Here is a 60,948-nt window from a genome sequence, read left to right as displayed (position 1 = left end):
CTTCAAATCGTGGCTTCACCGGCTCCGGCTCTTTTTGCCTCGATTTCCGAAACGACTCACGCTACAATGCAGCTACAGTGTCGCGGAGGAGGAGCCGGAGCCTTCAGGAGCTACGCCAAAGAGAGCCTAAGTCACATGTTCTGATAGAAGGACATGTCGTACCTGCAAATATCTGAACTATGTTATTATTATCATATACAGAGTACATACTACTTATTTGCCTATACTATACTAAGTCCCAACAAATCAGCACCCGCCGAAGTTACGAGCCCAAAAACCGACCGTCGAAAAAGGCCGGCCGGTTTCCTGCCTCCGTCGAAGCCATGCATAGATACATGTGCAGTCCGGCCCCACCGGTCGGTGTGTCAGTCCGGTACAAGGAGGAGACAAGACAAACCGCACAGCGCACGCCGGGCCGGGCTCCGCTAACGGGTTACGGACCCGACCCGACACGGGGTCAAATCCCCCGTTCCGTCCGCTCTGATTTTGCACGGACCATCCGGCAAGGCGCGGCACCACACCACCCGCCTCCGTGCTGTTGTTCCGTTCCGTTCATCTCCTTATAATCCTCCTCCTCCGCCCGTCGCTCGCCGCACCCGCCCGCCCGGCCTCCTCCTCCGGAGTCCCATGAGCCAGGCCGCGCCCGTGGCGAACCCTCCTCGCGCCGCGCCGCGCCCGCTCCTGCCCATTCCCCCTCCGTCCCCGCCGGCCACCGGGCCGCCTCGCCCGCCCGCGCGCGTGGAGCCACAGTCGTCGGCGTCGGCGTCGGCGTCGCGGAGCCACAACCGCCCGCTGCTCCCCCCTCCGCTCCCCTCTGCCGCCGGTGCCCGGAGTGCAGATCCGTCTGACCGCGCCGCCGCTGCTCCCGGTAAGCAGCCCTCCCCTTCTGATGACTGACTGCCGACCGAGTCTTGTTTCTGTCTGCTGCTTCTGTTTCGTCGTTGCTGTGACTGTATACGCAATCAGATTCAAACCTTTCTTTCTGTGGGCTGCTCATGGCGCCTGAAAGGCCGAAACTCCTCCCTCTCAATTTCAATCCATGCTGCTACTGGCTACTGCTACTGTATATGTTTTCCGTACCTTTACTCCTCCAAAAAAATTCGGGATTTTCTCTCATCTTTTATAGAAGCCACACACACATGAAAGGCGGCGGTGTCGGCCGGACCCTCTAGAATTCTACGAGACGCTCAGCTTCAGCCGCTTGGTTTCTGCCGATTCCCTTGGCGGTAAAAAAATAATTCCTCCAAGAATCTCTGGTGACCGAGCTACTAAAAAGGGCTCCTGCGTTTTGCTATCGCAGGTTGACTCGCGCGCTGATTCGCCCCCATGGCGGATTGCCGGCACAAATTCACCGCATAGATTCTTTCTTTCCTCCTTGCCTTGCCTCTTTCGTGCTACCTCCCGGAGCAGCTACTTTTTTTTTATATCAAGAACAGGTATAAACAAAACAGCAGCCTTCCCAGAGATCGTTCGCTCGCTAGCACGCACCTGGACTCAACAGTCAAAGCACGCATGTTTCTATCCCTCTGCGGCAATGCTTGAACAGTGAGCTCTGTGGATTTGCTTCCGTTTTTAGCTAGTACCAGGTGCAGCGAGCCGTGCGGCGATTACTCTGCGCTCCATCCGTCCATGGTGGATTCCTGTTCGGTCCGCCCCGGAAGGTTGCGCCCTGCCCATTCCTTTCTGGGCATCTCTTCTCTTGGCTCTTGCTCGCTCTCCACAGCACCTTGTTCTTTCTGCTCTTAGTCCCTTAGGGACCCTACTTAAATATTCCAGCTAAACAGCCACCACTATGTGTTTTTCTTCTTCTTTTTGGGAAACCAGAAAAAACCATCCCTATGATTGGCCCTGTATTTCACGAAAGAAATCATAGCTACAAGACTGATGTGTAAAGGTCAGGCCGTGCTAGAGTGGTCACTGCACTAGTAGGTTGTATTGCGAGCCTGAGCACCGAGAGAGTGGTTGGTTGACCGTTATGGCAATTTCCCCCTTACTCGAAAAAAAAAGTTTTGCTGTTGTGAACTTTAAGCTTGCAAATTTCCACTCATCATCTGCCTTTGTTGCTATCTTCATGTCTGTTTCTTTAGGATACTGCTTTATCCTTCGTATAATTGTATTGTCAAACCCTGGCACCAACCGGAATCATATAGCCTGGATAACCAGCAAGCTGCATGCTCTCCGTCTCCTGTCAGTATGTATCCAGCTTTTAGAGGTTTGTCTCATGTTGCGATTCTTGTGCTAGTCGAATCTCGATCTAGTAAAAAGGTTCATGAATAATACCTTTACTTTATTTGGATTCTGACGGATTACATTAGTATAGGCTGTGTCGGAAAGTAAAGCCTAACTATACCATTTTTCTGTCAATGTTGTTTCTACAGGTGGTTTGCAAAGTAGCCCTATTTTTTTTGGCTGTTGGCTTTAGTAGGTGTAGAGTATACTACTTTTGTTTTTTTGGCTTTTACTCCCTTTTCCTCTCTGCTATCCAGGCTTGCAATGTTATTCGTTTCATTCCAAGGTTAATGAAATCTGGCCAGTTCTCATGTCGGCAGTAGAGTTCTGCACCCTTAAATAGATTCCTTGCAATCTGTCGATAGGCTTCCCAATTGTGACGCAGGTTTGTGTTTTCAGCTCGGTTAGTGGTTGCAAACTGCAGTATTTTGCCATGCATACTATCTTCTAACTTCCAAGTATTCGCAGCAGCAATGCCTTCGGCGCTATGCATTTAAATGAAATATCCCAAAATTTTGCTTGCTTTCATGTACAATTGTTGTATTCCATCTTACAAGTTTTGATTGGTTCTTTGTCATCCAACTTACAAATCAGGTGATAAATCCAACATGCTGCCAATAAAGATGCCGATCTGTAGCTGTGAAGAGACTATCCACGAGTTTGAGTTGTTAACACGCGATGCTGGGCGAGTACAGAAGGACACACTGAAAAAGATCCTCGAGTTGAACGCGGATGCTGAATATCTGAAGAAGTTCGGCCTCAACGGCAGGACTGATGTAGAGAGCTACAAATCCTGCATCCCGTTGTGTGTGCACAGTGATCTTGAGCCATACATCCATAGGATTGCTGATGGTGATAGCTCCCCACTCCTCACTGGGAAGCCCGTCACCTCCCTTTCCCTCAGGTAATTACAGTGCTTGAAAAATGTGTCATCTTATTGTTTATATTGGTTTATGAATGTCGGTGTTTGTAACTTGATGTTCTTTCTTTGGATCCAGTTCCGGCACAACACAGGGAAAGCCCAAGTTCTTGCCATTTACTGATGAATTGCTTGAGACCACACTTCAAATATTCCAGACTTCATATGCATTTAGGAACCGGTAAGCATCTTCATTATGTTTCATTTTTCACAACTAACGCTCCTACTTCTGAATGAGCAGGGTTTTATCTGACCATGTGCAAGATAAAATTTTCTTTATAAGGCTCTAATTAATGTCATGTGCATGTGATTAAACCATTGATTGGTTTTAGATTTCTTACATCCTAGATTTTGTAACAGTTTTCTTTTGACAGTGAGTATCCAATAGGAAGAGGAAAAGCCTTGCAGTTTATCTATGGTAGCAAGCAAGTGGTAACAAAAGGTGGCATCCTTGCTACAACTGCAACTACAAACTTGTACCGGAGGGCACGTTACAAGGAAGGGATGAAGGATATTCAGTCTCAGTGCTGCAGTCCAGATGAAGTTGTTTTTGGCCCTGACTTCAATCAGTCCTTATATTGTCACTTGCTCTGTGGGCTAATATACTCTGACGAGGTCCATCAGGTGTTCTCGCCATTCGCTCACAGCTTAGTCCATGCATTTCAAACATTTGAGGAGGTTTGGGAAGATCTATGTGCTGACATAAGAGGTGGTGTCCTCTCAGAGAAAGTTACAGTGCCATCTATTCGTGAAGCTGTTACAAAAATCCTGAAGCCTAACCCTGAGCTTGCTGACTTGATCTATAAGAAGTGCACGGGCTTGAGCAACTGGTATGATGTAATCCCAGCGCTCTGGCCAAATGCAAAGTATGTCTATGGTATTATGACAGGTTCCATGGAGCCATACCTAAAAAAATTGAGGCACTATGCTGGGCACTTGCCTCTGATAAGCGCAGATTACGGTGCATCTGAAGGATGGGTTGGTGCTAATATAAACCCCACACTACCACCTGAACAGGTGACATACGCTGTTCTCCCCCAGACTGGTTATTTTGAGTTCATTTGTTTGGAGAAACCAGAAGGGGAGGAGGCGGAGAATAGTGCCTCCATTCATTACATAGAATCAGAACCAGTTGGCCTGACTGAAGTTGAGGTCGGCAAAATCTATGAAGTTGTGATAACTACCTTTGGAGGTACATTCCTTCTCTGTTACTGTACCATTCTGAATTGAGATTACCTATAGCAAAGTACAGCATTCATGGTAATTATATCCTCTATTTCTGCCTCAGTCACCTGATTCAGATAATGTTACCTTATATCATTTCAGAAGTATAATTATGATGCTTGATGGTTTACGCTATTTATATTTTTTCAATGAAAAGCATTTTTAACAGAACCAAAAAAGCACACAGTTGGGGTGCATACATCAAAGTTATGCCTTAAGCACATGGAGTAATTATTGCTTGTATTTGTGGTCCACTCCCTGAAGCCTATCCATTAATGTTTGGTTCATATTGTATTAGGTAGCCATAGCTGCACAATGTTTTGATGTTAGTAGAGTCACCAAACACATCTTTATCCTTTTATTATCTCACATGGTTAGTTCTAATGCACATGTCACAAGCAATTTTAGATACATCTACATTTGGATATTGTAAACCTTAGACACAAATGATTTGAATACAAAAAGTTTGCCATTTAAGTTGCTGGAAAAATGTACATATCTTTGAATACTTTTACAATCCCGTTTTAATTGTGTTGCTGTAGGTCTATATCGTTATCGGCTAGGAGATATTGTGAAGGTAGCGGGCTTCCACAACTCAACACCAGAGCTCCGGTTCATCTGCCGCAGAAGCCTAGTCCTGAGCATCAACATCGACAAGAACACCGAGAAAGACCTCCAGCTTGCTGTTGAGGAGGCAGCAAAACTCTTGGATGCAGAGAAGCTGGAAATTGTGGATTTCACTAGCTTCGTGGAGAAGTCAAGTGACCCCGGTCGCTATGTCATCTTCTGGGAGCTGAGCTCCGATGCAAGTGAGGATGTCTTACGAAGCTGTGCAAATTGCTTGGACCTAGCCTTTGTTGATGCAGGATATACGGGTTCAAGGAAGATCAGAGCCATTGGCCCACTTGAGCTACGGATTCTGAAAAAGGGAACCTTCAAGGAGATCCTAGATCACTTCCTGAGCCTTGGTGGCGCCGTGAGTCAGTTCAAGGCACCTCGATTTGTCAGCCCATTGAACGTCAAGGTTCTGCAGATATTAAGTAGGAACACCACCAGAAGTTACTTCAGTACTGCCTATGGGCTCTGATAAATAAGAAATGCTGCTAGTAGTTCCATGTAATTATCTTTTTTCACTGTTCTGTTCTAGTCTCCAGATAAAGAAAACAATCTGTCTTAGTCTCTTGCTGTAATACTCGTATTCTAGTGCTGCTGCTTGCTAGAATATCTGTAAATCCATATGCAGTTGTAGCAAGAGGAATCAGAAAAGTGAAGCTGCTGCTGCCTGCTTGTGTTCTGATTTCTGTGCACAGCAAGCAAATGCATTCAGTCTCCACTCAAGACTCCAGAGCACACAACAGCCAAAACATTTCTGCCCAGCTGGCTATAATGTCTTGGAGTCTTTACTTGAACACGCAGTTCTGCAGATTCCATGCATCAATCGTAACATGGGTAGGTAAGCGCTGCTTTATTTCATCGCTGCAATGTTCCTTTACTCTTTAACACTTTTTGGGCTACTTGGATCTAGCTGGGAATCATTCTGTGAAGGTTGCAATCATCCAACAATTGTTGTTGGTACCCATAACAGAGTCAGCGACACCAAGGTAAAGCACTGATTACAGGGAAAAGATTGAAAAGAGCAGTGGTTCATGAGACATGTGACAGTAGAAGGCATCATGCATCTATCTTGTTTGATTAGCTGACAGTTGCAGCTAAGGATGAAAACGGAAAGGAAATATCCCGAACCGAACCGCATCGTTTTCTATATTTGACCCGAGTGAATTCGTATTTTCGGACAAAATACGGAATACTAAATTCGAAATTCGGAACACCAAATTCGAAATCGGATCGAATTCGGTTTAGGCTTTGTTCGACCGATTTTTACTTTTCTACTTTTAATTCGGAATATCCCGAATTCGAAATTCGGTTTCGAAATTCGGTTTAAATCAAATTTGGCCCACTACAAGTCCAACCTTAGAAAAATTATATCTTTTTCATACGATCTCGGATGAAGATGATTTTTATATGAAAATTGTAGCTCTCAACGAGATCTACAACTTTCTAGTTCTTAGTTTTTTCATTTGATGTCTTGAATATGTTCAAAAAAATTAAACAAAGTCAGCGATATATTAATCGCGTACAAGCGCTTGTTGCCTTAAAAAAATTATATCTTCCTTACGTCGTGTCGAATGGAGATACTTTTTAAGAAAGTTATAGGACTTGTTAATTATTATGTACTTGTTAATTGTTATGCCGTATTGACCGTGTTGTATTGACCGTCGTGCCGTATTGACCGTCGGGTCAATATTCCATATTGATTTTTCGTATACCGACCGTGTTCGACATAATTCCGCTCGAATTAGTTCGTTTTCGAAATTTTTGATATTCCGTAAGTTCGTGTTCGTTTTCGTGTCCGGCTTTACCGCTTTCGTTTTCGTTTTCATATTCAAAATGTAGAAATAGAAAACGGTTGAGAGGTTTTTCGACCGTTTTCGACCGTTTTCATCCCTAGTTGGAGCACACTGACACTGCAATCATGCACATATATTGTCCCTGAGTATAATACTACTAGTGCTAATCTCTTGTCCTTCAATCAATCAGTTTTACATACATAGAAACGGACAAAACATACATAAAATTAAATATGTATAATCAAGCACATATAGAACGTGGGGGGAAATAGCACTTAGAAATTTAAACACACAAGTCGCTGCCAACGTAAACCGGATACTTGCCCCCCTGCCTTGGCAGTTGGCACAGAGGCTGCAAGAGAAGATCACAGGGTGTAGTTGACGTCGATGAAGCTGAGGATCTGGTGCACGGCGCCGGCGATGTCCTCTGCCGAGTATCTTGCCTCGCCGACGATCTATCACATCGCAGCAACTTATTCAATTTCAATCCTGATGAAGCTGAAGACATATAACCAAATATATATCTTTATTACCTTTACGTTGAAGGAGTAGAGGACGGTCTGCTCGATGGTGGTGATGTTGGTGTGCAGGATGGACATCTGCATGTCCTCCAGCGCGGCGATGGTCTTGATCAGCTGGCCTGGCCGGCGGCGGGACAGGATCTTGATCATGGCGTCGGCGCCCAGCGCACGCACCTCGATGTCCGCCAGGCACGACTTGTTCTCGGCCACCTCCTCCCGGAGCCCGCCGGCGTCGACGACGGCACCTCCTGCCGCTTCCAGGTCCAGTATTATCTTGGCGTCGCTGCCGCCAGACGCCACTGGGAAAGGGTGGCTGGGAGGGAAGAACGGCGGCAGCGGCGGCTGCGCCTGTGGCTGAGTAGTGGACGTTATTGGCGCGCTGCCGGGCCCTGCTGCGTCCACCACCGGCGGTGGCCGTGGCGCGTCGCCGGACCCGCCGTACAGGCGCCGCCGCTTCTGCGACTCCAGGCACTGGATCAGCTGCTCTAGCTCTCTGATGAACTCGATGGCGCCTCCTATGATCGATGCTTGGTCTCCCTGCACCCAGCATATGTACGTGTCACGTCAGTCAGTTACAGCGTGTCTGTAAGTTTCCCCTCAAGTGGCCAGTACTCCCTACTGAACTTTTGTTGTCTCTGACAGTGAAAATCAGCAAATTATTAGCTGAAAAATATCTATTTTGCTCCATCCGTAGATCTCTTAACGTGCCATGTCCGGTAGCAGAGTTCAAGTTCAGTGCGCGAGGTATATATGTAGGTTGAATAATTGATTTAGGTTCAATTTCAGTTCGAGATTAGGGTTTGAGTATGGCACATAAATAGAGACATTTTAGCGACACGAATTTCAGACTTTGCTCATTATAATATGTTTGTAAAACCTATTAAATTTGACCGTATTGTATTTGGATAATTCTATACTTATATGTTGGCATCATGTTATGTTTGTAGCATTATTTTCTTTTATGTTAAGTTGGACCACCCTAGACCCTAGTCTAAAATCATGGCTATATAAGCCACTGCACCAATTCATACAGTTTTGGAGGGAACGGAGAGTTAATTAGTTCATTTTCTAACTTTTTTTTAAAGAATCTATCTACCGAACACTCAAGTGTTTTGAGCTCTTGAACTCTTCCCACACCCAATTTCTTTCTACTGCAGCCCGACGCGCCGCCCACCGCACCCCGCGTCGACCTTCTTCTTCCCCTCCCCCTGTCACCATCGTGGCCATGGTTGCCCCCGCCTTGCTGCCGCCTCTCCTGATCCCACCGTCGGGCATGCCTACCTCCCCAGACCCCCTTTGTAAGCCCGTTGAAGATGGAGAAGAAGAGAGGAAGAGGAAAAGAGAGAAAAATTGATTGTTGGAACACTCGAGTGAGGTGTAGCTTTTCTGTTTTGAAAAGCCACATGTTGGCTAGAGAATCGACGGACATATATATATTAATAGAGAAGAAGAGTTCATTTTCTAACTAATCCACATTTATTGAAACTTTGAGAAGGAATAGGTTTCATAATTGTTTGGATGACATTTTTCTACTATTTCTCGTGGTTGCTGGTAACATTTTTCTACTATTCGGTTGGTCAATTGAAAAACCTGTATGAGACCCTCAACTAATAGGACATGGCACACATTTGGGTTAAACGCCATAATTGTATGGAGAGTCGATGTGCAATGGTGACCAAGTTCTTTTGGGCTAGGATGACCAAGTAATTTACATGTACAAACTTTGTGCCTTTTGTGTTTTATATGGCTATGCAACCTTGTGGTTAATTACTCCCTTTATAGATATCCTTTAACCAAGGTCCAGTCTTTTTTTAAAAAAAATAACAGTAACTTTTCTGAAATATATGAAAAAAATCATGTGTAGATTTGCCTTGACCATAATCTCGTATATTTATTGCACAAGTTGCATCTTAAAGACCATGACTAGCCAACATCGTCGATTAAGTTAGCAACAACCTGATTTTTTAGTTGCTCATTATATTACTACTTCACAATATTTTTATCGTGGGTAGGTCCTTACAAAAAAATCATAAAGAAAAACATGGTGCATATGTTAGTGACTGACAAACCTAAAAATGTCTCAAATCTCAAGACTCTAACCAAGTTTGTGCTCTCCCTCTCTAACTTTCACCAAGTTAACATAATAGAAAGATCCATGAACATATACACCAATGTTTTCCTAAACGGTAAACGGTCTTTACACGGTCGCTCTTCGTTTAGTGTTTAGGTTGTTTAGGTCTAAACGGTTTTGTACTTTTAAAAAAAATTACATATAATTATATATGTGCATGTAAAAAATCAAGTATTCTAGCATTTATACATATTTATCCGAGTAAAAATCAATTATTTTGGTATGTATATATATTTATGCATGTGAAAAGAACCAAATATAGATATTTATGCATGTAACATATCAAGTGTACACATTTATAAATATAATAAACTTAAGTATATAAATTTATCCATACAAAACTGAACTAGATTTACCTCGTGTTCGCCTAAATAGCCATTTAAACAGCTGTTTAGCCCGTTTAATGCTGTTTATCTCCGTTCTGTTTAGGCTGTTTAGACTGTTTTTCCTGTTTTTTAACCGTTTAAACGGTCAACCGTTTAATTTCTGTTTACCCCTAAACAAAACAGTTTACCACCATTTATCGTTTACTGGCCGTTTAGGCCGTTTAGGCGAACACTGATATACACCAATAATAGGTTAGTTTTACTAAATCCATCATGGTATCTTAATACTATATTTATTTGGTATAATAGTGTTAACATATTTTCTTTTATGGATTTAGTCAAAATTAGAGAAGTTTAACTTAAAACAAAACAAAATTGGCTTACATTTTGAAATGAAGGGTCCACCTACCTACCTAAACCTGCCACAGCCATGCATCACCACCCTATCCAAGTCAAGTTCTCAAATTTTATAGGAAACATTGAAATAACATGGCCTAGTAATGCAAAATTAAGACTGAGCTCACATTTGTCGTAGTTTCCCGGCCCTAAATGAAGGTGACATAGATAATGCCAACCTCCACCTATGTGGCCTATATATATAGTGCCCCTTGTTGCACTACTCACATGAAGGTGCTAAATTGTAAGCACTTGACCTTTTCTTTTAGATTTTTCATGCAATGTATGAGAGCTATCTAATCTAGATCCCAACATTGTTGTTCACCCACTTGCTTCACCATGGTCTACTTGTATTCGACCTTGCCTCCTACCTTCTCTTTGTCCATCACGAGCGGCGTCCCTAATATAGGAACACATCACCAAACCCTAATCACTATAGTTTGCTGCCTCCAACCATGTCGCCCGCACCTGCAAGCGGTAGCACCCAACCTTTATCGTCCACTGGTCTAGCCGTCTCCTACCACTGCATCCTTTTCTAAACCCGGCAGCGTACATCCCTCCCTAGTAAACCAAAACCCTAACATCGTTGCAAATGACGTGGTGGTGACCGACAACCGATACGATCAAACATGCATGGTTCACACTTTGTTCACATTCGAATGCTTAATCTTGCCAATTTCAGGTATATGGAGTATAGGAGAGGCATGGCACTTAGGTTATTGCTGCTCCCCTAGTTCCTTAAGGCCTCTCTTTAGAATGAACGAATTTCGCCCGATAGAGTTCAATTCAGAGAAACATAAGATTCATGAAAAGGTTATTCCAAGGCGGTCTCAAATTTGTTGAAACCATCGCGTTGTTGGAGGATCTTTTAAGATCAGGATGAAATGTGTGTGCAAGTCCTATGTTTCTAAAAAAAAATGTGTGTGTGCAAGTGCAGCAAGAAGAGAGTGTAAAAAATCATCTGCAGGGTGTGTGTGGACGTACCCTCTGGACGTAGGATCCTGGCATGAGCGACCTGAGGATCCTGAGGTACTCGTTCATCTGGCGCCGGCGGTTGCGCTCGACGGCGATGTGCGTCATCCGCTGGCTCTCCACCTCCTCGCTGGTCTTCACCGTCCGCGGACGCTTCCGGCGGCCGCTCATCTTCCCCTGGTCCCCGGACTTGTCCGCTCGGCCACCGCCATCACCCTGCTGCACCAGCGTGGTGCTCTCGGAGACACCGCCGCCTCCTCCACCACCGTCCTGATCGGCCGTCGTCTTGCTGCCCGCCGCCTCATGATGGTCCGCTTGGCGCTGGGGGAGGGACGCCGGCAGCGACTGGAACCTGAAGAAGTAGCCATCGTCGTCGTCGACGTCGTCCGCGTCCTCGCCGCCACCTCCGTCGACGACGCCGCCTGGGCCCGGTTCCCGGCTGGCGGACGCGGCGACAGGCTGGTTGAGCGAGAGCTTGGGGCCGAAGTCGGCGAACTGCAGCACGTCGGAGAAGCTGAGCTTGTCGAACGACACCGCCTGGCTCTGCGTCGGCGGCGGCGGCGGTGCTGATGGTGGAGGCGGTGCATGCACGTGGTGGCCAAGCATGTAGTCGACCATCTCGGCCCCGCCGGCGTGCTGCTGGTCTTCCGGCGCCGCGCCGTCCAGCGGCGCGAAACTGTCGAGGTGACCGTGGTGACTCCCCTGCTGCTGCTAACGGAACGGAAGCGCGCGCCATTTGCAAAGGATCAATACGTATCAGAGTTCAGAGATCATATCAACCTTTTAGTAGATAGAGAACTAAGAAGTTCAAATTTCAGATGTGTGAAAACATGCATGCATTGATGCATGTGAACCGCGCACACGCATGCTGCGATGCATACCTCTTTGTCCATGATCAGGTCGAGGAGCAGCGTAGGTGCTTTGATGAACTCACGATGGACACATGCAGGTAGCTAGGCAGGCAGGCTCACAGGTGGTGCGTGTGCATGGCCGAGGCAGGCAGCAGCAGTTAAATAAACAAGAAGAAGCAAGACTCTCGATGCAAGAACTCAGCAGCGATCAGTCACTGATCGCCATGCATCATATGCATATTCTGCACTTGTATAGCTAGGATGGTTTGCAGGAACACGAGAGAAGTAGCGAACAAGGAGGGCGGGCCTGCCGGGGGGACTTGAGGAAGACGAAGGCAGCTAATTAAGGAGAGATAAACTAGCTAGCTTCTCGTGTTTTGAGCATGGCGAACAGGAGGGAGAGAGGAGGTTCAGATCTTGATGGTGGAGGCGTGCGTGCGTAGGACGGGCGGATGAGCGAGGCTGATGAATTCGGCCACCGCGGCGGTGGCCGCCTCCAACCAAGGGGTTTAGCGTATTAGCTGCGCTCCGCCCCTCTCCCCGGCCGGCCGGTGAGTTATGTTGTTCACATGCGCGGCGCTCCCCGCCTCTCCTTTTTTTCATCTCCATTGGCGCGGCGGTCTTAGTCATCTTAGCTTCCTCTCAGTGCCTCTCTCCGCCGCCGCCGCCGACGCGTCATGGATGAAGGATGATCACGGGCGCCTCTTCTTTTTGTTGCTTTCTTCTTTCTCGGCATGAGATGCATGGGTGCAGATTTATAAAGGTCGCCGCGCCGACGCCGATGCCGCCCGTGATAATTCCCCCTCCCCCCGCCCCCCTCCCTCTCCTTCTCTGGCTCTCTCTTTGGCCTTTGGGATGATCAGGAATTCAGGATCATCTCAGCTAAGACTGTCTCCAACAAAATAACCCAAACGCAAAATAGATCGTTCACAGTATTTTGGATACCGAAAACACGCTCCAACGGATGACCTAAATAGAGGACGCATTTTGCATTCAAGCCGAACTGAAATGCAAATAAGCGTCTCTCGAGAGAGACGAAGCAAATCTTTAGAGTCAGATCTCGAAGGTGCCGCTCGCGGTGGGGACGGAGGCGGCTCGCGCGGCGCCCCCTCCCGGCAGCAGCAGCAGCCGGCGCAGCACCACCTGCAAATCCAAATTCACCAGCCGCCGCCGCAGGACAGGGGCGGCGGAGGGAAGGAGCAACAACAGCAGCTGCAGGTGGTGGCGCAGCCCGGGGAGCGGAGGCAGCAGGCAGAGCTCCAACAAGTCCGACGGCGAGACCATGCAATGGCTGCTGCAGCAGGCCGAGCCGGCCATCGTCGCCATCACCGGCACGGTCACCATACCGGCATCCGTGCTCGCATCCGTCGCGCTCTCGCTCCCGTCGCCCACCTCCGGGCTCGCCAGGCCGCACCACCACCCCGGCAGCTCCTTTAAACTGACAGCATATCCAAGCAACAACATCAAGAACAAAATCAAAACAAGCCAGAAGATTCCTCCCTTTGCACCGAATGAATCAATAGGGAATCAGGCGCGCTCCATTCATAGATGTACCGATCTGTGTTCCCATTGCAAGGAAGCGAGATCTATGCATCGGTGCGTAATAATGGAAAGATGGGGATATAGATTAAGGGAAAGCACCTGGCTTTTCTTGTACAAATGGAATGAATCCATGAACCCTAGTGCACATCAGAAGAGGGAAATAGAGGAGACTGCAATGGGTTCAATAGAGAGAGATGTTCTTGCTTCACCTGGGAGACGCAAAGAAGCGAATGGAGCACAGGGGACAACACCTGAGGCACCGGAGGCCACAGCCATGGGGGCCAGCCACGCTGGCGCAGCACCCGCCGGGGCTGACCGCCGCCCCACCCGAGCCCACAGGGGAGCCGGCCGTGGTGCAGGGGGGGTGGGGGAGGGGGGCTGGCCGCGCCCGCGATGAGCGCCATGGGGCCGGGGGCCGTCCGTTGCGCCGCCGTCTCGAAGGAGCCGCCCGTTGCTGCCGTGTGACGAGAGGGAGAGAGAGGAAGTTGAGAGGAGAGAGAGAGAGAGAGAGGTGGGAGGGGGCAAAGATATTTTCAGAGCCGAAGCGGCACCAGACGGAGGAAACTCGGAGTCTTTCTTTGGGTTCGCTGTTAGAGAAGGAAGGTTTTGGGTGCGTGACCCTTTTCCTGTATGTGACTCAAATCCTAGAATATGTCTTGTGTTTGCGTTCTTATTGTTGGAGACAGTCTAATGACAACGAATTGGGTAGGGGCAGAGGAGAGAGATGGATGGACGGTGGGCGAGACATGACGTCATGCGAGTTACCAGGTGGGCTGCCACAAGAAGCCCTCAAGAAAGGCCTAGTCCTACGCTGGCCCAGGAACTGATGGACGGATATAACGGGCTTCTCTGTAGACATGGGCCTCGCACTCGCATTTCCTTTCCCTGGAGTTATGGACTCTAACGGTTGCAATCAGGCCCATGTTGGATGGAATCCGCGCAGTCTTGCTGTCATGCAGTCTTGCGCCAGGCAAAGCCTGCTCACGGCCTCATTGGCGCATCCCTTTTACTCCGACAAAGGGAAAAAGGGCAATTCCTTTCCTTTTTTTAAAAAAAAACAAGAATGCCTCGCGCGTTGCTGCACGAATGGCAGGTGAAATTATACTATTTATATTTACTAATATAAATAAATGAATATCATAATACTACAGGTTAGTAGATGTTTTTTAGCATCCTGATGTGGACAACTAAATATATACATTAGTAAATAATGTGGTTTGCTATTGTGAATAGTTTGAATGAAGACATAATGACATGTGTTAGTTGGATGTGTTAGAGGATGCTGATGTAGACACTTTGTATGGCGAGATAGTTGCATGTGCTAGTGGGTTGTTCTAGTGGATACTGATGTAGGCACTTCGCATCACAAGATAAATTTTTAATGGAGTTTTAAAATATAAGAGATATATAGATGAACCGATGACAACTCGTGTCCAAAGGTGCTTCTCTCAGTCTCCGCAAAACTCTTCTAAAAAAGGTCTCAACAGTAAATTAGAATAAATTGCTCTGAGAAACAAAAAAGAAGAAGATATTATTACAAAGCTCTCCTGAGTTGGAGAGCAGCAAGCCACCTCTATCTCAGCAAAATATATAGCTCAACCTAAAGGAAGGTTCAAACATGTAATCTTTTCAAATAACATATTTTTGTATGTTGAACAAAATTGAAATGATGCACATCTATATATATGCACACTGTTGCAAAAGTTGAGATTCAAACTCACTTAAAAAATAATGCAAAAATAACAAAATTGGAATGCATGTGCACTAGAAGACGAAATTACTAGGAATTTGTGTTGTAGTGCACATGTACTTGCATATTATTTTTGGGTGAATTTTAATAGATTTAGTTTGAATCTCAACTTTGGAACAAATTACACATATAGATATACGATGAACGTGTATCGTCTAAAACTTTTTCAAACAATAAAAGTATCTTTTTCAAAAAAAATGTATATGCTTACACGTATCTTTAGGTTTGCACTACATTTTTATCTATCCATCTCGACCCACTTATTATTCTCTCTCTAATAAAACCATCGATTGAGCCGCCCCACGGCTAAGGACAAGGTAGTTGGTGTTAGAAGTAGAGAGCGAGACAAAAACGAGAGATGCAAATGATTTTGTGTTGTATTCTAATGAACAGTGTGTACATATATATACAGAGCCCATGTGAACGGTTATAAGTGTGAAAGAGAGAGAGAGAGAGGGGTGAAAAGACACCCTTGGATTAATCCCTAATTAAGCACTAAATAATAATTCTCAACACTCCCCCTTAATCAATTAGCTCCTTGTAGTCTTTACTATTTATCTATTATGCATCTTTATAAATTTTTGGAAAACCCTATGGGAAAACCAAAGTAAGACCGGTATACCAGGCAAAACTCCTTAAAACCCAGTGAAAGGATCTAACAATGCCTAGAGGGGGGGGGGGTGAATAGGCGTATCTAAAAATTTACTGCAAATGCTAAGTTCAAATCTGTCAGCCACTGTCGGAAGTCCCGACGTTTGGGTCGGAACTCCCGACGTTGTCAGAAGTTCCGGCGCAAACGTCAGCAGTTCCGACGCCTACGTGAACTACAAAAGCAGTGCCAAATTTAACTTTGCGGAAAAAAAAACTTACAACCTCACTTCCTAGTGGTTTGGTGAAGATGTTGGGTCACTCCCTTGACGCCGTAAAGCCTCCAAACCGTAGATCGAGTCCAAACCCTAAAATGGAGATTTTGGAGACAAGGAGACAAACACAAACAAGTAATCTCAAGCAATCACAACAACAACAAGCACGCGGGACACAAGGATTTATCCCGAGGTTCGGCAACCCCACAAAGGAGCTCCTACGTCCTCGTTGTTGAGGTGACCACTAAGGTCGGAGTCTTTTCCACCTCCTTGCCTCTCTCAAAGCGACCACAAAGGTCACTTGAGCTTTCCACTAAGAAATCAAAGGGTGATACAAACTTCCCAAGGCTCTTCCACAAGATGGAAGCTCTAGGGCAACGCCTAGCCGGCTAGGGGCAAAGCCCCAAGAGTAATAGACGCAAAAACAACCGGCTTGACGAAGAAATCAAGTGCTCAAGCTTTCCAAAGTGATGCCCTCACTTAATCCACTCTCCTTTTACTCAAAAGCTAAGGGAATCGAAGATTGGAGCAAAGGGAGAAGGAGAGGGGTGCTTTAGTTGCTTGGGAGCTGTTCAACACGAAGTGAGTCAACTGTGAAATGAGTCCGTAACGGTTAGAAGAGAAGAGAGGAGTATTTATACTCCAAGTGAAAATCCAACCGTTCAGATCTACGTCGGAAGTCCCGACGCAGATCCCGGGAGTTCCGACTACAACAGAAAACACTGTTCACATCGAGTCAGAAGTCCACGGGTGAAAGTCAGTGTCGGAACTCTCGGCAAACGTCGGGACTTCCGACGGTCGGAACTCCCGACGATCGTCGGGACTTCCGACGTGCACAGTTAATCAAACAGCCAGCACTGCTGAGGCCGGGACTCCCGGCTTGGGTCAGGTCAGTGTCGGAACTCCCGGCGAACGTCGGGACTTCCGACGTGCACAGACAGCGAGCAGTCAGAAGACAGGTGCCGGGACCCCTGGCTTAGGTCGGGACTTCTGACTGTCGGGAGTTCCGACTTACGTCGGGACTTCCGACATCGAAAGTCACAGAAAATTATTCTAAGTGCGCGTGAAGTGCTAGAGTGGCTCTCTTTTGATTTTAATTAAATGCTTGAGCACTCTATCTTCCTCAGACCAACTAAACTTGCATCCCTCTTTATAGTGCGGCGGATCCTAAACTCAAAAACAAAATTAGAACCTTTGGAGATCGCTTTGAGTTCGTCCGTCTTTACAACTTCAAAAAATGAGGGATACCATTTCATCTTTATCAACTCTTTAATTCTTTCACGGGACTAATAGCTGCAACATATCTCATTAAGATCACATTAGTCCCTAATTTGGGTGTCATCAATACACCAAAACCCACATAGGGGGCAAATGCACTTTCAATCTCCCCCTTTTTGGTAATTGATGACAACCAACTTAGGCTTTTATAAGAATGAGAGATTTTAAAACTTTTGAACCCCAAAATTTATGGAGGGCTCCCCCTTGATGTATGCATGAATTTGAATTTCAATTAGAATCATCTATACATGATTTGCATACACCGAGACGAAAGCTCCCCCTAAATTTTGCAATCCGTGGGGTGCAACAAGTGTGTGTGAACAAATAAGTATCGGTGAAAGGAGATGCAATATGACATGTTATTTCGCACAACAAGTAAAAAGAAGTATGATGGCCAAGATTTCAAAGTAGAAACTTGAAGAAACATATGGCCATACAAAAAAAAACATTCATCATGACAAGTAGAGATAAGCACAAGCAAATAAGATAGATTAAAACATAACTTATCCTACAATCATCCATCACACACATATAAATAGATAGTTGTCCATCACACGGTTGCCACCACACGACATAGTTCATACACGCTAAAGGTTTTAAAGTTCCAAAACATAAAGACCAACTAACTTATTACAATAAAAATCAAAGCCTAACACTCCCCCTTTGTCAACAAGTGCCAAAAGGGGTAGGCCGCATGCGAAGCCAACTACTCATCATCGTAGTCATCATCATCGCCTTCGTCACCTTCCTCACCATCGTCGTCGTCTTCATCATCTTCTTCCTCTTGATATTCCTCATCGTCTTCAGTTGCTTTCCCTTTGCCATGAGGACGAGAAGAAGCATCATGAATCTTATACCATATATAGCGGCTGATGGAGAACTTCTCAAACTCATCTCCAAATCGCTGAAGCACCTTCTGTGAATCATCACGAAGAAAGGTGGAGTCACCTACCTTCGGATACAATATCTGTCTCAGGATGTTGTTCAGAACATAGTAATATGGCTTCAGAAAAGCAGTCTGTCCATCAGCCCTGTGGCCCTCAAGATACATATGTTGATATTCCTCCAACGCAAGATCCTCATACTCAGTTAACTGATTTGCAGTCCGGTCGCTGTGACCCAAACCTAGAAGGCGAGAGAAATTGACAAAGTCCACCTTATAGTGCTTGCCTTCCGTGGTCCAGTGAATAATGTCCACAGCACCGGTCTGGTCTCTTTCATGATGATAAGAAGCATAAAACTGACAAATCAGTTCATTGTTCCAATTCTTCCGAAACGCTAGCAGGTAAGACAGCCCCATTGATTGTATATCTCGAACCATCTGCTCCAGCTCGGGTTCCTTGTACTTGCCAAGATAATATGCATCAATGCACTTCATCTGAAGGACCGGTGGCTCCTTCTTCTTCAAAAACTTCCGATAAAGAATGGAATCATAGACATCATAATGGAAGGGGTGCCAGAAACGATACTCAAGGCGGAGATCTTTCTCATCCTCTGCATATAGGTTCCTTGCCCTGTTGTACTGGATGTCCTTGACTCGGTGACGATAATCCACGGGAAGGGGAGGCGTCCATCCACCAGCCAGATTCGGAGCCATGGAGGGCTCCCTCATGACCGGCGACACATCGGTGAATGGAACAAGCTAAAATGTCCCCGGCGGACCACGAGTCGGGGTGCGAAGCGGTGGAACAGCAATGGTGCGTCCGGCACGATCTAGCGCTTCCGCTTCTTCATCAACCATGGGCTCAGCCCCAACAGGAGCAGGAGCTGGAGGAGGGGCAGCAACAGGAGGAGGAGCGGCAGCCGATGACCCCTGGTCACCACGGCCACGGCCACGGGAAACACCAGCACCACCACGCGAGTAAGATGCCTTAGTGCGGCCAGGCGGCTTGGGAACAGCGGCACGATCTTGAGTCTTCTTGGAACGCTTTTCCCGATGGCGCGAGGGACTACTACCACCTTCCATGACTGCGTAGAACACAAAATGGAACTAAGAAACAATACAAGGAGAGGTGAACGAACATCGAGAAGTGAAGAAACAGGAATGGAGTGGTCATCATAGGGTCGGTAGTCCCGGCCAAAGTCGGGACTTCCGACAGCCGGGAGTTCCGGCGAACGTCGGGACTTCCGACGGTCGGAACTCCCGACGGTCACCGGGACTTCCGGCGCACATGGTGACCATCCCATTCATGGGGCTTCAAATCACGACTCACATCCAAACAAGGGAGATAGAGGAGTAGAGAGGAAGAAAAAATAGAGGCAAAACAAAAGGTACATTGGATTTAGGGTTAGAACACCATGGTAGTACCTTGAAACGAGAACGGAGGAGATGAAAAGAATCGCAGTCGTCGACGAACAAATCCACGGGCACAAACTCCTCCACCAATGGAATCTCCTCCACACCAACGACAAGAACACCCCAATCCGAAGAAAACGAGAGCACGGGCGGTGGAAGGGAGGGAGGGAGGGCGGTCGGCACTACCGGCAAGACCTCCGGCGGCGGTGGAGGAAGGAAGGAGGCCGGAGGGCGAGGTAGGGCGGCGGAGGGCGGGAGGGCGCGATGGGGCAGAGGCGGCGTCGGAGCCGGTAGAGGAAGAGAAACCGCAGTAAAAAATAGGACGGGGCCGGTTATAAAGGAGTTGAGTAACGGATCGGCACAGTCAGATCTGCGTCGGAACTCCCGGCGTACGCCGGGACTTCCGGCGCGAGCCGGGACTCCCGGCCGTCGGGACTTCCGACGCAGGGAAACAGAAAAACACCTTAACCTGCACGCGCTCTGCTATGTGGGGCAAAAATATGATGGACACTAATATTTTCACGGGTGACTAGATTTCATTCATCCAATACAAAACAATAGTCACTCATGAAAATTACAAAGTAGTTTTTGAAAGTGGCACACAATGTTTTCACAATCCTTTTCTCCTAACTAGATCAATCAAAATTTGTGTGCAAGGGATCAAGCCACGTTACGAGAATCAATGATATTTAGTTCACTCCTCAAAGCACAAAATCTTGACTCATCTAGGGGCTTTGTGAAGATATCGGCTAATTGTTTTTCGGTGCTCACATGATGAATGGCGATATCTCCTTTGGCTTCGTGGTCTCTCAAAAAATGATGCCGGATGTCTATGTGCTTTGTTCAAGAGTGGTTTACGGGGTTGTTTGCCAACTTAATGGCACTCTCGTTGTCACACAAAAGTGGAATCTTGGTTAACTCACATTCAAAGTCCTTTAGTGTTTGCTTCATCCAAAGTAGTTGGGCACAGCAAGCGCCGGCCGCCACATACTCGGCTTCGGCGGTGGACAAAGCAACGGAATTTTGCTTCTTAGAGCTCCAAGACACCAAGGAACGACCAATAAATTGGCAAGTTCCGGTAGTACTCTTTCGGGTTACTTTGCAACCGGCATAATCCGAATCGGAATAGCCAAGTAACTCAAAAGTGGAGCCCTTAGGATACCACAAGCCAAGATTAGGAGTGTTCACTAAATACCGAAAAATTCTCTTAACGGCCATCAAATGACATTCTTTCGGATTAGCTTGAAATCTTGCACACATGCACACGCTAAGCAAAATATCGGGCCTAGATGCACAAAGGTAAAGGAGTGATCCAATCATGGAGCGATATACCTTTTGATCAACATCCTTTCCTCCTTGATCAAGATCAAGATGTCCATTGGTTGGCATGGGTGTCTTGATGGGCTTGGCCTTGTCCAAGTTAAACTTGTTCAACATGTCATTGGTGTACTTGGTTTGACTTATGAACGTGCCATCCTTGAGTTGCTTGATTTGAAATCCAAGAAAGAACTTCAACTCTCCCATCATGGACATCTCGAACCTATTTGTCATAATCCTACTAAATTCCTCACAAAAAGCCACATTAGTACTACCAAATATTATGTCATCGACATATATTTGGCAAACAAAGATATCATTATTGACTTTGCGAGTAAACAAAGTAGCATCGGCCTTTCCTATCTCAAAACCTTGTTTGAGTAGGAAATCCTTTAAGCAATCATACCAAGCTCTAGGGGCTTGTTTGAGCCCATAGAGCGCCTTGTCGAGCTTGTAGACGTGGTTTGGATACTTGGGGTCTTCAAAGCCCGGTGGTTGCTCCACATACACCAACTCGGATAGGGGGCCATTGAGGAATGCGCTCTTCACGTCCATTTGATATAACTTGAAATCATGATGGGCGGCATAGGCAAGTAGAATACGAATTGATTCTAGCCTAGCCACCGGTGCATAGGTCTCCCCAAAATCCAAGCCTTCAATTTGAGTGAATCCTTGAGCCACCAACCTTGCCTTGTTCCTTGTTACCACGCCATGCTCATCTTGCTTGTTGCGGAAAACCCACTTGGTTCCAATCACATTTTGCTTGGGTCTTTCCACCAAGGACCAGACTTCATTCCGAGTGAAGTTATTTAACTCCTCTTGCATGGCTATCATCCAATCCGGATCATCAAGTGCCTCTTCCACCCTATGAGGTTCCAAAGGAGAAACAAACGAGTAATATTCACAAAAACTTGCTAAACGGGAACGTGTAGTTACCCCTCATCGAATGCTCCCCAATATGTTATCAACGGGATGATCCCGTTGAATGGATTGATGCACTCTAGGATGTGGCACTTGAGTTGATCTTTGGATAGGGCCATCATCATCATCATCATCACAGTCATGATTGATTGGAAGATCACAATCATGAGCTTGCGGAGGGTTGACTTCACTTCTTTCTTCATTGTTGAGTTGTGGTTGAGCTCGCTCATTGTTGACACCATCTTCATGAGATTGACCTTATGCTTCATTTGATCTCCCATCTTGATTATTTCTTGTTGCGGAGGCTTCACCATGTTCATTTGATGAAACATGATGAATGGTTGGATCAAGATCATTACGCACAACATGGTCTTCATCTTCATCTTCAACGGGCTTCACTTCACCAATAGCAAGCTTCTTGATTGCTTCATGTGAGGCTTCCTTATTACCTACATTCTCAACATTGACTTGCTCTTTTTGAGAGCCGTCGGTTTCATCAAAAGTCACGTCTACCGCTATTTCAATCAAACCGGTGGTTTTATTGAAAACACGATATCCATGTTCGTTAGTACCATAACCAAGCATGAAACCTTCATCAACCTTTGGTGCAAACTTAGAACTTTTGGATTTCTTGTTAAGTATGAAACACTTGGATCCAAAAACTCTAAAGTAGTGCACCTTAGGCTTTTTACCGGTTAGAAGTTCGTAGGCGGTCTTTTCTCTTATCTTGTGAAGATATAAGCGGTTGATGGCATGACATGCCGTGTTGACCGCTTCCGCCCAATAATTAGTTGGGGTCTTGTACTCATCCAACATTGCTCTTGCGGCTTCTATGAGCGTTCGGTTCTTCCTCTCCACAACACCATTTTGTTGTGGAGTGTATGGAACCGAAAACTCATGCTTGACTCCTTCTACATCAAGAAACTCTTCAATGTTGGTGTTCTTGAACTCCGTCCCGTTGTCACTTCTAACTCTCTTGATTTTGACATCAAACTCATTTTGGGCTCTTTTAGCAAACTTCTTGAAGATTCCTTGGACTTCACTCTTTTCACGCAAAAAGAATACCCAAGTGAAACGAGAATAATCATCAACAATTACAAAACCATATTTGTTACCACCAATGCTTATATAAGTGACGGGTCCAAATATGTCCATGTGAAGCAATTCCAATGGCCTTTCGGTTGTCACAACATTCTTGGCGGGATGTTTAGCTCCAACTTGTTTTCCCGCTTGGCATGCGCTACAAATCCTATCTTTTTCAAAAGAAACATTTGTTAGTCCAAGGATGTGTTCGCCTTTTTGAAGTTTGGCCAAGTTCCTCATCCCAACATGGGCAAGTCGGCGATGCCATAACCAACCCATGCTAGATTTTGCCATTAAACAAGTCTCGGGATTTACTCTATTTGATGTGAAATCAACTAGATAGAGTTTCCCCTTTAAATGACCCGTAAATGCAATAGAGGAATCCTCCCTTCTATAGACTTCCACACCCTTATCCGTAAAGAGACAATTGTAACCCATCTCACAAAGTTGTGAAACGGACAACAAATTGTATCTCAACGAATTCACAAGTAAGACATTGGAAATGGAATTATCATTTGATATTGCAATTTTACCCAAACCGAGTACTTCACCTTTTCCATTGTCACCAAACACAATATTTCCACTTTGATCATGACTTGGTTGAAATGATGTGAACATGTCCTTCTCTCCGGTCATATGATTGGTGCATCCACTATCCAACACCCAACTTGTTCCACCGGAGGAATATTCCTACAAAAACAAATTATGCTTTTGTTTTAGGTACCCAAAAAGATTTGGGTCCTAAGGGGTTAGTCACATAAAACTTGGGCACCCAAACACTCCTCATAATTTCCTTTCTCTTTTGGGCACCAACATACTTAACCACAATCTTGCCATCCTTGCCCCAACAACACATATAGTCACTAGCATAGCACCGTGGAAGTGGTGCTTGTGGCTTGAGGACATCGGATTGCTTTGTCTTGATTGTCTTGGTATTTGTAGGTTGAATCTTTGGAATGTATATCTTGTTGTTCGCCTTGCATATAAGCTCATCAAGAGCAACGCCCTTGTTGAACTTCACACAAGGCACACCATTTATTATATTCCTTCCATTTGCCTTTCCATCATACCTATTGTAGCCAATGCCTTCCTTGATTGATGGGTGCCTTGATGACTTGTATATAGTCTTGTTAGATTGCTCTTGACACTTACACCCATTCTTCAATATCATCTCCAACCTATGAATCTCCTTGTTTTTCTTTTCTAACTCAACAAGGTTAGTTGCATATGCATTTACATCAATTTTATAGCATCTTTTACAACCATCACTAGTGGAGACATTAGAGACTTCGGTTGCCTTAGGAGAAGTTGAAGTGCTAGCCCAAAGAGTACTATAGTTTAGCTCAAGATTTTGATATTTTTCTTTCAAGCTTGTGAGGCTTTCTTGAGTTATACTCTTTTCATTCTTAAGGCTAGCTATTTGATCATTAACCGTGGAATGTTCCTTAGTCAATTTCCCAATTGAGTCATTGGCTAAAGACAATTCAACGATTAACTTCTCAACCTTCATCTTTTCCTCGGCGATAGATGCTTCAAGTGCAAGGTTTTTCTCTCTCTCTTGAGTAATTATATCTCCTTGCAACTCTAAGCATCTATCCCTCTTCTCTAATTTCTTCATTAGCATTTTTATTTTAGTGAATGCCTTTTTACCAAATTTCTTTATCATGGTTGCTTCAATTTCTTCTATGTTATCATCACAACTATCATACTCATCACTAGAGGAAACGGGTGTAGTATGTACCTTCTCCCCTTTTGCCATGAGACAAGTTGGAGTGTAGTAGTCGTTGTCGATGAGGTTGGAGAAGAGCCTTGGTGATGAAGATAGGTTGGCGAAGAGCTTTGGTGGTGAAGTTGAGTAGGGGAGGATCATGGTCGGTGAAGAAGAGTGGTGGATGGCGATGTTTGCGGCTCCCTTCTTCTTCTTCTCATCATCACTTGAGTTACTATCACTTGACTCCCATTCTTCCCCAATATGAGCTTCACCTCTCTTCTTGCTTTTGTTCTTCTTATCTTCATCCTTGTCATGCTTGTGCTTCTTTTTCTCATTAGGACAATCGGCTATGAAGTGACCAACTTGACCACATCCATAGCAAAATCTCTTTTTGAACCTTCTCTTACCATCACCATAGGTCTTGCGATTGCTTTTCTTCTTCATAAACTTTCTAAGATTTCTAATCACAAATGCAACCTCCGCATCGGAATCTTCTTCTCCACTTGAGGAATCATCCTTCACTTTCTTCTTCTTTTCTTGACTTGAAACTTGACCTTCATGTTGTTGAGTTGCTTTAAGGGCGACACTCTTGTTGAATCCCATTGCATTAGGATTTTGATTGTGAGCATTGATTGCATCTTCATCTAGACACTCATGATGCTTGAGCTTTGAAAGAACTTCTTAAGGTGTCATCTCATCATAACCGGGCCTTTCCATGATCACGGACGCTAGCATGTTGTTCTTGGCTCTATAGGTTCTCAACATCTTTCTAGCAACTTTGTTGTCATCCCATTCGTTGCTACCAAGAGCTCTTATGCGGTTGACCAATGCCATGAGCCTATCAAACATGGATTGTGTTGTTTCATTTTGCAAGAATACAAATCTTTCCAATTCACCATGAAGTAACTCTATGTTGCCTTTCCTCACACTTATATCTCCTTCAAATGATACTTTCAAAGTATCCCAAATTTGCTTTGCACTTTCCATTCCATTTACTTTTCTAAACTCATCCGGAGCTAAGCTTGACACAAGCAATGCTACGGCTTGTGCATTTTGATGAAGGTTGTGCACTTCTTCTGGAGTTATCTCTCTATCTTCATCGGTAGGAATCATCACACCAACATCCACAACTTCCCAAAGTCTTGCGGCTATTAGATGCATCTTCATCTTGTAAGACCAATCGGTGTGTCTTGTTCCATCAAAGTGAGGTGGCTTGCCAATATTGACGGACGGAGTATGGAGTGTTGAATTTTTCATGATTTGTCCATAGTCAAAACTCATGTGTGAATATATTCCTTTTCCATGAGCATGCTCACCGGCTCCAATATCACTAGCGGCATCTTTGTTTGCTTCATTCTTGTCACTAATATCATTCTTGCCACTTATTGCATCATCAACCTTCTTGCTCAATTCTTCCTTCAACTTGCTCATCTTATCTTGCATCTTTTTCATTTCATCTTGAAAGAGCTTGACTTGAGTACTCATCAACTCTTCAGCTATCTTCTTGGCCATTTCGACGGCAACAGCTTGCATCTTGTCGGTCTCCGACATTGTTTCTTCTCACGTGGTGAAACGCAAAGAGAAGACCTCGCTCTGATACCAATTGAAAGGATCTAACAATGCCTAGAGGGGGGGGGGGGTGAATAGGCGTATCTAAAAATTTACTGCAAATGCTAAGTTCAAATCTGTCAGCCACTGTCGGAAGTCCCGACGTTTGGGTCGGAACTCCCGACGTTGTCAGAAGTTCCGGCGCAAACGTCAGCAGTTCCGACGCCTACGTGAACTACAAAAGCAGTGCCAAATTTAACTTTGCGGAAAAAAAAACTTACAACCTCACTTCCTAGTGGTTTGGTGAAGATGTTGGGTCACTCCCTTGACGCCGTAAAGCCTCCAAACCGTAGATCGAGTCCAAACCCTAAAATGGAGATTTTGGAGACAAGGAGACAAACACAAACAAGTAATCTCAAGCAATCACAACAACAACAAGCACGCGGGACACAAGGATTTATCCCGAGGTTCGGCAACCCCACAAAGGAGCTCCTACGTCCTCGTTGTTGAGGTGACCACTAAGGTCAGAGTCTTTTCCACCTCCTTGCCTCTCTCAAAGCGACCACAAAGGTCACTTGAGCTTTCCACTAAGAAATCGAAGGGTGATACAAACTTCCCAAGGCTCTTCCACAAGATGGAAGCTCTAGGGCAACGCCTAGCCGGCTAGGGGCAAAGCCCCAAGAGTAATAGACGCAAAAACAACCGGCTTGACGAAGAAATCAAGTGCTCAAGCTTTCCAAAGTGATGCCCTCACTTAATCCACTCTCCTTTTACTCAAAAGCTAAGGGAATCGAAGATTGGAGCAAAGGGGGAAGGAGAGGGGTGCTTTAGTTGCTTGGGAGCTGTTCAACACGAAGTGAGTCAACTGTAAAATGAGTCCGTAACGGTTAGAAGAGAAGAGAGGAGTATTTATACTCCAAGTGAAAATCCAACCGTTCAGATCTACGTCGGAAGTCCCGACGCAGATCCCGGGAGTTCCGACTACAACAGAAAACACTGTTCACATCGAGTCAGAAGTCCACGGGTGAAAGTCAGTGTCGGAACTCCCGGCAAACGTCGGGACTTCCGACGGTCAGAACTCCCGATGATCGTCGGGACTTCCGACGTGCACAGTTAATCAAACAGCCAGCACTGCTGAGGCCGGGACTCCCGGCTTGGGTCAGGTCAGTGTCGGAACTCCCGGCGAACGTCGGGACTTCCGACGGTTGGAACTCCCGGCGAACGTCGGGACTTCCGACGTGCACAGACAGCGAGCAGTCAGAAGCACAGGTGCCGGGACCCCTGGCTTAGGTCGGGACTTCCGACTGTCGGGAGTTCCGACTTACGTCGGGACTTCCGACATCGAAAGTCACAGAAAATTATTCTAAGTGCGCGTGAAGTGCTAGAGTGGCTCTCTTTTGATTTTAATTAAATGCTTGAGCACTCTATCTTCCTCAGACCAACTAAACTTGCATCCCTCTTTATAGTGCGGCGGATCCTAAACTCAAAAACAAAATTAGAACCTTTGGAGATCGCTTTGAGTTCGTCCATCTTTACAACTTCAAAAAATGAGGGATACCATTTCATCTTTATCAACTCTTTAATTCTTTCACGGGACTAATAGCTGCAACATATCTCATTAAGATCACATTAGTCCCTAATTTGGGTGTCATCAATACACCAAAACCCACATAGGGGGCAAATGCACTTTCACCCAGTGGGAAAAATAAGGAGAAACACCATGATATACAATCACCAATGTTATTAGACCCTTTGAGATAAACCCAAAGCCTTAGTCTAAAAACACCTTGAACATGGGGTTAATATGCTTCAAATATCATCTTCCAAAAACCCCGGTGGGGAAAAATAGATGATATAGCATATACCTTTGTGTTGAACATTGCCTCATCAAAAACTTTATATGAGAAACCATAAATGAAAAACTCACATAAAGAAAAGAGTACAATGCATCTTATGTGCCAATATCATCCACCAAAAACCCCTGTGGGGAAAATGAATGATATGACAACCTTGTGTTGATATTGTCTCATTAAAAACTTTATATGAGAAACCCCAAGGAAAAATTCATACAAAGAAAAGAGTGCAATATGATGTTTGTAACTAGTTATTAATCAGAGAGACTCTCCCCCTGATACTAGCAAACCTCGAAGTAAATTCGTACCAATGCACTCAACACGTAAGAAATATAGAGTATGGTAGATTCTATGAATATCTCTGCAAGATTATCCAATACTTAGTTTGCAAATGTTATAATGCCCATATTACCTATGGAATAGAACCATCTTAGTGCAAAATATTGCATTTAATATAACTTGTCTCCATCTACACAACATAAGTTGCATTACCTTTATAGATAATGACTATTGATTCATAGAATCAACACCACATAACTTCAATATGTGATATATCATTCTGTAAAGCTATACACATTCATGTGAAGCCTTGTACAATGCAATATCAGAATGATTAATGGAATTGACCACTAAATGTCTATTTAAAGACTATCACAAAATGGTCTTTCAATATCCATGTAAAGCCTATTTCAATGATCTAGAATTTGGGGATCTTATACATAACTAGAATTATTATATCTATATAATCAAATCATGGATTACACCAGGACCACATGTGCTATTTAAGATATCAAAAGATGTTATTAACTTCAATCCACCAATATTTGGTAGGAGTAGCGCTGCTACTAGATAGCAAATCATTGCAAAAATAATATCTGGCCGGGAACTCTTGCAAGATTTATTAGCGCATAAATAGCACAGAGATAATGAATCACATGTCATAATATATCATCTCAGTCACTATGGCATGAAACAATCTTCCTCTATCATGAGGTAGAATAACCATAGGATACCTTCACATTGAATCACTCAATATGATCTAGATATAGATAGCTTTTTGTATAAAATTCTGAGAGAAGATGCTTGGATTATAAACATAAAATAAAATTTTGGTTTAGTCCGTATCTTCCATCTTAAACTCCGTCTTTAGATTACAATGTGCTATTATCATGTTTTCATCACAAATGATGTCAAGATTATTTACTATCATATAACACTATGAAATCCAATCAAGGACTTCAAAATGAACACCACGTGTAATCAATCTTGTATCCCTTCAGTTTAGGAAATACACAAAGTCAATTGTACCAAATTCGACTTAACTGTTTTAAGCCATATATTGACTTAAGCAATACATAACATGTGTTGCGATTTTATGTATGAGGGTTGGGTATGTGAACTCCTTCCTAGAAGCTTCACAAATACACCAAATCAAGTGATCTATAAATATATGCAATCACTACATCTATCAACTATCAACTGCAACGATAAATGCTTTTGTACTGCCAATCAAAAGATAGTATCAGAAATTTATAACTTACTATGGAGAATAATTTGCATTGAAAATCAATGTCTGGGCTTTGCTTAAACCCCTTGTGCTACTAGTCTTGCTTTGATCTCACCACCACATTGTTCTCAATCCATTCTAGGACAAAAACACTTTAGTACCCATAGTAAAGGTTCCATGAGGTGTTGGCATCACAGCCCAAAACACCTCTTTTCTAGTGAGCAAGACTATCTCTGCATGTATTACATCACTCAACAAGTTCTAGTAAGAGTGAGCAAAGCACTCTACCATGATCTTATTGACTAGATGACTTGGAATGTTGTATACAGTTTATTCAAAGAAATATGTGTCGACACATGTAGCCTTTCTATGATATAATTCTCTAGTCCATCAAAACTCAAAATACCCTAAATGACTCATTGTGACTTCCCGAAATGAGTCAGGTGCACCTTTGAGCTAGGTTTGTGGATGACATCCATCCACTGGGTAATAACCAAATTTTACCCACAAGGTGTTGCCAACCATAGGTTGACATGCATTTACTACCTTATTAGAAGGAAAACCTTCTATTGCTAGCATGAATAATCCTGCTTTATGGCCATACTTCTCCCCCTCTTATTTACAATTGGGAGTTGAGTGGGTTTACTTGATACCACCACTCTTTCTGGCACATACTTGCAACGGATTAAAAAGTTTATAAGACACCTTAGTAATCAGTAAATACATTTGGTAGTTTATTTGTAATATTATGCAAATCAATAATTCTTTGAACTCAATATTTAGTACGTGATCCTAAGATTGAAATGCCTTATGTATTCCAAATAATTTCCTGGCATTATGTATGGTACATCAAATCTCCCCCTAATGCTTGGAAATGCTCATTATCAAAATAAAACCAACATATGGGTCATAAATAGATCATCCATAAGAGATCTAAATACTTAACAATCGACGGAGATTGAAATCTCATATTGATCCCTAGTTTCCTGTGTGTACCCATCAAGTGGTGAGATTGGTACGTATACAACGTACTCAATCTTACGCAAATAGGAAATCTTCTTGGATTCCCACTTACTAAATGCATATGGGGGATATGTAGTTAATCTCAAATTAGGAGTGTGTAAATCTATCTGACCCCAACATGAAGTTGGCAAATAGCAATTCACTAACAAAGGTCCTGCTATGACCTTAATGTCATACTCATAGATTCCATTTATCCTTTCAGATATGTAACTAAATTCTTGTTATACCAAACAATCGTCATTGTAGGTACAAAAATTCAGTAGTGTTTAAGATAATGAGCTCACAACAAGAGCCATTATTTACCAAATGCATGGTTGAGTGTGGATACTTTCACACATTCTAGATCATCTTATAGATGTATCTTTACAACCATGAAATGCCTAAATTGTCCATACAATCTTTGTTCGGACCCATACATATTCTTTTGAATATGATCAAGGAATCTAAGACATTTAATCTGATTTTAAGATAAGAGGGTCTTAAAATCTATTTCCCTTGTGACACTTATTGTATCCATAATTTGAAAAAATCTTGACCAAAAGAATTAACAATAAAATTTCACCTCATTCCATATGATGGCCAAGCTGTTCATTCCAAATTTGAAATGCATCATTAGTGTAAAAATTATCTTACACGCAACATGTTGTACATGGATGGTTGTATGCATAATACAACAAAAATGAGACTTATCTCATGACTTATACGCCATATCCAATGTTGTCCTTTTGTGTTGACATACGAAAACACATTTGAATATCTCTATAATTTAGTAAGATGCGAGTTGAATTAGGACATAATTAAATATCCTCAATTGCTAACTCGGTATCTAAGAAAGAATGATAGTGACAAAATAGGCCAAACAATCATTGCATCGCATCAGCGATGGCCAAAATATTCTCTCTTCTTGTCATAAGAACCAGGAACATTTTGCTTCCCTAGTTATATAGTTTATGGTACAAATGCCCACTAGGCACATATCATTCCACATTGGAATGATTCCCGTACAATCTATATATGACAAGAGTTTAATGAGATTCTCGTCTAATATATAGAAATCCATAAATATTGCCGAGTATCAAATACATCGATATGATACCCACAATAGTTATGCGTTGACAACAAAAATTTTACAACATCTTCGATGGACATTATCACATATTATCAATGGACGATGAGATTATCCCAAATCTCAAAACAAATCATTCGAAGCATATTTGATGATCATGTTGTCCATCTATGTGATATTCTCTTTTTGAGAAAAGGAGAAGTGTTGTTATGTGATCCCATAAGGTCTATCATAAACAACCAACATCCTATGTGGCTTTATATTTTAAGATTGAAGCACCCTTCATATCTTATTTCTGTAGCTCATGTTTCATCCCTTATAGAATGTTGATATAGATCAACTACAAATTTAAGAGTACGGCATTATTTAGCGCTATGCTAACACAACCACATATATGACATTACTTGTCGTGTTCATAAACCTGGGCCCCCTTATGGACCGGCTTCCCAGCAAAGGCTTAGCCCAGCAGACAACGTTGCGAACCAACGCGCAACTCTTAGGCTGGCCCAAGTACCTAAACGATAGGCCTGAAGGGCGATCCAATCTCCGACTGGAAGTCCTGGCCGAGGAGGAACGGCGCCCGCCTCCGACTTCGGCCTGCCTCTCCGACCGAAGCGCTCGCTTCGGTCTTCGGCCCACCTCTGGACAGCCTCTCCGACCGAAAGACCTGGCCAGCGTTGAAGAGGACCTTATTGACACTGATACTCAAATTGTCGATTCACCAGTTGAAGAGGACCTTATTGGCATCAAGGATTGGGAGAACCCTGAAACTGTAGAGGCGCTTACCTGCATCAAGGATTGGGAGAATGCTGAGACAAGACTGCAGCACATGGTGGAGGACAAGGAGCTGGAAGAGGCCTTTGCTGGTCTTTATCTTGATGTCGACTAGTTCACTTCTCATTTATATAATGGTTCTGTAATAACTAAGACTTGGACTTGTGGTGATGGATGTAATGAACAATTAATCTAGGAGCTGGCTGTACTCTTTTCTTGTTTAGGGTTTCTCACAAGGGTGAGTTTTACCTAAACAAGTTTTAAATGAGGCAGCCATTGCACAGCTCCTACTTAAATTAGTTTTAGTTTCAAAAGTTTGTGTTCTTTGTTGTGCTGTGTTCTGATCTGTTTTTGATTTTTTGTGAACTTAGTCATTTTAGATCTCTTTGAATTGATGTGCCGAGCGCATTGAGGGGTTTTGCCAGTTTAGTGCCTGGGCCGGCACGGGCACGCTGAGCCTGGAGTCGGCACGGCACGACACGGCACGCTTCAGGAATGATAGTGCCGTGCCTGGGCCTGGAGTCGGGCATGGTGGCACGACACGGCACAGCACGGTTCATCAGCTGTGCCTAGCGTGCCGTGCCCAGGCATGCCGTGCCGGCACGTTTGGAAAACTATAGATGTACAGTTTCCCTTCGGGAAACGTCGCTTGGCCTCGGGCTTCCTTGACCGTGAGGGCGCCGCCGCTGTCGCTCAAGCCATGGGTCTTTGGCACCGGGCCACGTGGGCTGCCGCGGGAGCTGTCGGCCGCTGGGGCGGGGCTGGCCGCCGTGGTGCAGAGCCGCGCGAGGGAGGCCGAGCACCCGGGCCATGTCTGCCCGGCCACGAGGGCCGCTGCCACGAGCGCGTGCCCGGGGCGCCGGCCGTTGGAGGCGTAGATGCCTCCGACCGCAGGGAATCGGCCGCGGGGCGCGGAGGCTGCCAGCCGCGGGCGCAAGGCCGCGCGAGGCTGAGGCGTGGAGGCCGCCTGCCGTGGGACCACGCGTGCGCGCGTGCCCTTCCGCTAGGGCCCGCTAGGCGCAGCGGGCCGCGGTCAACGCCGGCCGTCGGTCCGGTCGCATGGCTGCAGAAAAACAACCGCAAGGACAAGCGTGGAGAGGAAGGTAAACAACGACAAACTCATTCTCGATGGTTGTTACCTTGATTCGTGAGTTCTTCTTCATCGGTGTGAAGAACACCATCGCCTGTTCTTGTTCCGTCTGGACTTGTAGTAGAAGCAGCGACGCCTGCGAACTCGTCTCAGCGGAGAAGGAGCGTGCCTCGCAGGAGAGACAGCGATGCCGGCGATCTTCTCTAGCCTTGCTCGTTGGTGGAGATGACACCGACGTACTGCAGTGAAAACGACGTGCAACTGCATCGTCGGCCATCGACGTCTTCTTGTTTTCTAGCCCATAACCAGCGGAGAGCAAATGTGCGTGATAACATGTTAGAAGTAGAGAGCAAGGCAAAAGCGAGAGATGCAAATGACTGTATGATGTATTTCAAAGAATAATGTGTGTGTGTGTATATATATATATATATATATATATATATATATATATATATATATATATATATATATATATATATATATATATATATATATATATCACTACAGCTGGTTTTCCCGAGTGCTAGTTGCACTCGGGGAAGGCCCAGTTGCACTCGGGGAAGCCTTCCCCGAGTGCAACACTCGGGGAAGAGCCTCCGGCTAATCCTCTCACGGGAAAGGCGCCTTCCCCGAGTGTCGAAAATCGTGCACTCGGGGAAGGCTTTGCCGAGTGCCGTGCTGACACTCGGGGAAGACTTGACGCCGTTGGCCGACAGCCGACGCCGTTTGCTTTTTTTTTTAATTTTCTTCCCCGAGTGCAACACTCGGGAAAGATTTTTAATTTTTTTTAAATACTCTTTGCCGAGTGCCGCAGCTCAGGCACTCGGCAAAGAAATTTGTTTTTTTTTTAAAAATCCCTCTTTCCCGAGTGCCACAGCACAGGCACTTGGGGAAGATTTTTGAATTTTTTTTAAATACTCTTTGCCGAGTGCCGCAGCTCAGGCACTCGGCAAAGAAATTTGTTTTTTTAAAAAAATCCCTCTTTCCCGAGTGCCACAGCACAGGCACTCGGGGAAGCCATCTCTAAAATTCTTTTTTTTTGTTTTTTGCTTTTCCATGTAAACAACAGAGCATATATATATATATATATATATATATATATATATCACAAACCACAAATCAACACCAATATGTCACAAACCATATTTATATATCACAAATGACCAAATTTATCCGAAATCCATAATATATTACAAACATGATCTCAATGGGGTCCTAAAACATGATTCGCCAGTAAGATAGCTACCATGTGTTTTATGTATCACATGAAAGAAATCATGGTAAGCAACAGAATCTAGAAGTCCAGCACACCACCACACTTCTGGTAAAGCCAATGTCGTGCACCTGAAACATTTAGCAAACTGTAAGAACCAGACATATAACACACCATGTTGAAACCATGAGAATTCATGGGATCAGAATTTAGAAGAGCACTCATATTACTTGATTCAGTCTAAATTTAGTGAAAGAAATCATATTACTTGATTCAGTGATCACTACAGGAACTACTATGGAATACTGCAATATTTGAGGATGGAATTTAATTAGCACCAGGGGAAAAGTGTTCTGATTACCTCCTTCCCTAGCTGTGCAATATGATCTGCCTTCCTTCACGTCTCCGAAGGCGGCTCACCGCGACTGTGAGGGGTGGGACGCCCCAGCGTGCGATCCCGGCGACGGTCCAGGTGGGGATGGCCCGACGTGCGATGCCGGCGACCCTTCGACATGGTTCGACGCCGCCCCCGATTGATGCTGCAAAAAAGAGAGGAGATTGCACGTGAGTGACAAGATAAAAATATAAGGAGTGTAAAGAAAAGTTGAAAATTTCGGCAGCACCTCCCCTGCACGGGGAGGTTTCCAAAACCTACAAGAAAAACGTCGGCACGAAGGCCGACAACCACATTTCCGGCATGAAGGCCAACACATCAACAAATCCGGCACGAATGCCGACACATCAACAAATCCGACAGAAGGCCATCACTAGGTTTGACACTAAGCATGAGCAAAGAAAGTAAAACATGCGTACTCATACTCACCGGAGTAGACACTCGACGATATGGTGGTGGTGGTGCAAGCAGCTCTGTGCTGATTAACTACAGAGTTAAGAAATGAAAGTTAGCATAGTTACGAGCACGCACCCTGTGCTGATTCAGTTGGTTGCAGGAAGAAGACATACCTGAAAGCGAGCTCGAGCTCGTAGGTCCGGTGTGGGGGCAGCTGGGCGGTGAGTTTGAGTAGGTCCGACGTCAGTGGGCAGCGAGCTCAAGCAGATCCACTGCATGAGATGAGTAAGCAACACATATTCAGAAATTGAAATTTGCAATATAGTGTTTCACAAAATCTTTTTTAAGATAAAAATATGCTGTACTTAATTAGTTATTGTTTTCCATGGATAGAAATTTTAAATAGAGTTTCACATGAAGAAAAGAAATTTTCATAGTGCATCTCTACTGTATGTATTTTACAGCAACTTATTTCTAGAGCAGCTATGCAGAGAATACAGTCATGCTTGCCATCCAAAAGATCACAAGTTCCAATCACATGTTTATTATTATTAGATGACCATCCTTATTTTAAGAAAATATAAATGCTGCATAGGCCTGCACAACTTGGCCAGCTTTCAATGAACATTTTACTCATTCATGTGAGACTACTTGTGAGATGTAGGAAGCAGCCCAAAATAAAGTTCAAATTCCATTACCATGTCAGGTGGATCAAAAAAAATGCATGAAGTGATGCATACAGATAAAGATAGGAATCAGTACCTGATGAACTTGCAATGCCCAACGGGCCAAACAATAAGATGCATCGTTTAGTCCAGGTGGATCACAGGGGCTACTGCAAGAAACAAGAGGACTGTAAATGGAACAATTGCTTGATCTATAACAACAGTAGTAACTATGACAATAAACAAAAGTAACATATAAATCTAACCTATGCCTTTGTTTAGAATAACCCAAGTAATCCCTGAACCTGCCATATTATGGAAAAAAATCCAAAGTACCCTCTCTCTACACATATATATACTTCTACATTTGGTAAAATATAGAAAAAACAGTTAAGGTAAATTGATCTATCATTGTCTACTATATATAGGGAGGGTACCCTCTCTCTCGCTCTCTCTACTATTTCACTAGTGAAACCATTTCACTGTATAGAGAGAGGGTACGATCTATCATGATCTATCACTGTCTTAACCATTTCACTAGTGAAACCAGTAAACACCATGAGCATCCACGCCTCAAATGAAACACCTCATTATTACATTTTTTCCAACATTGTACTGAAGAACAGCGACAATACATTAACTATGCCACCATAAGCATCATATCTTAATGAATCCAACGTGTAACTCATCACTGCATTCATGCTAAATGACAATGGCTGGCTGGCTAGCACGCAGTACTCCTAGATGACTTATAGCATCCATCCTACAAATGCTTTGCACTGACAGAGAAGGCAAAGAACAGCATCCACCCTACAAATCCTATAAAGTGCCTGGAATTTTGCAACGAACTGGAGAAGATCGTCAGCAGGGGTGAGGAAGATGAGAACCTGGCTGGAGTCGCACGTCAGATTTAGGGTGAGCCGTCTGGGGCCTGGCAGCTCCTGGGGCGGGCGGGCGTCGGCAGATCCTGGCCGGGTGTTGGCGGGCGGGCGGCGTCCGGGGCCTGGCCGCCGGAGGGGCCGGGCGGGCGGCGTCCGGGGCCTGGCCACCGGAGGGGCAGGGCGGGCGGCGTCGGAGGGGCCGGGCGGGCGGCGTCTGGGGCCTGGCCGCCGGAGGGGGCGGGCCTGGCCGCCGGGGGGCAGGGGTGTGGAGACGGGCGAGCGGGAGCGTGAGCAGAGGCGGCGCATGCGGGCGGCTCTGGAGCGGGAGCGGGAGCAGAGGCGGCGCGTGCGGGCGGGTGATTGCTGGCGTGCGGCGTGCGGGGTGGAGGCGGGTGGGTGGCCGGTTAGGTTTAGATAAGGCCTGGTGGGCTTTTTTTAGTCTTCCCCGAGTGCCCTGTTCTGGCACTCGGGAAAGGGCCTCTTCCCCGAGTGCCAGGGAAGGCACCCGGAGAAGTATTTTTGTTTGTTTTTGTTTTTTTTTTGCCTCATTTTTTTGTGAGGCCTTCCCACATTATTTAAAACTCCATGTTCAAATTTGAGACAATTTTGACTTTTTTGTTATATTTCGTTAGTTTTTTTGTTTCGTTGAATTTTTTTGCATACTTCGAATTTGAACTGCAGGTGCATGAAATAATGGAATTTGGCGATTCAAAAAATTATATTAATGATATTTGGTGTATGTTGAGGCCTTATCCAGGAACTCGCATGAAATGTCGAGCATCTTGTTGACGTAACATGACGAACAACTTGCGGGAAAAGTGTTTTTAAATTATATAAAATCCGAACGAAGTCCAAAAATCATGAAACTTGTCTGGGCGTCGTGTTATCGCATGTAGAGGCTATGATAAAAAAATCGAGAAGGTTTCGAGCAAGTTGCGACGTCGGATGCCTAAAACCCAGACATCTCCGCATGCCTCTACAAGTGATCATATGCGGAGATGTCTGGGTTTTAGGCATCTAACGTCGCAACTTACTCGAAACCTTCTTGATTTTTTATCATAGCCTCTACATACGATACCACGACGCCCAAACAAGTTTCGTGATTTTCGGACTTCATTCGGATTTTATATAATTTAAAAACACTTTTCCCGTAAGTTGTTCGTCATGTTACGTCAACAAGATGCTCGACATTTCATGCGAGTTCCTGGATAAGGCCTCAACATACACCAAATATCATTAATATAATTTTTTGAATCACCAAATTCCATTATTTCATGCACCTGCAGTTCAAATTCAAAGTATGCAAAAAAATTCAACAAAACGAAAAAAACTAACGAAATATAACAAAAAAAAGTCAAAATTATCCCAAATTTGAACATGGAGTTTTAAATAATGTGAGAAGGCCTCACAAAAAAAATGAGGCAAAAAAAAAACAAAAAAAAATTCTTCCCCGAGTGCCTTCCCTGGCACTCGGGGAAGAGGCCCGTTCCCAAGTGCCAGAACAGGGCACTCGGGGAAGGCAGCCTCTTCCCCGAGTGCACTGTCCTGGCACTCGAGAAAGGGCCTCTTCCCCGAGTGTCAGGGAAGGCACTCGGGGAAGTATATTTTTTTAAAGTTTTAACGACGTTGGTGGGTTGAACCGTCAAGTAGCATGTTTCTTTGCCGAGTGTTGCACTCGGGGAAGAGGGCCTTTTCCGAGTGCTGCTCTTTACCGAGTGCCAGGATCTTTGTGGCACTTGGGAAAGCCTCTCTTTCCCGAGTGCAATTCTTCCCCGAGTGCAACACTCGAAGAAGATTCTCTTCCCTGAGTGTCCGATTTTTGGTACTCGGGGAAGCCAGAGACACTCGGAGAATTTTGTCTCTCCCGTAGTGTGTGTCTATATATATATATATATATATATATATATATATATATATATATATATATATATACACACACACGGGTGGTTACAAATATGAAACCGAGAGAGAGGTGAAAAGACATCTTTGAATTAATCCCTAATTGAACACTAAATAATAATTCTCAACAGCTGGCTAGTCTCTCTATTGCTAGACACGTATACTCCTCCTGCAGTTGACCCTACTGCTGGCTGGTAGGTACTGTAGTACGGTATTTGTACTCACTCGGTGTAAAAAATATTTTAAAATGTAATCAAATCTATAAAAAATACAAACATTTATTGTACTAATAAATATGATTAAATAATAAATTAATTACGAATATGTTGTTATTATCTATCTAGAATCGTTTAATGTTAATAGTATTTTCTCTAAATTTTAGTTAAATTTAACAAAGTTCGCTTCAATCTAAACCTAGAATTGCATTGATACGGAGGCCGTATTTCTTTACTAGCTCTGAATTAATATCCAAAAACTTTTATGCGCCACTTCAGCTGAGCTCTGACCTGGGAAGAAAAGCACATGCATTTAGCGTCATGCCATACGACAGCCGTGTTGACTCCATGCGTACGCCACGCCGGCCGGTGCTGGTGATCGGACAACGAACGGTTGTCAGGTGATGCATGCAGGAATAGACAGCAGGGCACAAAAGGCCGGTGGAGGAGAATCTCGTGTGGAATGCATGCATGGCATTGGTGTACTTCCTCGAGAAATGTAATTCTAGATATCATGGAGAATATATGAATGAATAAATGTTTGTCTAGATTCATATTTAAAACTTTGAGAACGAGCTCTGGCTTGGTTGGCACGTGGTGCAGGTGAGCATGCTGCCCACAAGCGTTTGAACTCCGGGTTCGACGCTGATGTTCTCATCGGGATTTATTCCCATAATAACTTTAAGTAAAGCCTCTCAACACGTGGTGCTACAAAGGGACTGCGACATTCCCATTACCTATAGAGCCTGCTTTTTTTTGTGATCTCTCTAGGACGCGTCTTCATATCTGTGTATAGTTGTAGGTCTGCTCGTGTATTGGTGGTGTGAGTGTGGTGTATGTGTGTGTCTGTATGCAAACAGATGCTACAGTTGTATTCAGATGAGAGGTGACAAAAAAAAAAGTGCATTTTCTTAATTAGGCGACGAAGAGGGTATAGCATTATACGTATTTTCATATATATGTCTCTGTGTATGGTTGCCGATGGAGCATGCATCACGCCGCAGATGCAGGTTTAGGTGGGTCGCGCTTGTGTGGTGTCTCCTTGTCCCTGTTGGCCTCTTGTCTTTGTTTCCTGGCTTCCCTGCAGATTAGAATCAGAACGGACGGACGGGAACCAAGGAAGATCGAGTTAGGTGGCGTTGCCTCGCTGTTTCCCGCCAGGCATGATATGACATGCACAGCTAGAGCCAAACTGCACCAAGCACCGGCAGGCACATCTGCGGAACCGTGTGCAGTACGTGAGTGTCGCGTCCATGTCACAGCAAAATATATGTACCCTCTCCTTCTAGAAAAGATATTTAAGTTCCAATTTCTCTAAAACAATTTTATTACATAAATATATACTACTATTCAATAACTAATAATTTACTAATATTTATTGTGTATCATAAATATTATTTATTTTTATAGACTTAATTAAAATTTTAAAAATTGTGACTTCTCGAAAAAAAATGAAAATTATAATTTTTTAACGTGGTCTTTTTTTCGTACGGACTTGCATTGTACATGACTCTCCTGAAGGCCGAAGCTCCTCGCTGTGTGTACTGAACCTGTATGTTCCTAAAGACCAGAAAGTTTTTGACAGGTTGACGATGAATTATTTCAGACTGGTGGCGTATAGTATCTACTTATATTACAAGGAATGACAAAATGTTTCAGCAAATAAATGAGAGTCCCTCTCTTTTGTTTTCCGCGTCCCTGTGTGGCTGTGTCGTGTCGTATATATAGTCGCTGTCTTTTGTCCTTGTTGTCGTGTGGTTTTTGTTTGACTTTAGGTTCCGCGTGTGAGGTGTGCATGAGCTGGCCTATATACGTATGGTTGTTTGGAGTTGTTTATATTCTTGCTTCTTTTTTGAGCCTCCTTATTCTTGCTTCTTGTGTGGCTATGGGAGACTACAGCATGCAGGGCATGAATAATCTCAGGGGTCGTTTGGATCATTTTATTTTGGGAGAATTAAAATATACTTAATAAATTAGGCTATTTGGCTTGGAATTTGACATTCCACCATTTTCCAAAGTTCACGTATAAGCTAGTCTATCTCAAATTCATAGGGTGGGAGACGAAAATTGATTCTATAGATTATCATCTTATGTTTCTACTTTGCAAATTATAACACTAGCGAAGCTACATGCAGGCCAAAGAGGGCCATGGCCCCTCCTTGGTCATTGAGAACTCCATTAAGTAGCTGTTAAATTGGTGATTAAAATCAATAACTATGCATATTAAGCACAAATTAGTGTTGATGGCCTCCTCTTGTTTTCCCATCAAGCTCCGCCACTGAATTATAACACGCTCTTCAACTCACACCCCTATAGTAGAAATACAACACATAAGTATCTCTCTATAGCCAACAATAATATACAAATATAATCCATATACAACCATATTAGCTTAATTAATATGTGTCTAAATTATGATTATTAAAATTAATTCAATTCCAAGGATCCAAACAGGGCCTTAAGGGAGTTACTAGCACCCGGACGTCCAAAGCAGATGAGTGTTGACGGTAGTTAACAACCATTATAAACCATCAATATAACATGCATAAGGGCATAAATATAATCACCAACGAAGGTCTAGGGGTTTAAACTAACAAATTCCACGAGTTTTGGTGAATCTGTATTTTTTGTAGGGTTTATCCAGAAACCGTCAAGGTGGACCTACATGTCAGATTTAATCGCGCTTATCCGCAGCGAAACGGACACCATAAGACTCTAGAAGACTCGAGATGACTCCACACCGAGGCGGAGCCCGAGTGGCTGCCAGGTGGGGCTGACCGGCCCCTGGGCTCACCTGCCAGCCTCCGCGTCGCAATGTCGGTTCTCTACCGTTTCCTAGGTTGCATCTACACCGTCCTTTAAATCAGTTTGATCCAAGGGTTCACGTTGGACGCTCCGGCCTATATACCCCCTCCCTCAGGCAGATAGAGATAAGTCATTTGAGAAGATAGAAACCCTAATCATCCTCAGAGCTCCATTAATTTTAGGGCATAGCTAGTTAGGCTAGGTCTAGAGAAAGACAAACATGCTTCGTTTGGATTCTTGATCGTGTCAAGTGCGTGGTTTTGTATAATCTTTATACCCCCTCTCTTTTGTATCTCCATTAATTTTATATGCTTGCTACAATTGTTATGATAATATTAATATTCATCTCATTTATGTTCTTCATTATAATGTTCATCGTCTACTTTGATTATATGTTTAGTATAGTTGGATTATCATCATGTTCATGCATAAGTTCGTATAGCGCTCACTCTAAGGATACATGGGTGGGTGGTCGACATTGTGTAAGTGTGGTGCTTATACGCTGTTTACCTACAGATACACCCTATATTTCAGGTCATGTGGTAGATCGCAGACGTAACATTCCTGTTGCGTCCTTTGTAATCTACTCCCTGAATGTAGGTGCGCGTAGGATGCGGTTATGAAGGAAGACAAGCTTTGTTCTTAATCTTCCTTAGTAATATCCCTTATGTGTAGATATGATGATGGTCTTAGTAATGATTACTAGGCATAATTACACTAATCAATGTATGCTTTGACTTGTAATTAAGAATGACTTAGGAATTATTTCTCGAATATTCTACCTGGCCATGCTAATGCCATAGAAAGGAGTACTATGAGTGATTTATCATTATCATTGATCAATACTCATCATATATATATATATATATATATATATAGTTATGGTTTACTTCTCCATTACTAGTATAAGTTATCAATATATGTCCATGCTAGACCTTTCATGTGGTAAAAATATAAATAACGATATCTGGAATACTCTCGGGTGAACTGCTACAATGGTATATTATCTGTGCGCTTGCAGATCCTTTTCATTCATATATTTATATATTCTTTCTAGTCATATAAAATGATAAAGAACCGCTTAGTATTATTCTAGTAGTAATGCTATATAGTACCAACAAGCATCTCTGACATCATCACTAGGGATGACAACCTAGTAAAGTAATGTTAGGAGATATAGGTTTAGGTGGCTACTAAAACAAGTGACAAGTTAATAAATACCAACAAGCATTTCTGGTGCCGTTGCCGGGGACTAGATTTAACTCTGTTCTTAGTAGCGACGCTAAGGAATGTCAACAATGAGCGTGTCTGAACACCCCGTGCATGTTGCTGCCCCACCCCGCCCGCCCACGCCTGCCGCTGTGCCGTATCGTTGCTGCACGCACATGCACGTCTGTCCCTAGTCTGTCTCGCCCTGCCCCGCACACGTTCCTCGCTCCTATCCACCTCGCCCTGCCCGGTACGTGCACCGACCCCGGTTGCACCCTCCACTCCTTTGCCCTGACCCCCTCCTTTCTCCGTGTGGGCAAGACCTAGGAGCCCAGATAAGGACGAGCATGCCCCATCTGTAGGACCCTAGGCGTGTCATGCACCCCATCTGCCATCCCCTAGCTCGCCGCACCCCTTCTCCCAGCGCCTAGGCCATGCCCCAATAACTCTCAGAACATAACTCTGAAACATGAATACCTTGCAACATGAAACACTGGAATGCAACATAAGTATGAAGCATATGTGTGAAACATATGCAACATCCAGATTGAAACGCTTGCAACATACATCTGAAACAGATGAAACACTTTGAACAAACGCTTGTAGCATGCCTCTGAAACACTTGTAGCATATGCAACATCCTGATCTACTTTTATAATATCCATATAAAATACTTGCAACATACCTCTCAAACACTTGAAACATACATTTGCAACATGCACTTTCAGCGCAACATCTCCTTGCTGCTTGGGAATGGAGGCTCGTCGGCATGTGGAGTTCACTAATGTAGAGCACGCCGGTGGCGCGGAGCTCACTACTCCAGTGAAAAAGGCCGTGATAGGTCCCGTGGAGAAGGTTTTGGCGGGTCCGTGTGTGTGAGAAGCCCGCGACGGGCGGGAAGCGCGGTGGAGAGGGAGGAAGACGGGTCGACGTCCTTTGGTTCGGAGGAGATGCTGGCTGGTGGAGTAGAGGTGCGATGGATAGGAAGGCGCGGTGGAGAGGGAAGCGCGGTGGAGAGCGCTGTCGCTAAGGCGCGCGGTGAGCGCGGTCGCGGAGAGATGTTGTGGCGCTGCGGTGAGGTGAGTTTTTTCTTTTTTTAGAATGGTTGGGGATGAGTGGATGAGCAGATAAGATACAGTTGTTGGGCTACGTCGTGGCCCAGCATCAACACCTTCCGAACGGACAGATGCCCATTTTTTCTTTTTCAGAATGGTTGGGGATGAGTGGATGAGCAGATAAGATACGATTATTGGGCTACGTCGTGATCCATCATCAGCACCGTCCGAACGGACGGACGCCCTATACCCAACGTTACCGTAATCTTAATTGCAACAAGTATAGTACAATTCAGTGTACACTACTCATCAGCCCTATATATATGTACACGTTGATGGCATGCCTGCACGCACTACTCTAGATTTGCACATCGCTGCTGGCATCATCACTGCCGGATTTGTGAGAACCGGTAGTGATGTACCTTCACTGCCGGTTATGAGCTTGAAAATAAAAAAAATGATTGGGGCTAGGCTAAAACCGGCAGTGAAGGACCATATCACTGCCGATTTGTGGCTTGAATCGGTAGTGTTTTGGCGATCACTCATCACTGCCGGTTTAAGCCAAGAGCCAACAGTGATTGGGCTCTATCACTGTTAGTTCTAGCCAAGAACCGACGGTGATAAGCCTACAACACAAAAAGGCTGCAGCCGTCCTCTCCTTCCTCCTCTCTTCCATCCCGAGAATAGAGGCGTGCGTTTGGATCCTTTCCTCCATTGTTGCGGCTGCTCTTCACCATGAAGCTAGTGCTTGGATTTTGAAGAATGGCTTGATCTTTTTGCTTTAAGGTTAGTAACAAACATCCACTCCTTTGATTTTGTTGCTTAATTAGCTTCATTTTGATGGCTACATTGCTTGATTCTCATTCTAGTTCTTTCTCCATTCTAGAGAACTTTTCCAATTGGACATTTGTGCAAGGCTCAAATTGTAGTGTATCCATTATCCAAATGGTTGATGTCTATGAACATATTTAAATTTCTAGCTAATTATTCCATGGTGGTCAAGATCATCATTGTTAGTATGTGATACTATAATTAGTTCTTAGAAGTAGAGTAGAATAGATGTTCTTCATTATTGCACAATAATTGTTTTTACTATGATTTTCAATTTACAGGGTCGGGGCTACCAATTTCAATTTTCCAATAATTAGTGTACAATAATGTTTTCCAAAAATGGTACTTTTGAGCTATAATTATTGTTCATGAAGCTCAATTTCTTATTAATTCTTTGTAATTACTATCTCAGTATTTTTTTGTGCAGAGATGGATCGAGAGTGGATGCATCTGTCCTAAACGGACAAGCGGTACATGCATGGCGTTAGCCAGTTTATCACCGATGCCAAAGCCCATGCTGGAAATGGGAACATTGTCTTCTGCCTATGCAAAGATTACAAGAATCATAGGAACTTTCATCAAATTGAGTCTATACGATCGCACTTGATTACCAGGGGGTTCTTGCCAAACTATACGATATGGACTATGCATGGTGAGGTTGGTGTGAATGTTCTGTAGGAAAACGATGATGATGTGGACATGCCTGGCGTAGCCATCGACGATGCTAACGAGGAACCTAGTGTCAATACGGAACCTATGGCCACAGTTAATAATGTGTTTAGGAACACGCTAGCTGACGACACCGAGGATAACGATAGCATTTCTCAGCTGCTACGTAATGTAGAGACTGGATGTCTTAGTGAAAGATAGCTAAGAAAGCTAGAGAAAATGAGACAAGATGGCAAAACACCATTGTATAGGAATTGTCCAATAAGCAAACTGGAAGCCAACATCATGCTGTTAGAGTTCAAATCGACAAACGGATTGAGCGATAAAGGCTTCGATCAGTTGTTAGGTATAATAAGGAAAATACTCCCAGAAAAAAATGAGTTGCCAGAAAAGACATACTTGGCCAAGCAAATGACCTACCCCATCAACCTTGAGGTTGAAAAAATCCACGCGTGTTCCAATGATTGCATATTATACCGTGGAGAAAAATACAAAGACTTAGACAAGTGCCCCAAGTTTGAAGCTCCATGGTACAAGGAAGGGCCATCAGATGAGGGCACCAAGACCAGAGGAGGTCCCATAATGGTCATTTGGTATTTCCCTATAGCTCCCCGGGTGCATAGGTTGTTTGCATGTGCAAAGTCAGTCAAGCAGTTACGCTGGCATGGCACAGAGCGTAAGAAAGATACAATGATGAAGCACCCCGCCAATGGGCATGACTGAAGGACTATCAATACTATGTTCTATAAGGACATTGGTGGAGAGGTAAGGCACCTTTGGTTTGCTTTGAACATAGATGGGATGAATCCTTTCGACCAGGTTAGAAGCAATCATATCACCTGGCCAGTGGTGCTTTGTATATACAACCTTCCACCTTGGGTCTGTATGAAGCGGTCGTACATCCAGATGCCACTACTAATCTAAGGGCCAAGACAACCTGGGAATGACATCGATATGTTTATGGAACCAGTGGTCGATGAACTAGTGGAGATATTTGAAAAGGGTGTGCCGGATGTTTGGGACGAGTATAAAAAGGAATATGTCACGATCAAGGGAGTACTTATCGCTACAATCACCAACCTGCCAGGTCGAGGTTCGTTGTCTGGAGAGAAGATAAAAGGCTATACTGGATGTGTCGAGTGCTTAGACGACACCGATGCGGTAAATCTGCCAAATAACTCAAAGATAGTTTATATGGAACACCGTAGGTTCCTACCTAAGGATCATCCTTACCGCAGGAACAAAAAAGATTTCAACGGTACTATTGAGAAACGCTTAGCCCCAAAATATCAAGATGGGCCTGTGATACTTTGAGAACTCAACAAACTAGAGGTTGTCCTTAGGAAGGGGGACAATGTAGTAGCAGCGCTTGATGGGAGCGTTTGGAAGAAAAAATCGGTTTTATGGAAACTACCTTACTGGCCATTTCTGAGTGTACGCCACTGTCTTGATCCCATGCACATCACTAAAAATGTGTGCGCTAACACTCTTAACACCTTGATGGACACCGGGGGGACATTGAAGGATTCACTAGCCACACACCTGGGCATGCAACACTTGGGAATCAAGAAGGAGTTGCATCCCGTGGAGCTAGAGAATGGCCAGTTCGAACTTCTGGTTGCATCATGGACATTGAAGAAGGAAGAAAAGCATGCGCTTATTTCTTTCTTCAATGAACTCAAAGTTCCGATGGGCTACTATGTGAACCCAAAGAGGCTAGTGAACATGAGAGAACTCAAGTTCAACTATGGCCCTATGAAGGCCCATGACTGTCATGTCATTATGACTCAGCTGCTCCCTATTGCCTTACATAGTATCCCCCCCAAAGGTCCACGCCCCAGTCATAAAGCTTTGCTCCTTCTTCAACGTGATCTCAAAAAAGTCATTGATGTGTCCACACTAGAGCAGTTGCAGCGGGATATAGCCGAAACTCTCGTTAGGCTTGCGATGCATTTTCCGCCGACTTACTTTGATATCTCATTGCATCTGCTCATTCATCTTGTTGACCAAATTAGAGCCCTTGGCCCAATGTACCTGCATCAGATGTTCCCTTTCGAAAGATTGATGAACATTTTTAGAAGGTATGTTAGGAATAGATTCAGGCCAAAAGGGGGCATGGTTGAAGAATGGTCAACAGAGGAGGCCATTAAGTTCTGCATATATTATCTGGACATCAAAAGGGTCGGAGTTCTAGAATCTCGTCACGAGGGAAGACTACGTGGCAAAGGAACGATTGGAGAGAAATATGTTACATTATATGACCCTGTTTCTTTCAGACAAACATAGTTCGTTGTTCTCCAGCAAGCTGAGGGTGCGATGCCATACATTGATGAGCATAGGCAATTGCTGCAAACTTTGTATCTGAGCAGGTCACAGGCTTGGCTAGATAAAAAACATAAGGAGGAATTTGTCAACTAGTTGCAACGTCGCTTGCTTGGAATAAAGTTGGGTAATCAACTGGATGCCTTAGCCAAGGGACCTTCGAGTACATTTCTTAAGTACCAAGGGTATGAGATCAACGGATTCACATTTTATACAAAAAAGCAAGATGGAAAGAGCACATACCAAAATTGTGGTGTTCATTTTGATGCTCATGACGAAAACGATAACGTGCAGGCGACATACTATGATTTCATAGAGGAGATATGAGAGCTAGCCTATGGTCCGTTGAAGGCAGCTCTTTTTCGCTGCCAGTGGGTCTGGCTCGAGGAAATCAACACTGATAGCAAAGGGTTCACTACCGTTGATCTCACTAAGACCGCATACAGAGACGACCCCTTCGTCCTTACAAGAGATGTTATGCAAGTCTTCTATGCAAGGGACAATAAGACAAAAGGAAGGCTAAAAGTAGTCCTAGAAGGGAAAAGGAAGATTGTCAGTGTCGATGGAGTGACGGACAAAGAAGACTACAGGGGCTATCAGGAAATGCCTCCATTCGGGGCGAACATACCCCTACCTATCATTTAAGAGGGTGATGAACCTGCTTACTTATGGCTTGATCACAATGTGGCCCTCATTGTTGATGCACCTAAAGATAGTTAGATTATTGTTAACTATATAATCATTATGCACATAACCGTGAAGGATGTTTGATCCTGATGAAACTTTCATCTCCTCTCTCCTCCTCGTTAATACTCTGCCAACTCAGCAAATATACCGACGTATCATAGCAATTAATGAGAATGAAAGTTATTTAAAACTACCATTGAGACTGACCTTATTACTATTCAAACACTCGATTAGACACCGGACGTAACATTTCTAAACTTTACTCTCTGAATTTAAACACCAGCTAAATATAAATATAAATATATATGTCTAGACTTCCGATAGAAGGACATTGGGGCGGCCATTCTCTTCTGAGCTACTACTAGAAGTGAGGGATCCATAGCTCCTCGACGCCACTGGTCCCCAACCAGTTTGTAGTCCCTGCTCGCAATACTCAAAGGAGCCCAGCCCACAGTCAGCATTGAGCAAAGGTGTAGTAGCTCCAATCCTCCTCCAACCTACATTGATCATTGATGTATGTGCTCCTAGAGATGTGAATGGGAATGCCTGTGGCTTGTGTGTTGACTGTTGAGTGATCCATTTACTTGATGCGTGTACTGTTCTAGTCTCCAGATCAGGCCGATATGAAGAGGAACGCCAAGAAGGCTATGGAGAAAGAAGGAGCACAGAGAAAATTCATTTAATAAATTATAAAATAGAACAAAAAAATTTAGGCCACCTAGGACTCGAACACGGGTCTCAGGGGCTAAGTTGAGGGGTCTTAACCATTACGCCAGTAGGAGGAGTTCAAAAGAAAACTAAAAGTTATCCTACTTAACACCTAACTGCTACACCACATCACTACCGGTTTGAGGAATGACCCAGCAGTGATGTACCCCATCACTATCGGTTTATAATAAAAACCAGCAGTGATGAGCTATTTCCCGAAGTAAATTAATAATTTATAAAATAGAACAAAAAATTTTGCCGCCTGGGACTCGAACACGGGTCTCGGGGGCTAAGTTGAGGGGTCTTAACCGTTGCGCCAGTAGGAGGAGTTCGAAACAAAATGAAAAGTTATTCTACTTAACACCTAACTGTTATACCACATCACTGTCGGTTTGGGGAATGACTCGACAGTGATGTACCCCATCACTGTCGGTTTATAATCAAAACCGGCTGTGATGAGCTATTTCCCAAAGTAAATTAATAATTTATAAAATAGAACTAAAAAATTTGGGCCACCTAGGACTCGAACACTGGTCTCGGGGGCTAAGTTGAGGGGTCATAACCGTTGCGCCAGTAGGAGGAGTTCGAAACAAAACGAAAAGTTATCCTACTTAACACCTAACTTAACACCTAACTGGCTGTGATGGTGGCATGGCCCTTCACTGTCGATTTTGGTTCTTCACAGTCGGTTGCTCGAACCGACACAGAAGGCTCCACTCACTGTCGGTTTTTAAACTAAAACCAATAGTGATGTGTAGATGCTCCTCACATGCCAACAGTGCTCCCACTGACCACAACAGTTGGAACACTGCTCCCACATACCCCGACAACTTTAGTTCAGAAATAAAAATGTACTATGACTGCTAGCCCCTATAAAATGGCCCTCGGCTAGGAGCTAGCCTCTCCATGCATGTTGGTTTCAGCCAGGCCTTATCAGCCATGATATAATGTTTTTCTCTCACAACAAACCACATATATCGTTATGCGTCGTAGTACACCAAAATGGTGCACACAAGAGGTACTAGAAGAATGCTACTAAAGATAGAGCAATGTCGAAGATTAGAGATGCCACAAGGTTCATAGAGCCATCCACTGTGGTGCGCATCTGAAAAAAGGACATGTACAAACAAGGCGGATTCATCGATGCCACCTTGTCATCTACAACCGGTATAGCTCGTAGACCATCTCGGTACTACTATTTGCCCCTAGTTGGTGCTAGAAGAATGCTACTGAGGTGGTTACATTATAATGTGTTGATACACATTGATTGTAACATTGACATGTATGTAAATAGGTCTTTGTTATCATATATGGAATTTTAGTGTAAGGTCTTTGTTATCGTATATGTAATTTATTTCTAATATTTTTATTGTTTTTTATGTATCTCATTACTATCTAAATAAATATATCATTGTTGTTAAAACTTTCCCACTGTACTATCTAAATAAATATATCCTTTATATATATGCACCTTCACTATCGGTTCTACTTACAAATCGGTAGTGATATTAACTTTCACTGTCGGTTCTACTTAAAAACCGGCAGTGATGTCCATGCCCCCCTATATAAAACAAACAGCCGGCCACATACATCGATCCCACCCACCCACGAACTCTCACAGTCTCATTTCTCATGTTTCACTCTCACTTATAAAGAAATCCACTCTCTCTACGTGATTTGGTCATGGCTCCTGCATTTTTCAATGGTATTGATATGTTGTCTTCTCCAATATTCTATCTATATTCATTTGATCTATATTTATATTCATGTTTCTTTACATTCTACATTTATATATATTCTTATTCCTTGCATTCGATCTATATTTAATTATGTTGTAACATTTTACTTGGAAGAATTTTTGTGCATATATTTTATGTTCATATTTTTTTGGCATTTTATCGATCAGGTGGTATGAACAATAGACCTCTCCCACCATAAGAACCAGGTTTCCACCCTAGCGATGAGCCATTCGCTCCTAATGTGGCCATTCCACGGTTCCCTGTTCCAGCTATTGTATAAAATATTTTCCAACATCTTTTGTTTTTTGATGCTAACAAATAAGTGTAATTAGTTTAATATTATTGTTGCATACATATATGTCGCAGACTATATCCCTAATAGATTGGCTGTGAACAACACTTAGCTAGTTCTTTATCTCGAACATCGTCGAGAACACGGCATCTAATGCAAGTGGTTGGCTATGGACATGTGAACTCAATTTTTCCATCCCTTTGAGGGGTGTAAATCATTGGAACCATATCCACGAGACGGGAAAACAGAGCCCGGACGTGATAAGCGCCCAATTTAGTGTAGTGCGCATCTGTTTAGAGGCACTTTAATATGTTTGCTATGATGTGCCTGATTTCTCGCACATCAAGGCACTTGCTTTGAATGCTGGTGATATCCCCGTCCCGCAAGCAAGCGAATGGTTTACGAGCTACAACCGTGCGGATGTGGTAAATGGTCACTTATACCTGAGTTGTGGTTATTTGTTGTTTATTATTGTAATAACATTCTCTATTTTTTTCTTCTTTTTCTCCGCATGCAGATTGCGCTTCAGGACCTTACCTATGCTGCATGTGGCTTGTGGGCTATTCTAGACCAAGCTACAGAGCAACTCGGGTACGATTGAGACTTCTGCAATGGTAACTTTGGCTAGCTCACTGTAGAAGGATGCCAGTACTACATAAGGATTACTAATAGGGGCAGTGGTCGTTCAGTAGGTTACATCTATGGCCGACCATTCTTTTGATATTGTGAGGCACGAAAGAGTGTACTTATACGGGCATTGGACTTCATCGATACAAGCGGATACATAATCCGTGACATCAATTACCATATATGGCTACAGAGGCATATTAGTATGCGTGGCCCGATCGAACCCGACAGTGATTCCGATAGTAATTAATGTTTATTAGGTTGTTTTCAAGGTTGTAGTTTAATTGGGTTCTAATTTTAATTTGTATGGCTTTGTGTGTTTAATTATTGTCATGCATGTAATTCGTGTAACATTTGTTGGGCAACTAGAAATATACATTCCGGTGTCATATTTGTCTCAAACTTTTCTTAGGCTTCCACGTGCCACGTGTGAAGGAAACACCTAGTTTGGGATTTTCCGGAGATGGTTTGCTACTTTATGAGGTTTAATTGAATTTTCGTGCGACGACACCATTTAATTATAGGTTGAACTGAGTCTACCCACGAAAAGATCTAAAATGGTGCTAAACTTTTACATAGGCTCTAATGTGTCCTACGGATAAGAATTTTGTGGAGGTGGATGACAAAATCTATTGGGTCCAAGATGAAATTCACCCTCTTTTGTCTCATTTGGCACAAATAAAAATATAATAAATAAAAAAACTAATAAAAAAACCTCAGATCCTATGTGGGGTCTTAATTTGGGTGTACATGCTTGCCAAAAAAATTTAAAGCCATTTTGATATAGGCAGAGTATACATCCTTCACAGAGATACATGTGTCTTCCCATCGAACCATGGCTATACACATAGGTTATCAAGGTTTCTATGGTTCATAGGCATTCCGGTGTTGTTTTGTCTCAAACTTTTTCTTAGGCTTGCATGTGCCACGTGTGAAGGAAATATCAAGTTTGAGATTTTCCGAAGATGGTTTGCTACTTTCTGAGGTTTAATTGAATTTCTACACGACGACACCGTTTAATTATAGGTTGAACTGAGTCTACCCACGAAAAGATCCAGAATGGTGCCAAACTTTTACACAGGCTCTAATGTGTCTTAGGGATAAGAATTTTATGGAGGTGGATGAAAAAATCTATTGAGTCCAAGATGAAATTCACCATCTTTTGTCTCATTCGACACAGAGAAAAATATAATAAATAAAAAACTGATTAGAAAAACCTAAGATCCTGTGTGGGGTCTTAATTTGGGTGTACATGCTTGCCAAAAAAATTCAAGCCATTTCGACATAGATGGAGTATACATGTTTCACAGAGATACATGTGCTCTTTCATCGAACCATGACTATACACATAGGTTATCAAGGTTTCTGTGGTTCATACGCATTTTGATGTCGTATTGGTCTCACACTTTTTCTTAGGCTTGCACGTGCCACGTGTGAAGGAAACACCTAGTTTGGAATTTTCCAAAGATGAATTGCTACTTTCTGAGGTTTAATTGAATTTCCACGTGACGACACCGATTAATTATAGGTTGAACTGAGTCTACCCACAAGAAGATCTGGAATGGTGCCAAACTTTTACATAGGCTCTAATGTGCCCTAGGGATAAGAATTTTGTGGAGGTGGATGAAAAAATCTATTGGGTCCAAGATGAAATTCACCATCTTTTGTCTCATTCAGCACACAGAAAAATATAATAAATAAAAAACTGATCAGGAAAACCTAAGATTTTGTGTGGGATCTTAATTTGGGTGTACAAGCTTGCCAAAAAAATTCAAGCCATTTCGACATAGGAATATATTTGCTTCTATTTATTCAGTATATAAAAGAAAATTTTTAATATATATAAACATCACTGTCGGTTTCAAAAAAATCGGCATTGATGAGAATAAATCGATAGTGATATTGGTTATCACTGTCGGTTTATTTTGAAAACCGACAGTGATATATAAAAAATTAAAAAAAAAATTGTGCCAGCCCTCGGGTTCGAGATCAGGTCTCGGGCTGCAGAGTTCAGAGACTTAACTGCTGCACTAGTATAGAATGTTTGCCAAGGGTTATTTACTTTTTCCTTTTGACCTTTAGGCCGCTTAATAAATTATAAAATAGAATAAAAATTTTGGGTCGCCTAGGACTCGAACACGGGTCTCGGGGGCTAAGTTGAGGGGTCATAACCGTTGCGCCAGTAGGAGAAGTTCAAAGCAAAACAAAATGTTATCCTACTTAACATCTAACTGTTACACCACATCACTGCCGGTTTGGGGAATGACCCGGCAGTGATGTACCCTATCACTGTCGGTTTACAATCAGAACCGACACTGATGAGCTACTGGTATAAAAGAGGCGTGGGTTGAAATTATCCAAATTCATTTCAACCCCACGCCAACCCCTCCCCCCACACCGCCAGAGCACCACCCCGTGCCGGAGCATCGCCCCACGCCGTCCACCGCTCCACGCCAAAGCACCGCCCCACGCCGTCCACCGCCCCAAGCTAGAGCACCGCGTCGTTTGTGCCCTTGTTCCTCGTCCATGACGCCAGCCGTGCCCCTCCTCCTACACGCCTGCACTCCCACCGCCGAGGCCTTTAGGAGCACGCGGACAACTACTTTCCCACCCCCATGGTGAGTGCGTGGCTCACTGCCCGCTATGTGTCTGATGAAATGTCCCACGGTGTCCCACAACTGCTTACTTGAATAAGTAGAGGCTTTTCATTTATCAAATACTACAACTTATTGTTTGATATGATGATGTACTTGCCATAATTTATGTTACTGCTACTTTATTGCAATGCTAGCATACAGTTTGATCATGAATGTCTAGTTTGTAGTGCCACCGATGCTTAGTGTTTTTGGATGTGAGGATGGAGTATATATATTTTAGACATATAGAACTAATATATGTACATTTGGTTAAATAATATCTGCTATACTCCCGTTTTTAAAATGCAACAGCCCCCCACACCCATAATTTTTAAAGAGACAATTTAGAAACAAGGTGAGATATTATTTAACCCTCCAAACTTGCAATTCACAGTAAAGGGTACATATTAAAAAAACAAAAATTTCTTAAGATGAATCTACATGCCAATTGACCATGGTGCACTCCAATTTTAAAAATGCAACACCCAAACCTAAAACTTGCTACACAAAACCAAAAAGAAATTATTACATTTGTCCTCATGATCATTGCTAAAGAGCCTATTTAAACCCTAAACTGTGAAACCAGAAATTCAATACTCCAAACTTGCAATTCATAGAATTCATGATCATTGCTAAAGCATTTGTTTGTCTAGAAGACTGAAAATACATTCAGTGCATAAATGAATATTCAAAGCAGTCAATCCAAAATCTGGACAGAACCATCCATAAAATCAAAATCCTCTTGTCTAACTTGCTTAGGAGCATGGTACAACCATCTGAGTTTGTCAATCAGGCAATGTAACATGCATATAACTATCATGTCCCATTATTTCTATACAAAGCACTACTGAGTTTGTCAAAGATTCCTATTGGTAGGAATACACACTGGCACATTACTGAGTTTGATGAATTCAGGGATCCACTCTCACCGCCTATAGCTTTGACCAAATACAAGACTATCCTCGGGTTACTTATTAGGGACTTCATCCCGATTAGGTACAGGAAGTGGATTGGAAAAGATGATGACCCGTAGAGGGTTCTCGAAAGTAAGAAGGATTACATATGGGATATCAAGATCCTAGAGTATTTCACTTTCCCAATAGAGTATGACAGGGAGTTAGTCAAGAAAAAAGCAAAAGAAATCATGAGGACATGCTTCAAGAATTTCAAGGGGACATTGTACAAGAATTTTGTACTCCAAAATAAAGAGCCATATTTCGATGATGGACATTTTACCAAGCAGAAGGACTTCTGGCAGGATTTCAAGGAATACAGGTTATCCTAGGAGTACTTAGAACTGAGCAGGAAGAATAAGGAGAACTCATAGAAAGCGATGAATCCTCATCATCTTGGCTCTCGTGGCTATGTCAAAAAGATGCCAGAATTTGAAGTAGAACTTTAAAAGATGGATCACCTTACTGAGGAAGGCGTTTAGGTTGAGACCGCTGATTGGGAGCCTAGATCGATAATATACTATATGGGGAGGAATGTATGCCACGCAGAGAACAGGAGCTTTAGCTCCACAAATCAACCCATGAGCGAACTCATCTAGAGGATCTCCTAGGTAACTAAGGAGGTGAGGCAAGGGACTCGCACTTCTAATAGGGAGAAAGACGTGCTCACCCAAGCACTCAGAACCAAGGAGCACCTAGGTTGCACTAGAGGAACCGGTGTTGTTCTTTGGAAACTAGCATTCCCCCAAGAATCTAACACTTACCGGAGCCACTCGAGGGGTAGAGCGGATTAGGAGGCAGAGTATTTGAGGTGACTAAAAGAGATGGAAGAAAAAATGGACGCATGGATTGAGGCGACTGTTGAAGCACGAGTATAACAAATTTTGTTGTCCAAGGGGTCAGGAGTACCACAAAACCCTACTACTACTGCCTTTAGCCCACAGTTTAGGGGTCACAGCAGCTGCGGATCGACCCCACTCGATGAAGAAGATGTGAATGTGCCTCATCCGGTGGACGGCATCACTAAACCCATCAATGTCAAGTTGTACATCCATTAGGAATGGATAAAGGACAAGGTGGCGCTCGGCCAGGCCAGGCCTGCGGGAGATGGGACCATTAATGGCCGCCCAATTCCATAGGGGTACGCTCGTGTCATCATTGATAGAATACTTGATAAGAAGTATAACAAGATACACATTGAGTACCCCATAGTGGAAGACAGGCCAAAACTTGGTCATGACAAGGGCTCTCAAGTGGCCTGGCGCAAGCGCTTCATTAAGCTTGACCACCAATTGTCCTCTGATGATGAGGACAATTGCGAGTCTTTACCCACCCATAATGACCACTCACCATCTCCCAACAGAGATCACTCCCCTCCTCATCCCTTGCCACCACCCCCGAGAAGATAGAGGTCTCCTTCTATTCCTCCTCGTCCGACTCCATCTTCATCAGCCCCGAGAAAAGAGACTCCTCCTCCTCCATCTTCATCAGCCCCGGGAAAACAGAATTCTCATTGTCATCATCCTCCTCCTCCTCCACCTCAGCCCAAAACAAGATCAAGGATGTTCAGTGGCAGCGTAGAAAACGCCCTTAGATTCGGTCGCTAATGCTCCCAAAGTGGACCAACAAAAAAGAAAAAGGTCGTTCAGTGGCAGCGTTACAAACTTGATGGAAGGAAAATTTACAGCACATATCTCAAAGGAAGATTGTATTAGTTTCTTCAATCTCTGTGCCTCACTGCCTCCGTTTTTGTTGAAGTCTGAATTCAAAAGGCAAACACAGAATCAGTACGCTACAACAAGAGCGGATGAAATACACAATGAAGATTTAAGAAAGATACAGAAGTTCGTCGAAGACAACCCTGAATTAACTATGGAAGAGGCCATGACCATCTATTATTATGTACAAGGGACGACAACACCGACAATGAAGTATGAAAGGGGCAATCTTTTGGTTCCCGATCACGAGTATAAAAATTTGACAACATATATGCGCCAGTTGCATGAATATTACATGGCTCAAACAACAGAGATGGGGGACTTTGATTTTGAGGTTATTATCCGTTCACCACATGTTTTTAATTATCCTGAAGAAGAGAAATTTGATGTCGAGTGAGAGTGCTTATTCCAGCTATACCAGAAATGCTCTCTCGATATACAAATGTTGATGACGTGGACTATGTAAGTACCCTACACGCACGATATTACAATTAACTACTCTCTCGTGACACAAATTGTTAACTTTTGAGCACTTCCCATGATTTTATGTAGGTGTGTAGCAAAATTTTGCATTCTAAAAAGCAAATAGGATAACATAGGCTTCTTAGACCCCTTGCGAGTCAATGAGAAGACATGTCTAGGCCTGCATGGATGTGACGTGGAAGACCTAAAATAGAGATTGATTACTGTTTTTGACGAATTCAAGATGAAGAACAAAACTCGCATACTTCTAGCCTACAACTGCGAGTATGTGTTCTCGGCTTTTAATTTTATGCTTCTTTTTTCGTTAAGATTATTCGATAATTAGGATTATATGATTGCAGCCACCATTTCGTCTTCATTTGTGTTAATCTTGTCAAAAATCTGATCGAGGTGTGGGACTCGAAGAAAAAAACCATTTTATCATCTGGATGCACTGGTGGCAGTGCTGAATTAGTAAGTGATCCTAATAACATATTATTTTCTAATCACACATACCGCTTTCTAATGTTTCTCCTTTTAATATTGCTTAGTGTCCGAAGAAGACATATCGGTGGAACGCAGATCACATTCAAGGTTATCGAAATAGAGGGGAAGTACCTAAAACAGCCGGCGGGAAACAATGAATGCGGGTTTTATGTAATGTGGGCAATGCTTCGCTACATCGGCGGGAAATCGGAAGAAGCCGATAAGTTGGTGTGTATAATCCCCATTTCATTTATGTCTGTTAATCATTCAACAAAATGATTTACTAATTCCTCTTTGGATATCATCTTTTTTGAACGACAGCGTAAGAAATATAACCACGAAAGGTTGTTAGACATGGAGATCGTCGCGCTGCAATTGGAGCTGGCAAAATTCATTTTAGCCGAGGCATTTGAAAAAGATAGAGTATTTTCCATTACACAATCCGTGAAGTTCAAGGGCCAGTATGGCCCAGAGCGGCTCGCCAGATTATTGTAAGAAGTCCGAGAAGCATTGCACAATCTGTAAAGTCCGAGAATATTTCTTTTTTATTTTGAGGGATCGAGATCTTGATAAGAACATTTGAACTGTAACCGTAATATTTATAATGTTTAATATTGATGGACCTGTCGTCTAAGTAGCGTATATAAAGCGAAACCCGATTCCACAAAAAATATAAATTAAAATAAATTATAAAACAATAAAATACGAACGTGACATCACTGTCGGTCAGTAGAAAACCGGAAGTGTTGTCGTAAACATCACTGTCGGTTAGCAACAAACCGACAGTGATGGCACTGCCGGCTGGAGCCACAAACTGATAGCGTTGTCTTAGCCATCACTGCTAGCTCTTGCCATAAACCGACAGTGATGTTTACGACAACACTGCCGGTTCAAACACAAACCAACAGTGTTGGTGGAAATGAACTCTACCGGATGGTCTTATGAACCGACAGTGTTGGTGGAACTGAACCCTGCCGGCTGTGTAAAGAACCGGCAGTGAAGTTGAAGAACACTGTCAGTTTGTAAGAATCGACAGTGATAGCTTACCATCATCACTCACTACGTAAAAAACGTTTTTTTAGCAACGGGACGAATTTTTTGTAGGGGCGGCTGGTGATAGAGCCGCCCCTACAAATAATTGTCAAATGAGCCGCCCTTACAAATAAATTTGTAGGGGCGGTCGGTGTTATCAGCCGCCCCTACAAATGGTCCGACTATAAATTGATTTGTAGGGGTGGCTCAATATCCAGCTGTCTCTACAAATGGACGTCGAATATTAAAAAGTAAGCACTAAAATTCAAATTTTGTAAATGACCTCAGATGAAGAAACAATCAAAATGAAAGTTGTAGATCTCGAAAAGTTATGAAACTTTGTAGTTGACAACTTTTTCAGTTGAGATCATTTACTACTTGAAAATACTGTTTAAAATTATTGTTCCCGTTTTGTCCTATAATTCGGAGCTAATTCTTAAAATTGGTCTAGTTTTCGCATACGAACTCCGTTTTCGACGTTCCATATATGCAAATCGATCAGAAAAAAATTTCGGATCCGTCCATCCCCTGTTCTATCGAGGTTCAAAAAATTTAGATTGGTCAAAAAGTGGTCACAAGATCATCTTTTCGTGGTCACAAGCTTTTTGTCGATTTTGAGCACGTCTTCTGAAATTTCCACAGGCCACGTTTTTCACTTGTTTGAGCTCATATTTTCTGTGGTTACTTCTTTTGTGCTCCTAAGTGAAGGAAAAATATCAAAAAAATAAAATTAAAAAGTTAAAATTTCCCAAAAAACAACGACACCCAAAAAAATAGAAAAAAAGAGAGGGGCAAAAGAGGAACAATATCTAGAGGAGCACATAGAGAAGGTCAAACGTTATTTTGGAACACTAATTGATTTCAGATGAAAAAAATCATGAACATAGAAGTTGCAGAACTTATCAAGATCTACAAGTTTTATTTTGGTCATTTCTTCATCCGATAAAGTGGTAATAACATTATTCACAAAATTTACATATCTCTCTTATAGTTTCATAAACAATAAGAGAGATATGTAACATTTGTGAACAATGTTACTACCACTATGTCGGTTGAATAAATGATCAAAATAGAAGTTGTAGATCTCGAAAAGTTATGAAACTCTACAGTTGACAACTTTTTAATTTGAAATCATCTTGTGAAGGAAAATTACATTTGAATTTCTAAATTTTGTAAATGACCTCGGATGGAGAAACAACTAAAATAAAAGTTGTAGATCTCGATAAGTTATGAAACTTTGTAGTTGACAACTTTTTGATTTGAAATCATCTTAGAAAAACTACGTTTGAATTTCCAAAAATTTGAAATTTGAATTTTTTAAACGACCTCGGATGGACAAACAGTAAAAATAAAAGTAGTAGATCTTGAAAAGTTATGAAACTTTGTACTTGATAACTTTCTCATTTGAAACGTTCTTATTATGGAAAACTACGTTCGAATTTCTATTATTTGAAA

At 43.4% G+C, this 60,948-nt stretch overlaps 2 protein-coding genes across 5 annotated transcripts; one reads left to right on the top strand and one right to left on the bottom strand.

The window, feature by feature from the left end:
• Positions 1-497: 497 nt before the first annotated feature.
• Positions 498-5,810, top strand: LOC136512779 (jasmonoyl--L-amino acid synthetase GH3.5). Of its 2 annotated transcripts, none has more exons than XM_066506775.1 (5): positions 498-868; positions 2,824-3,133; positions 3,228-3,329; positions 3,523-4,340; positions 4,915-5,810. In XM_066506775.1, the coding sequence occupies exons 1-5, from the start codon at positions 628-630 to the stop codon at positions 5,457-5,459; spliced, it is 2,016 nt and encodes a 671-aa protein (XP_066362872.1). In that variant the 5' UTR covers positions 498-627; the 3' UTR covers positions 5,460-5,810. The 2 variants fall into 2 exon arrangements, with proteins under 2 accessions (XP_066362872.1, XP_066362873.1); XM_066506776.1 differs by lacking the exon at positions 498-868 and adding an exon at positions 2,320-2,614.
• Positions 5,811-6,970: 1,160 nt separating this feature from the next.
• On the bottom strand, positions 6,971-12,516 carry LOC136513907 (transcription factor FAMA-like). Of its 3 annotated transcripts, none has more exons than XM_066507888.1 (4): positions 12,008-12,516; positions 11,139-11,831; positions 7,314-7,838; positions 6,971-7,235 (listed from the first exon to the last, which is right to left on the bottom strand). In XM_066507888.1, exons 1-4 carry the CDS (start codon positions 12,017-12,019, stop codon positions 7,146-7,148), a joined length of 1,320 nt encoding a protein of 439 aa, XP_066363985.1. In that variant the 5' UTR covers positions 12,020-12,516; the 3' UTR covers positions 6,971-7,145. The 3 variants fall into 3 exon arrangements, with proteins under 3 accessions (XP_066363985.1, XP_066363983.1, XP_066363984.1); XM_066507886.1 differs by having other exon boundaries at positions 11,139-11,837; positions 12,008-12,515; XM_066507887.1 differs by having other exon boundaries at positions 11,139-11,834; positions 12,008-12,515.
• Between the last annotated feature and the right edge of the window lie 48,432 nt (positions 12,517-60,948).

The sequence above is a fragment of the Miscanthus floridulus genome, chromosome 16, assembly GCF_019320115.1.
Source record: "Miscanthus floridulus cultivar M001 chromosome 16, ASM1932011v1, whole genome shotgun sequence".
NCBI lineage: Eukaryota > Viridiplantae > Streptophyta > Magnoliopsida > Poales > Poaceae > Miscanthus > Miscanthus floridulus.
The sequence above is the reverse complement of the archived record's forward strand: the minus strand, read 5'-3'. Positions and strand labels throughout refer to the sequence as shown.

Coding starts and splice junctions, on each gene's coding strand:
- LOC136512779 (XM_066506775.1), top strand. CDS start 628: ATGAGCCAGGCCGCGCCCGTGGCGAACCCTCCTCGCGCCGCGCCGCGC. Junction 869..2,823: donor CCGCGCCGCCGCTGCTCCCG/GTAAGCAGCCCT, acceptor CTTACAAATCAG/GTGATAAATCCAACATGCTG. Junction 3,330..3,522: donor TCATATGCATTTAGGAACCG/GTAAGCATCTTC, acceptor TTCTTTTGACAG/TGAGTATCCAATAGGAAGAG.
- LOC136513907 (XM_066507886.1), bottom strand. Junction 7,839..11,138: donor CAGGATCCTACGTCCAGAGG/GTACGTCCACAC, acceptor TGCTGGGTGCAG/GGAGACCAAGCATCGATCAT. Junction 7,236..7,313: donor TCTACTCCTTCAACGTAAAG/GTAATAAAGATA, acceptor GCGATGTGATAG/ATCGTCGGCGAGGCAAGATA.